Raw genomic sequence first — 72,089 nt, 5'->3', positions numbered from 1 at the left:
AAGCATGGTAAATCAATGAAATCAATGCCAATGAAAGTACAAGTCACAATGTCATAAGCCATATCAAGAATTAGATAAATCAGCTCAACCATTGAATGAATCACACAAGCCATCTCAATCAACATAAAGAGTCTATATCAACCCTTTCCTTCCAAAACACAACAATTACACCTCATGGTTCAATACATAAAGTAACGGCGACAAGCCCACATAATCAGAAGTCATACGAACCTAAGTAATGTCCAACACAACATCGTGTTCGAAGACCTGAACATGCTTTCTCCCATCAACTCTACGCATATATACGTTTCGCTAATTAAAGTCAAACTAAGGTAAGCCGTAACCTATCTTGATGTCGAACAGATGCCACGAACTAATACACTTGAGCCTTGACTTTCCTCCTCGAAGAGCCATAGAACGATTAACGTCTATTAAGTATGAATTCTACGTTAGAATACGATTCTAAAGATACCCATAATGCCATAATTTTACCCAAAGTCCAAAAATGGACCCAAAATAGCCAAATTCGAGCCACAAGAGCAAAACTGTAATTTGATCAAAAGATCGGGTTCAATATAATCAAAATGGTACTCTACTAGTCTAGACGAGTCCAATGATACACATATTGCTATACTTTAATTCAAAATCTAAAACGAACCCAAAAAGGTAACCCCGACCCCGTAAGGGCAAAACTGAAATTTTATTTCAAAAATAGTTTGCCCACAGCTTAATTAGTCTAGATCCATAAAACCCACTAAAAAAATCCATCATCTTGAACTTCAAAATCATGATTTACCATTTTTTAACTTTTGGTTTCAAAACCCCAATTTTCCCCTGTCACGACCTAAATTAGCTGAGTCGTGTGGACACTTACCTTTTCCACCTCGATAAGCGAACCCTCAACCCAACGATAGTAAAAATGTAAATAAATAATTAAATAAACAAAAGAGAATAAATCACGTAAGTCTGACGATAATAATATAGAAAAAGTGCGAAAATAGTGAAATACACCCCAGAGTCTGGTCTAATCCATACAAGAGCATCTAGCTAGAAATATACAAGTCTGGAATATAATAATACATCAAGTCTGAATATGTCTCAGAGTGGAAAGTAAGACATAAATAAGAAGAGTCTTCAAGGCAGCGGATGCCTCGTGATCACCCTGTAGACTCTAAGCAATCCTGGTAGCGACTATCAGCCACGAGAGACGGAAGTAGATCCAACCTGGAATTTTGCATTCATAAAAGAATCGGCAAGTGCGAGTCGAGACAAAACCACAGATCTTGGTAGGTATCATAGCCGACTAAGTATAGCTAACATAATCCAGACAATAAGCAAGATAAGTACATAAATCAACAAGTATAAGTCAAGCACAAATCAGAACCAAATACACATCATCACCTAGATGGTAGCATCGAAACCCAAGTGCGCCAAGTCTCAATATACCCAATCCGAATCCAAATGACACAGTAAATCACCAAATCATCACAATATGAGCCATAATGTAATGCAATGCAATAATGTATGAATGCAAATGCAAATGCAATGTTATGTACACATGTACTCCGGACGGAAGTATCGACGTCTCGGTAGTACAACCTATGAAGACTCGCGAAGTCCAATGTACCACTTGTCCCGGACCTTTGCCTAAAAGACGAATGAGACTCCGAATCTTTACCCACGGAGGATTTTTATCAGCACATCCCATAGGGGACCCGCGGAGTCCATGTACCTCACGGCTCCGGCACAAACCTCGGCAACCGCTATAGCTCAACCACAATTGACAACCATCGGTTATCGAACCTCACGTCACTCTCATCCAACTGAGCTCAGCTTATCACAGTGTTTCCTCAAGTATCATCAATGTATCAACAATGTATCATGAAGAATGAGAATGCGTGCAATATATGAGTCAACATCAATAGCCTGATCAATATCACAAGTACCAAGTATGGTTATGCCAACAATAGCATGAAAGACTACACAGTCATATAGAATACTATCCTCGTATCAAACATCAACAAGTGAGGTACCACAATATCATGAACAAGATATATCAATAGTATCTAATATCTATTATAACCACGCGGCATCAAGCCAACAACAATAGAACAATCAAGTCACAACACAATGGGGTGGCTAGCCCCAATCACACAACAGGGCCCAACCTAACACAATATCCAATCCAACTTCATACCCTGAAGGTTTACATGCTTTCTCCAATAATATTATCTAAATATATGCTTCGCTAAATGAAGTCTTACCATAGGGTAAACCATAACCTACCTGGAAGGCCGAACAGCAATAACACCGACAATCACTCCTTAGCCTTCCTTTGCGCTGAGCCTCAATATCAAGAATGTCTAAGCATATTCGAATAATGGAATTAGAATCAAGAAGAACATCAAAACCAACCCTACTTCTATCAAGACCCAAACCCCCAACCTAATGGAACAGGGTTTATGAACTAGAAGGGTGAAATTAGGGATCTAAAGGTCCGAACATGAAACTAAACCTCTAGATGATCAATTCTCATCATTAGCAAGCTAAAATAATCAACAATTTACTCTAATTCGGATCCTAGGCAAAACCCCCAAATTTGGGTATAAACCCTAACTCCTAAATCCACAAATTAGCCTCTAATTAGGAAGAAGTTATGAAATAAGGGTTCTACTCATCAATTCAATGCTTAATGAAGTGAACCCAACCAACAAATCATCATTTAGAAGCCTAGATAGAATATTCATTAAACCCACTATAATCCTTCATTACTTAATGAATAAACAAGGGAAAAGGGATTCTAAGATAATTAGGAATAATGAAATAACGAGGAGATTAGAGGGACTTACCACCAAGAATCCTCTAGAATTGGTCCCAAGAGCTAAATTTTTGAAATAGTAATAAATGATAGACTAAGGGCTTTTAATACACACTTAATGAAAATAACAGGCCCGATACCGATACGACGGTGTCGGGACCGCTACTACGGTACCACCCCGACGTCCACTCAGACCGTCGAGATGGTCAAGCCACAAAAGAACTTGGCCGGCCCATCCCACCGCTATAGCGGTGCCGCTGGGATCGGTGCCGCCCGGACCGACACCTGCACTAGAATTCTCCAAAATACTCTCAATCTCGAACGAAAATCCTGACTAATACCCGAGGCCATCTGCTCATAAACCACATACACAGACACCCATAAAAACATGCTACAAACGCCCTCGTGGCCTCGAAATTCATAACGGAGGCCTAGTTGACCGAGTCAACCCCCAATACCTCAATTCCAACTTCCCAACCCAAGTGACGAAATGCATCCGAGTGCATTGGAAACGGAACCAGATATACACACAAGTTCTAAAAGACTATTCGGACCTCTCGGAATCGATCAAACAAGGTCCGTTTACCCAGAAGTCAACTTTGAGTCAACTCTTTTTAGCTTTAAGTCTAAATTTCACAAAAAGACACCCGAATCAAATCTAAACACCTCAAAAAGCGTGTCAATGGTCCTCTCGAGTCAAAAGTGAGCTAACCAAGCTCCAACAAAAGTGCCTGAAAGACTATAACGACCAAGCGAGTCGTTACATCCCCAATCAAACTCAGAAAAAATCGATAAACAATGACAATAAACTTGAGGAAACATGAAAATAAAGGTTAGATACATACCCCCTCATTCAGAAGAGAACAATGCCGCGAAGATCACCTCAAATAGAGCTCTAGAACTCAATTTATGCTCAAAAACGAAATGAATGCAGTCTGATTTTTAATACACAGATATTTTTTCCATGGCGGGCCCACCACGGCAACCCACCAGGTACAGCAATAGCTATCCGCACTAAAATGACCATAACTCTCTCATACGAAGGCGAAATACGACGATTCTTTTTGCTATGGCTTCGTAATTACGATACGGATTAATTGGTTCAATCAAAAAACAAAACAATGGTCATTTGATCAATATGGTACCCTTTATGGCCAAAGAAGATATAGCAAAACTTCGAATACGAGCGCAACACAACCCAAATCCATCCGAAACTCTTTGAAATCTCACCAAAACTTGGGGACCAGTCCAATATCATCAAACGAACTTGTTGGAACATTCAAAACATCAGCACAGGGTCATCTTGACCCAACGTTGATCGTGGTCAACTATAAATCTTTAACTTAACTAGTTTCTCCACCAAAGACTCAAATCACACCCAAATCCCGAGAACCAAATCGATGACTTCACTAAGTCATAAATCACATTCTAGACCTAGTGGAACTATCAAAATTTCATTGCGGGGACGTTTACCCAAAAGTCAACTATTAGTCAAAGGTATTTCACTTAAGACTCTAGATTTCACAAATGCTACTAGAACTCATCTGATGATCTCGAAAATAGTGTCGCCCATCCCACGGGTCAAAATAATACTAACGGGACTCAGGGAAGGGTCAACGAGGATAAATGGGTCAAAAGTGCAATAACGACCAAAACGGGTCATTACATTGAAAGAACATATTTCCCACATGAACGATCGCATAAGAATCATATGTATGTTTCTCAAGTTAACGAAGAAAATCTTGAGTGTGTATTTGTATGTGTATTTGTATGATTTACAGTTGAGGGCTCGGGTGACATCACTCTGGCAGTTATAGACTCACAAGTCTGGCAGGTGCAGGCTTATTAGTCTGGTAGTTACAAGCTCATATCAGATGTATACGAGGCCAATGTGTGGCTCGGCAGTTATCATCGATGAACGAGAGCCTGGTGGCTCGGTAAATTATTTGTTGTGTGTTCATTTGATTTATGTGTTCATTGTACTTGTATGTTATAAAGGAAGGTAAAGATTGATCTAATGTACCATGATCCCAAGTACTTCTGTGAACGATCCCAGAACTTCGCTCTACATGGCGACTCAAAGATATCATCAGAAAAACTTAGAAGAATGTTCAGAACGATCTCAGTATAGTAAGATGTATCATGTGACTTTATAGAGTATTCTTTGGCCTACTGATGTATACATTTCAATTGTGTTCCGTATGTATCTGCTTCAGTTTTAGGATTTGTATATGCTTTTCTATCTGCCTTGCATACTCGATACAATTTTTCTGTATTGACTTTCCTTATGTCGGGGACGCTGCATTTGTTATATTTCACACTGTAGGTTCAAATATATAGGTTGGCAGGCATTCTTACTAGGTAACATTCAGCGAATGTGTTGTAAGCTTCATCTCTATCTGGAGCCGAGTAAGGTCTAGTACCCTTATGTACAGAGATTACGGGTAGGTTGGGGCCTTGTCCCCATGCTTGTATCAGTTGTTCAGTCATAGATATTCATAGAGGCTTCATAGACAGAATGCGCGGGTCTACTTGTATTCAGTGGTACAACAATTGCATACCATAGGCCAGTGGCCACAGTTATGTACAGAAGCCATTTACAATTCTCATTTGTCCCACAAGTTATGTCATACACTTTGTTACAAGTTTATAGTAGTTGCATATAGAGCATGGTCCGTCCTAGCAGGGTTTTGGGGCGTGACAAAAAGTTTGAAATTTTTATTCATATATGTATAATTATAAACATAATTATCATTATTAAGGAGGTTCCCATTTAATTATCTTGACATAACTACTAATTGTTTACAAAGAGTAGCCTCCAATCTTCTTCATTTTAGGCTCCAATAACTTGACCTCTAAAGTATTGATTTCAATCCCAAAGACTCAATAGCCAGGTCTCGAACAAATTCAAGCTCAAAGCAAGTCAAATGAATTGAAATAAGAAAGTCAAACTCAAACTCAAAATAATGGAGCTAGTGTTTTATTTTCTCAATTTCTGAATTTTAAATTTATTAAAAAACTAACCATTGATTGAATTTGAAGTGGCTTTTTGAGAAATTGGTGTTTGTTGCTGCAAACGATTAGGAATATTCTTTTAAATTTATATCTCAATTCTGAGAGAGTTCGATGAAGACTAGAATTGATTTTGGTTGTAATTTCATAGTGAAGCTCGAAAAGGAAGACGTAAATAAGTTATATATAGTGGCATACACACGACTTATAAAATACATCTAACAACATAATTGTATGCAAGTTGTATGTTTTGATCGAAGTTATAAACAACAAAAAATTTGTGTGCAAGTTGACCAGGTTCTATACAACAAGTTATATGTAAGTTGTATGTATTGACCGTATTTGTATATATTTTGTAAAAAAAGCTCTTGCTACTTTTGAAACCCCAATATCTCACTAAACCGGGTAAGTATTTTCCAAATTTTAAACCGATAAGAAAAAATTCTAAGAATTGTATAGGTCACCCTACTTGATCACCCCCATTTCACCTGTATCCATTTTCTTTTCTTTTCTTTTTTTTTTTTTGAAAAAAAAAAGTTTAATTTGTTGTCTAGTATTAGATAACTTAAAAAAAAATGGACAATGGCATTTTTCGAATTTATAGCAATTGAAGTATAATGCTTTGAAGAAATGAGTCTTGAATTTCAAATATGAAAAGTTAGTTTAAATCAAATGAAGAGCTTGGCTGAGCGGCTTCGCATATTACCCCACTACATAAGCCATTGACAGAGAAAGCTCTGTTGGAAAAGCTTGAAAACATTGCAAAATCAACATTATTGCAAAATGATCTTGTTAGGTTTATTGTTGTTTTGACAAATTGATGTTTGGAGTTTGTTTTTATGATATTTGAAATTTATTTTTCAAAATTTGAGCTCGTGTGGAGTAGATTTGAGTATTGCATCGTGTGCTATATTGGTGAAATTTGAAGAATAAATTTATATTTCTTGATTTAAAAAAACTCCAGCTGCACATCAGACATCAAATGCCAAAACTTCAGCCACAAATGACTGAAGTGCATACAAAAATAGGTGCACTTTAGTCATATATGACTTAGTGCACTTCAGTCATATGTGATTTAGGCAAAAAGTATTAAACTTCAGTCATATGTAGCTGAAGTGGATGCGAAAATATAGGAACTTCAGTTATAAGTGTCTGAAATTCGTTCATGTATGTGGCTTCCCAACTTCAGACAATATTTATAACTTCATATGCGAATTTTTCTAGTTTAAGCCAGCATGTTTGAAGTTATCTTTATAGTGGAAAAATTTACAATTTGTTTTGCATTGCGGCTATGACATTAATGATGACCTCAAATCGGATATATGTACGCTTCCCCTCCGGGAGATGATGCTAGGTCTATAATAAAATGGGCCAATACCAGATAACAATGATGGGCCCATAAATATGAGGTCCATACCCTATTCACCAAAGAAGAACCTAATTCATGAAGTTCCACGCGATCGAATAGGTAGGCCCATTGAATACTTTGCTTAGTCTTTTACCTTCGTTATGTTATTTTAATCTTTTTCAGTTTGAACCACAGCATTCTGGAAACAGAAAAGGGCCAAATATACTCCTATATTATTGGAAAAGGGCCAAGTATCCTTCGTTATCTTTTGGTCTAAATACACACCTTAGTTATATTGTTGGGCTATTGATCAAATATCTTCTTCCTCCGTTAAAGTTATCCACTCGACATCTATCCAGGTGGCAAGATATCACGTTTAGACATCCTATCCTACTTGACAATGAAATTTGATGGGTGAATGCCACGTGGCATTGCCACCTCATCAATTCTAACCCAGTTTACTACTCCTCTCTTTCACCACTTAAAATTTTCACCTCCTCCATCGCCATTGCCATCATTATTTGTCATTTTAGAAGTACATTTTTGTTCCAGCCATGAGGAGCTGGAAGTTCAATGGACACAAATTCATTTTTCTCAACTGAATTCGCCATTTTCCACCTAACCAAAATTCCCAAAAAAAAAAACGAGCAAACCAACTCTAAAATGGGTACACAATAACTCCTACTATAAAATTGGAACTAAAAGTTCTTTAAATATTATTTTTTTAGTCTTTTATTTTTCTAGGTACATCTGGTTTTTTTTTTTTTTTGTTTACTCCAACCTTTTTCTTGGAGCTTTGGGTATGCAAAATCTAGTCTGAAAGTACAACGAATTTAGTGCAAATATGACAAAAACCCGCAAACATTGTTGAGATTGTTTAATGCTTACTGTTGTTGTTTCTTTTTTATGGCGGTAATGGTGGCAACGGTGATGGAAGGGGTGAAATTTTTTAGTGGTGGAAGAGGGGAGGAGTAAAATGGGTTAGGGGTGATGAGGTGGCAATGTCACGTGGCATCCACCTCATCAAATGTCACTGTCACGTAGGATAGGATGTTCAAGATGAACAACTTTAACAGAAGAAGGGCATATTCGAGTCAATAGTATAAAGGCAGGGGTATATTTAAACCCAAAGTATAACGAGAGGTATATTTGGCCCTTTTTCCAATAGTACAGGGGTATATTTGGCCCTTTTCCGTTTTGGAAATGATCTCGGTAGTCAGAATTCTTAAAAATGTAAAGACTGTATTACATAATTAAGACATAAACACATCTAATTTCAAAACATTTTTTCGTACGGATTGCCCTTCAAAAGCGTTGGTCTTTAATTTTTGCCGCTCAAATTGCTAGTCTTTAATTTTTGTCCTTTGCCTAACAAAAGTGGCCGAAAATATCCTGAGGTTCTAAGTTCGAAACCTGGCTCAGTAAAAAAAAAAAAATCGCAAGGCTAGTTTCGCGAAACTTAGGCCTTGTAATTGGGTTATGTTGTAGTTCCAAGTTAGGACTTATAAGGCTTAACTTCTGTAGTTCTAAGTTATATCTAAGGCCTTATAAGGCCTGACTTAATTATGTTGTAGTTCCAAGTTATGCCTTGTAAGGCATAACTTCTGTAGTTCTGAGCTATGCCTAAGGCAAAAGTTATGTCGGACAAGGGGCAAAGTTATGCCTTAACTTCTATATAGAAAGTATGCCTTAAGGCATAACTTGCCTTACGATTTATTTTTTACTCTGCTTGAATTCTACAAAAGTTAGGTCTTAAGACATAACTTTTGCCCGAATAGGTGTAATTTTGCTACGAAATTCTGCCTCGCGAACTTATTTCTTTTTTACTGAGCCGGTGCTCGAACCCCAAAACCTCGGACCATTTTAGGCGAAGGGCAAAAGTTAAAGACCAGCTATTTGAGAGGCAAAAATTAAAGACCGCCCCTGAATAAGGCCAATCGTGCAAATTGCCCATCTGAAAATCAGTTTTGGACTGTAAGTGTTTTTCTTAATCTGAGAAGGTGTAAAGCTTAATACATGCTAAAATCAACCAAATTAATGAAATTAATTTTTTTGTAAAACAATCAACCTATTCCATTTTTTATGAAACCACTATAATTTAGAGAATAAAAACTTTTTCCTGTAAGTATAATTTTACACATTTTAAAATACTTTTAACAACAAAAGTATAGCTTATAGTGCTTTTCATTTAGTTTCTAAATATGTATATTCTGAAGGGAAAAAATATTGTACTGAATTTGAGACCAACAATTGGATTGCTCATTCACTCTCATTATTGTTAATCATGTTGTCGTTGTTTAAAAGGGATGGACTACAACAATTACTAAAACCTATATAGACGTAAAAAGGAGATAGTGCACGTCAATAAGAGCTAATTTTATGAATGATGAAAAGAACTCATAATTACCAGAAGGGGAAAACGAAGAACACCTACTTAGCTAATTTTCTTTCTCAACTGATGTAGTTTGGTTTTGTCAGATCCACCATGCTAATCATAGGACCACCATATATGATGAAAGGGTGTTTGCGCCTTTCATATTTGATGGAGGTAAAAGTCTTTGCGGATACTTTAACGGGTCATTTGGTGCACGGTATGAGATGGGATATCCCATCACTAATTTTGAGATTAATTTTATACCATGTTTGGTAGAAGGTATAAATTTACCTTAATAAATTTATACTTTCTACCAAACAGAGTATAAAATGAAGTCCAAACTTAATGGTGGGATATCCCGCCTTTTCCCATTAACCTTGGAATTATTTTATCCCATCTCTCAAATGTGATAAATTAGTCTCAAAATTATAATCCTGAGATTATAATTCCGGGAAAATTCAGTCCGCATAGCAAACGACCCCTAAGGATTAATTAATTTCACATATGGTAACTCAATTTTATTTTATTATATCGAAATTCCATGATTATTTTTATAATAAAAAAATGCTCAATTCTTTCTTAGTATTATAAAGAGTCGCTAAATAATTTTTATAATATCTTTTCAATTTTATCTAAATGTCGTGGCGATAATATTATTTCTATTGTCACCATTTCTCCTTTATTTCTTGCAAGTGATTTTACAAACAAAAACATCAAAAACCCAGTGTAATCCCATAAGGTGGAGTTTGGGAAGGGTAGAGTGTACGCCGACCTTAATCCTACCTTGAGAAGGTAGATAAGTTGTTTCTGATATACCCCTGGCTCAAAGAACGATGAAAAGTAACAGTAACAACAAGCAGAAACAACAACAAGATAATAAGATAATCGAGACTAAAGAAATGACAGGTAGTAATAGAAATCCAATAATAAGGAAAATAAGAACAATACTAATACTCTGAGAAAGAAAAGAAATACACGCAACTACCTACTAATTCACCCTATATCCTAATTCTCGACCTCCACACCCTCCTATCAAGGGTCATGTCCTCAGTGAGCTAAAGTTGCGTCATATCCTGCCTAATCATCTAATTACCCCAATATTTCTTTGGCAAACCTCTACCCCTCCTCAGTCCCACTTCCCGCATCTTGTCCTCCATATGGCCACCTCCACCTTGTCTTGAATATCTTCATTCCTAATTTTATCTCTCATGGTATGCCCACACATCCATCTCAACATTCTCGTCGCTCTCATATTCTGGACATGAGAGTTTTTGGCTGACCGACACTCCACCCCAAATAACATAATCGGTCTAACCACCATTCTGTAGAACTTACCTTTAAGTCTTGGTAAGCACATTCTTATCACACAGAATATCAAATGAGAGCCCCCATTTCATTCACCCCGACCCAATACGATGTGTAACATCCTCGTCAATCTCCCCATTACCTTGGTTTACTGGCCCCAGATACTTGAAACTTCCTCTCTTCGGGGGACCTCTGTGTCAAGCCTCACGTTCACGTCCCCTTCGTGATTTATGTCACTAAACCTGCACTCCAAGTGTTTAGTTTTGGACCTGCTCAACTTGAAACCTTTGGACTCTAGGATCTGCTTCCAAACCTCCAACCTCGAGTTAACTCTGTCTTGCATCTCGTAAATCAGTACAATGTCCTCTGCAAATAACATGCACCATGGCACATTGCTAGTTATTTTAAAATGCCTCTAGTTACCTGTAACTTTGAGGTTATTTTAACCTAAATTTTAGGGAAAATACATAAATACCCCCCCCCCCCCCAAACGTATATTCGGATTAATTATGACGCACCCAACCTTTGCGTGCAACCTATTACCCCCCGACCTTATTTTTTCGTATTTTTGTACCTTTTTTGGCCGACGTGGCACAATCAAAATTTGATGCCGCTTGCGCGGTGGAGAGTGTTGCACACTCTCCGCCACATTGGCGCCACGTCACTGCCACGTCGTCGTCGTCTTCTTCTTCTTCTTAAGAAATCAATCAACCCATTTTCCTCCATTAACACACACACATTCAATTTCATCATCAATCATAAGAAGCTTATTTTCAAGAAATCAACCAACCCATATTCTTCCTCCATTAACACACACACTCAACTCATTTTCTTCCTCCATTAACACACCACATTCAAGAAAATTGATAAATGGACGCCTAGTTGGATGGTCTGAATTAAGAGAGATTTGATAAATGGACGCCTATGTTACAGTCCCATAACTTTCTGAGAAGCAAGGCTAGATTACCCAACCCAATTGAACCGGACTATTACCATACTCCATATGTATTCAAACTTAAACAATACAACTAATTTTATTTTATTTTTGTAATTTGATTTGGCAAATATATCTTGAATTAGGATTTACCCAAATACTGTATGGACATGATCAATTAATTTTTCTTTCCCCAATTACAAGCATACGGACTTAACTTTACAAGATTGGCACGTTTGCTCTAGTTGAACAAATTCCATTTGCAAATTTCTTCTTTATTTCCATCCCCACAAGCTGCGTTAAAAGGAAAGGGAAAATGAAGAATGAGAATTTTAATTAAGAAAAATGACAAACTAAAACTGATTGGCAGCTACATCACATCAATGCAAGTTCACTGGCCTGCGAATTAACTCTAGCTAAAGTAGAATAGGATTTTCTTACCGGGGATGGAGGGAGGAATAATTTATATGGGTTGGTTGATTTTTTGAAAAGATATTTATGATTGATGATGAAATTGAATGTGGATGTCTTAATGGAGGAAGAAAATGGGTTGAATGTGTGTGTGTTAATAGAGGAAGAATATGGGTTGGTTGATTTCTTGAAAATAAGCTTTTTATGATTGATGATAAAATTGAATGTGTGTGTGTTAATGGAGGAAAATGGGTTGATTGATTTCTTAAGAATAAGAAGAAGAAGAAGACATGGCAGTGACATGGCACTGATGTGGCGCCAATGTGGCGGAGAGCGTGCAACACTCTCCACTATGCAACTGGGCGTCAAATTTTGATTGTGCCACGTCAGCCAAAAAGGGGTACAAAAATATAGAAAAAATAAGGCCAGGGGGGTAATAGATAGCCCGTAAAGGTTGAGTGCGTCATAATTAATCCGAGTATACGTTGGGGGTATTTATGTATTTTCCTTAAATTTTACAATGCCTTTTATAAGGAAAAAGACAAATAAAATAACAAAAATTAGTTGGCGTAGCTGTAGGCTACTTTTTTTGCTTCAAAAACAAACGAATCATTAGCTATCTATTTAGTGCTCTGTTCCTGCATGATAGTAGTATATATATTAGGCGAGGACTTTTGCTATGCAGCTGCCTTGCAACAACGCCACAACTTTTTGTCACTTCTTTAAGATATGCACCCGAAGCATTGGGATGATCAAAGACAACAAGACTTATTTTAAAATCAAGAAATCCCACAAGTCAACTTTACATTTTGCTTTTGTACTCCTTTAGTTTTAAAATAGAAATGAGGGTTTCTACACTTTTCGTTTCTCTGTATGAGTTTTTGGAGCCATACCATAGGAAAGTTTACTTTGTCTCGAGTAAATGTGGTGCTTGTCCTTTCTCCTTTTGAGTCCCCACCTAAATACTACTATGATTCAAATTAATTTATTTATGTCAATATGGGACATGGTAACTTTTTCCTGAAAGCTCTTAACCTTTTTATCATATCTAAGAATCTAACTTTATTGGTGTTGCGAAATGAGATCAGAATTGTGTCTTGAGTATCGATCATTTGATCCAATGATAAGATTTAGTTCCAGAAATAATTAGCATAAAATTTGTTTCTTATTTCTAATTAGTTAGGAACCTTGGTGTAGTATAACACCTTTTTTTTTTTCTTTTTTTTACCTATACGTGCAGTTGCGTTAAGTTCCATGAAGTGACTTTTTTCCTACTTGATTAGGAAGTTAACTGTTTAAATCACTGCAATGCATACAATAATATATATACTATATCTAAATATCTTAAAATAAAAATGTTACACCATCTGGAGGCTTATTAAGTAGTGATGCCAAATGTGTCTTATCAAATAGTATCGAGTTGATGAAAGTGCTTTCATTACTTCCTTCCCCTTGATCTCTACCCTACCCACACAGTAAAAATAAGTTTACAAATACAAGACGGGTTAAAGGAGCCTTCTTTTACTTGAAAGATTTACTTAATTGTCATGTAGTTCAATTGTAATCTGTAGAGTTAATCGAGCTCAGACTTCTTATCTACATTGTTATTCTCTACATTGTTATTCTCTTTTTCTTTAAAAAAAAAAAAATGGAAGAAAAAAAGAGAGAGAGAGAGAGTGAAGAAGAGAAAGCTTTCATCAAACCTTTGTTATTGGACCAATTTCTTACTTTATTAGCGTTATCGGCTTCACTTCTTGTATGGGAAACTGCAACATGAAGCTCATAACATGCTTTTGCACTATGTGTTATATTATATGGGTGGATCTTGCAATGATGATATTTATTACAGCTTTTAGCCTCCGTTATAATTTGAGAATGAACCCCATAACTCTTGTTATTATTACTTGTGGCACTTAAACCTAATTCAAAAGGCTTTTTCTATGATGATCCAAGTCTAGATTTGGTGGATGAAAATGACTTACTACAGTTATTAAAAAAAAAAAAAACTTAAAGCGTACCAACTTGTATTTGATTGATGCATTTGAGATCGTTAAACTTATTTCAGCCTCTTTTATTTCTCACAATTGTTAAAGTCCGATGGCGAGAAATCAAAATCTGTTGTCATGAGTCAGGATGATAATGAGGATAGTAGTATTCTACCTCAATTATTTTTTAAAAACAAATCGAATCCACCTCTAATTAAGTAGATAACTAGCACTCCTCGACCAATTTAAACACACTATTAATTTGTCAATGATTTGTGGATAACATGATCTTGAGATTTCTGCCCTTTCTAAGGATATTTCAGAAATTTGATACGTACTTACAGAGGACAATACGTTTATGAGCGTAATTATTTTTTCCTGTCATTAAGCACCCCGAACAACCAATATTTTGTAAAGCTTAGCCCTCCCAACTCCAACTAATTTTAGGCGAAGGCTATTCAATATTTAAATTTGATGCGTAAACCTTTAAAATTTTCAGTATTGAACTCATTATATTTTTAAAATTACAAATTCAAAATTTAATAGCTCTTAAAATTTTGGCAATTTTTCATATATATATAACCTGCAACACAAAGGCCTGCATCCACCCTGTTTTTAGGTACTAATTAAGAACCCATATGGGGATAACATGAAAATATCAGATATTCGTTACAACTGCAATGGAATGATTTCCAATATCTCCAAAATGTAGAGACCAAGGACATACTAATAAATTAAATTTTCGTTAAAATGTTGAAATTGATGTTCACTTATTGTAAAAAATATTTGAAAGAATAAAACAATTGAAATAGACTTAACGGTAGCTAATCAACAACTGGTGGGACCTATAAAAGTTTAGGCTATTTTAGGTGGACACACATGTTGCATTTGTACCTTTCCCTCTCGTTCTGATTTTTTCCTTCAGGAAAAAAGCAATAAAATCTATTCATATCACAATTCAGTCACAAAGACGCCAAATTACTTAGGTAGGAAAAGAAACCGCAACAGTGCTAAAAGTTCCTAAGCAGTAACTTCCCATGATAAGGTTCCATCAAATAAAGTAATGTTCACTTAATATCATGCACTTTTTAAAAATCAGAATGATATACTCTCTACGGTCTCAATTTATGTGGTATCATTTGATTCTGCATAAAATTTAAGAAAGAAAGAAAGACTTTTAAAATTTATTGTCTAAAATAAATCTTAGATATTTTTATGACTATAAATTAATTTATTAAAGATAAAAGAGAAATTTTAAAGTTAATTGTTTCTAATTATAAAAGATGACATTCTTTTTTGAGATAAACTAAATGTGTCGCATAGATTGAGACGGAGAGAGTATACGTTTTTGTGTTTTGCATGACTCTAGCAATGACACACAAAGATCAATGAATCACAATAGATAATTCTAGATATTCGGTTCTAGTAATTTTCCTTATTTCCTTGCATAAATTTGCAGGACAATGGCCACTTTCAGATGCCCCAACTTGTGCACAAAAGGTCCTTTTCTCCAAATAATCCAGGTACAAACTAGTCCCCCACACCTATAAAGCAATATAGCGGGTGCTTTTGGTAAGGAGTTTCTTATTTTTCCATATTTATCTGGTCAAAATATATTTTGTAGGAAAATAAGTTTCTTAAAACTCAAAAATAGATTTTTTTTTTTTTTTTTTTTTAAGTGCATGTCGCTAGAAAACACAAGTTTATAATTGACGTTCCCTTTTAAAGCTTTACTATTATCTCACAAAACGAAGCCAGTCATACACCCATATAAATCAAGTATTTATGTCATCAAACCACTAGTTTCTTTTTGTGAGATATTAGTAAATGTATTTATAAGTCGACAATAAATAAATAAATAAAGATAGTAAGTCGGGACTCACACCAACACTCCGTCTTCTTCATACTAATCTCGTCCAATCTGTCACACTTCAAAATGAGATGAGATGTGGCACGATACACGATACCTATCAACTTGCACCCAGTAAACAGATTTTAGTATAGTAGTCATCCACTTGGTAGCCATGTATCACGATTCATTAAATTAACAACAATATTAGGTGATTAAAGTAAGGTAGAATATCAAATCAATATGCTCATTAATTAAAGAAGTTATCCATAAGGCCATACGAGTATCCATAACCCAAAATAATACTTGTTCGTCTATGGAGTCTCTATGGCACTATGAATGAAGAAAAGAAATTTACGGGGTTAACCCGCCATAAACAAAAAAAAATGACACATGACTCACCAAAATAGAGAAGATGCAAGATGCTAATTCGAAGGTGGATCATCATGCTCATGACCAGCTTTTAGACCTGACATTATGGAAATGATGCCTGAGTATTGAAAGACTCTGTATACATCATAGCCAAATCATCCCCACAATGTTGCAAGAGCTATACATATAAGATATATTAGTACATTCGAGGATTCAAGTTCAAATGATAACAATTAATTCAAGTAAGCATCAAATTGATCATAGCTCTTAATGTAAGCACAAGATCTATCAATAGTATAGTTATATCCTTTAAATTGTGATGAGCATCACTTAATTTGAAATCTCAAATCTCATTATTCGTATATCAAGAGTTTTACAACGATAGATGATATAATGCATCAGGAAGTTAGTACTCGCATCAACTAATTAGTAGTTATGACCACCAATGGCCACTAGCTTCTTTTTGTGTATGTAATAAATTGGTCTGTTGATGGGCAAAGATGTAAGGCGAGCCGCACGCCATCACTTCACAATCTCCATACTTGTCTCGCCGAACCGTTGACTCTCATGCTAGTTGGTTGGTTAAAACAGCATAAAAATACCTGAGATTAACGTGAACCCTTTTTAAAATTTTATATAACCAAAATACCCCGACTATAAAAATATTACATCTAATATCCTATTCATTACTTCAGATACTTTATTTTAGAAGTTATGTTACATTTAATCAATCATGATTTTTTCATCCTAAGATTTTGAAAAACACTTCTTTCTCGTTTTCCTCCGTCCCTCGGCCAGTACCCTTACCCCCGTTGTTAATATTTTGCTCCACATGAGAATTTATGTAAAAGACTCAAAATATTTATGTAAAAGAGTCAAAATACCATGGATATGGTGTGATGTTATCTTCTTTGGATCAAGTTTGCACAATTTTTCCAAAAAAATCTTACACCTTTAAAAGTATCCCTACAATTTATACATAGCTTCTTTTTCTTTATAGCTACTAATTAATATGAGATTTTATTTGCACACCAACAATTTCTTCAAATTAAGTTTCACATGACCATCACCTTAAAAATTCATGGGCTAACTTGAGATTAATCGCGTGCACCCACATATCAACTACATATTTATAACCACGAAAGTCCACTGACATTTTTTTAGGGCTAATTAAGAAAGTTATAAACTAGCTCGTTGATGGGCAAAGATAGTAAGTCAGGCTGCACGCGATCGCTTCGCCATCTTTATACTCGTCTTATCGATCCATTGGCTCTAATATCAATTGTCAGACTAAAACAATCCCAAAGATAGTCAGAAAATTAACGTTGGGAACCCCTTTTAGGGGTCGATTGGTAGGAGGTATTAGAAAAAATAATGCATGCATTAACTTTGTGTATTATGAATACCTTGTTTGGTACACTTTTTGAACCTATGCATAACTAATACAAGTATTAGTTATAAAACTATTTGGTATTTTTCTATGTATAACTAATACATAGGAAATCATTGTATTAGCAATACAAGGGCATAAACATGGCTAAAGAAACAATTGCCCCCAAAATTTCAAAACCTTTTCCAATTATTAAGTTGGAGGGTATTTTTGTAAACAATCAATTTTGTAAAAGATTATGCAATGCAAGTTATTTTAATACACCAAACCAAACAGTGTATAAGAAATAATCTCTGCACGATCAATTTTGTAAAAGATTATGCAATGCAAGTTATTTTAATACACCAAACCAAACAGTGTATAAAAAATAATCTCAGCATACCTAAAGCCACCATTACTAATACACCCTATTCAGCATTATTCTTATACCTAAAATCCCCCAAACTTTAAAATATTACATCTACTGCCCGACTCATTACTCCAGATACTTTATTTTAGATAGAAAAAAATTACAAAAATTACCTTTACCCAAACATGATTTTCTCATCCCAATGCTTTTAAAAGTCAAATAAATTTCTCTTTCTCCTCCCTCCTCCATGCCAACGCCCTACCTCGCTGTTAATTTTTTGCTATGCATGAGCATTTAAGATCCAAGATACTCTATCGGGTAAATTGTCTTTTTTGGGTTAAGCCCCCATGATTTATTACAACCCTCGTACCATTAAAAGTATTTGTATGTCATATATATAATTTTTTTTTCATCTATTAATGTGAAACTTTATTTCGCATACTCAACGTAATTTTATAACGATAAATGGACTAACTTCACAATTCCATCATTTCGTACGAGTAAATTTCTTATATTGAAGATTGAAGAAGTTATATGAGAAGTCAAGCTTATTTTACCTCTGAGAAAGAAAAAAAATGTACTACTTATATATTGTAATTGGAACTTGGAGAAGCCAAGTGAAAAAAGCAAATCTCCCAATACTGTCGAAATCCGGGGGTTATCATAACTTCTCATGATACAAATGATTCAAAAATATTTCAAAAATAAAGGCATTTGTCTTTTGTTCTCTCACTAGCTAATCATTTTGAATTTTAAAACAAAGGGAATGGCGGTGGAGGAACTATCATTTGAAATCAAAAAAGTGTCTATGTGATCTATCAATCAATGATATGAAAAAGATAATTACCTTTAAGTTAAAATTTGATACTGATAGAATAATAGAGATTACTTCTTTATTCATCTACTCATCTTTTATTGCCTTTCCATTTACCTTTTCCCAGTCTATTCGAATTTTTACTTTTCACTTTTCCCTCTCTTTTGAGATTTGATAATAGCATTGGCTCTGCCATCTAAATGAAGATTCACGAGGGGTGCCCCCATAAACTCTTTTGTCACTTCGAATCATCAATAATAATATTTACCATAAAAAGAATTCAATAATAGTCCAAGAAAACAGGTTTTTTTTTTTTTTTTCAAACAACATATATGCATAAGTCTAGGCTTTATAATATAGATATAGTTAGTTCAAATGTTGCGGAGAGGAAAGGTTACGAGTGAAGAAAGTTTTACTGACTTTTCGTATTAATGCGGGTACCTATAACCTGTCCATACGGTAAGGTATGAGAGCTGTCCTTAGAAGGTCACTAGATTGGTAGATAATTGTGTCATGAACTGTGTGGCTCCTTTTGAATAAAGCATCCGCTATTTGGTTCGCTTCTGGCTAACAGTGTTGGAAAATGCATTGTTGTAGATGACTCAAATAATAGTAGTCCAAGATAATAGTAGAGATTTTTTGAGGACACATATATTATGGAGAATAGAACCTTCCTAGCTCTATCATAATATGTAATCTCTTCGTTCTACTTTATTTGGTACTAGTTAATAGACTGGCAAGAGAATAATATATTTTAAATAAAAAAGTTTATAATTATATAAATATTATGACATATTTAAAATTACAATATCAAACTACTTTTTATAAGAGCTTGAAAATATTACTAGCTCACAGAAATAAGCTAACATTAGGGAGTGTATACGTGTTTAGATATATAATATTGGCTACGCGTATTTTACAAGTTCTTGAGACCATGGAATCCTTAAACCCACTCTTGTACAAACGTGAAATTGTTCAACCAATCAATTATATCAAGTCGAAGAACAGTGTGACGCCTTTAACGGAGAGCGGGCTAATGACGACGGGTCAAGCAGGACAAGTAGGTTTCTAGGTTGGAAAATTTCTAAAAATGAGGTACACATGACACTTTAGGAGTATCTCACATCAGAATGAAAAAAAAAAAGTGAAAAACTTTATAAGGCATAACTCAAATCACACGATACGCGCACTTTTGGATCTTGATGTGACATAACCTCAAAGATTAATTGATGCGAATCTAGACCGAGCGGACAATACGTGTCACGAACTTGAGTCGTGACAAACAATCCCTGCCCCTCGTGCAAAAAGTGCAAAATAAACGGTCCCTGCCCTCTTGCAGAAAGTGCAAACCAAGCTTGTGTACATAATAACTAATGTGATTTGATCCTTCTTCATAGCAATAGTTTTAGTATCGAACAAGACTTTTTTGATCCAATTGCTAGGTGGAAGAATATTCTCATTATATTTTATTCTAAAAGAAATTAATTCTCAATTAATTTCCGAACTTGTTAGTACAAATTAGTGCACAACATATATAGTACCAAATGCTGATGAACAGTTGTGGGCATGGATTTATGAGTAGCATAGGATCCAAAGTGAATTATTAATAAGTACAGAACAAGAGAGCATAATTTGGACAGAGAGTTCAGGCTTCTAAGTAGATATTGTTGCAGATCTACAAGGACTATTATACAGCACTATTCTCTGAAAGTCTACATACACATCACTCCAAACACAATCTTAAAAACACGTAATTTTGCGCCAACTCAACGCAACCTTAATTTATTGTCGGGAAATACTAACCAAAGACTTTAATGCAGAGAAAACAAAAAAGGATAATTTTATTTTTTCTAAAAAGGCCCTATAGATTTTCTCTATTTGCCATCAAATATGTGAGTAAATTATGTCGGCATCCATTTATTGAACTCCAACTTCAAACTTCAAAAAAAGATTTCTCAGCAAATTTTGGGCCTTCATTTATGAACCAGAAGTTTGTGACATCTTCTTTTTTTCTTGTTTAAGCAAAACGTTTAATACTTGAAAAAGGTATGTGAACCGCAACCCCTCCTCCACTTTTTTGTTATTGTTAAATAGGCATTAATTTCGTAAGAAGGCAAGAAAGCTGCATAAGGAATTTAATGATATTTTCCTTGTAATTAATATAAGTGGTGTGTTTAAGTCTAATCGACATGTTACAGTCGAAACCTTGTTGATTAACAGTTCTTAAGCCCCACAAAAGTAGTTAAGCTGATCCTTTCATCAACCTTAATAATGCTCCTAATCTATCAACCCCACCCCGTTCCCCTCTTCTCAAAAGTATACCCTGTTCCTGTTGGACCTAGTGTGATTTGGCTGTGGTGGGGTGGGCGTTTGGAGTTTTCATCCTCTCTTCTTGGTACTAACAGGATATCTAACATTTAAGGCTGGAACTCTCAAGTATATCTTGAAAATAAATGCTCTTCAAACCATACTGTCATTCTATATTTCTCTTCGTTCTTTTTCAAAAAGATAGACTAGGTCCTAGCACTAACTACGAAATCATTTCCCGATTCTAATAAAATGGAGATGCAAAAATTGACTAGTTTCTCTTCCCCCTCGCCTCCGAGTTCACTCACGGCATAGTGCCAAGTCAAAGCAAGATGAAAAATATCAATTTATTAACGCCGCGGTTAATGACCGTACAATAGTTAACGACACCGTAGGGAAGCTTGGTAACAAAGTCGAACGGAAAATAAAAATAATTGATTCAACTGAATCTAGTACTTTTGATACAAAGCGTAAAAAATATATGTAAAAATTATGAAATTCTTTTCAAATATTAAATTATGAACCCGGTGTGTTGATTAGTTTAGTGATGCAAATCTAAATAATGAACCTATTTAATGTAAAATACTGAATTTGCCTCTGAGATTGCATGGTATCGAAACCTTAAAACAATTCGAGAACCAGAAACAAGACTTCATGAACTACCCATAGAAGATCATGCTTTGTCTAGTATTATCATAATTAGACAAAATAAAGTCCTCCATCTTGCTATCTTTCCTATAGCCGGGGGCAGGGAGACGCAAAAAACATTTAAAAAAGAAGAACAATGAATGCATGCTATAACTTGTGTGTAGGGTTGGCTCAACCTTTTCTTTTGTTATTTTTTTGGTGGAAGGAGGGGTTTGGTACTAAAACTTAAAAGAAAATATCCAAAATAATAAAGAAAAAGAAAAAGGACTAATTGACCAAGAGATAATACCCTGAGTCCGTGCTTCATGACTGGCGTGCTGTACCCCAAGAGGAGACGTACATATATATTTAAATTTTTGTAAAACTAAGGGGAAAAAAAAAGTCTACATGCTAATTCATCATATATTTAATTTCAAACTCCAAAAGAGTCCACTGAATTTCACAAATAAAATTAAATAGCAAAATGCGGCGCCTAACGATCCCCAAAATCTCGCCGTCAATCGCTCCTTTTAATATATATTAGTGTCTTACGTTAACTTAAACAATACTACAACTCAAAAGTATTTTTATTAGAAGGTAAAAAGATGAAGTTACAATTAGATAAAGCCTTAGATAAAAGAGAACTGTAATTAATAAAAACAGGTGACACCAAGGATATCTATGATTATTATATTCAACAAATTATAGTCTTTCAAATATTTGTTGTCACTAATAAAGAAAAAAGTCTTGGCATGTTTAATAAAAATTCGCTTAATTAAAGAGGAATAGTGTGAAGCGGATTCGACAATAAACTAAACAGTTGTGAAACTGTAGAATAGTTTACGGGAACATTTGAAGCTAGGAAAAATGTGTTTCTGACAGTTCAACAACATTAATCTTTAAAAATCCCTGAGAAATTGATCAATTTGTGATGAACATTATCTCCCATTTTAGAAAAGAAATTAAAATTTCTGTAAGTTAAGTTAGATTAATTTTTGTACGTATTGCAGCAAAGTGATGAATTTTAATCAGTAATACATACAGTATTATCTTTTCACAGGATGGAGGATATCATGAACTACTATTAAAGAAAGAAGTAAAAAAAAAAACATTTTTTGGACTGGAACTGAGCAGAAGAAATTAGAGAAAATCCCAAAAAGCTAGGCACTTGTTTTTTTTTTTTCCATAGCTAAAAATAGTGAATTCTTTATTTTTTGGGCCTAAATAATGCATGTAACACCAAACAGAGTTCAGAGAATAGAAGGTACGAGGAACATCAAAAGAGTGCTAGAGTTTGATATGCTTTTGATTTTTCTCTGTTGATGCACCACAATGTAAAACAAGCTATCGATTAAAAAGGAATGAAACCACAGTAATCAAAGAAACTTAGAAAATGCAAAGTAACAACATTTCACTATTCCAAGAAACCAATAATATTGACAAGAAAACAAGGAAAATAAACCAAGAAATCCGCCATCATTCTAATCATCATATCTGTATTCCATCTCCCTTTTCTACCTAATCTAAATCTAATCTATAAGTATATGATTAGCCATATAATCGACTACTTCAACAAACAATCCCAACACCATCATATATCTACACAGTTCATGAAATTAAACTAAAGTTCACCTTTTTTTAAAAAAAAAAAAAAAAATCATGATTAAGAAAACATGATGGTAAGTAAACACTACTAAATGTCTCATTTTTTCCTTTTCATTGTTGCTATGATCACATAATCATCATCATCACGACTTCAATAATCTTTCTATTGAGTAATAATTTATTAAACCTTATTTCCCCCTTTTTTTTTTCCTAGTCTGAAGAACAAATCCATGATTCCATCATACCTTCACCACCTCTGCTTGCAACTGTTTCCTGCACCTTATTATCGCCATGAAAATTTGTTGAAGCTGCAATATTCTCATTCCTCGATGACGTTGCTTGTTCTGGAGATATCAAATTAGGAAGCCCACTTAAAAGATGTCCATGTTGAGCACTATTCATACTATACTCTTCAAGAACACTTCCAATCTTTATCTGTGATGAGTTGTTTGATGGCATTTGGAATTGTTCTTGATCTTTGGACACACCAAGTGGATACTTTTGAGAAGATTGAAGAAGTGATGCGAGGATTGAGTTCTGTTGAATTGTACTAAAAAGATTAGAACTTTGTGTAACAGAACTAGCGACTCCACTAGGAAGTTGTGGCTGGTAGTTAATGTTTGAATTAGAAGCACTAGTAGTGCTTGAAGCACCAGAAGCAATATTGTTAGCTAAACAACTCAACATTAACGACGAAGACGACGACGACGAAGAAGAAGTTGAAGAATTAGGAGAAAGAAAGGGTGGTGGTACTTGAATTTTCTGAGGGAAAGGTCTTCTTAGATAATTAGGTGGTTGTGAAATATTAAGAGGATTATTATTACTAGAAGCACCAGCAAATAAATCAAATCTGCTTGTTCTAGGTGCAAAATAAGAAGATGTAAAAGGTGGTGCAGGTATCCCAGTAAATTCTTGAACCATAGCTCTGAAATTAGTTGTATCAGTTGTCAACACAGTTGTTGGTGCTCTTCTTGAAGCTCTTGATCTTTTCTTCGGATTACGTGGCGCTTGCGTAACCGGTTGATCTGATGATGGCGCAACTGTTCCAGTAGTAGTAGTAGTAGTAACACTCACGTTAGCGACGCCACAGTGTGGTGATGGTACTGAAGGGAAAGAAACATCACCAAATGATAATGATTTAGGAGTATTAGATGATGGTAACAACATCATGGGGCTGTTGTTTTGCTCAGATCTTAGGGTTTTGGACCAATCAGTATTGAAAAGTGAATTAGTTGTTGTGTAGTTGTGTGGTGGTTGTGGTCGAGATATGGGGTTGAAATAGTTGGCAAAAGGGTCAAAAATGGAGGAATTTTGTGCGTGGAAAGTTGAAGAATTAAAAGAATCAGAAGCAAGTGAATTGTACTCTTCATCACCACCAGCACCACCACCACTTGATGACTGTAGACTTGCACTGTTGTTTCCAGAATCCATTATTTTGCTTTTAACAGAGAAGAAGAACAAAAGGAATAAAGGAAAGAAGAAGAACAAAGAACAAAAGGACAGAGATATGGAGAGAGAGAGAGAGAGATCTATTTTGTTGGTTTTAGTGCACAAAAGATTTTGTATTACTTACTGGAAAACCCCCATTAAAGAAGAAGACAATCAGAAAGTACCCTCCAATATGTTTCAAACCTGTGATGATCTGCACAAAAGAATGATGATAGTGGTAGTACTACTACTCCTTTTTCCCATGCTTCTTTTCTCAATTTGTCTCTGAGCCACAAACAAGTAAAAAAGGTTGAGAAGTGATGAGATTGAGATATCTTTGTGGTTTTATTGCCCTTGTATTAGGTACTAGGGTTTTCAGAAAAGAGAAAAAAGGAAATGAGAGGAAGAAAAAGAAAGAGAGAAATGAAGAAGAAAGAAGGGATTTATTTATCTCTATGTAAGAAATTAAAGAGGAGAAGAAAGAAGGGGAAAAAAAGAGAGGCGGCTTTAGAGTAGATATCTCAAAATTTTCCACTCAAAGGATCAGAGTGGGGTATATTGAAAGTGACTGATCTGTTTGCTGTGTGATTTTCTATGGTTTTAGATTTACGGTGTGAAAGAGCTCTATATTGCTGTAAAAGAAATTAAATCTGCCACAAAAAAAGAAGAAGCTATTGAGGGTGTTTGGATGAGCTTATTTCTATAAGCTGTTTGCAGCTTATAAGCTGAAAAAAATAAGTTGGGGTAGTCCAACTTATTTTTTTTCGCTTATAGCCTATTTTAGAATTTTTATATGCTTTTCTTTAGATAAGTTAAGTCAAATAAGGTAATTATTTTTTTAGAACTTATTTTAAGACAAAATGACTTTAAATCGGCCACCAAACACTCAAAAGTTTTAAAAACGCTCTTATAAAAAAACTTATGCCCAACTTATAAGCCAATCCAAACGGGCTCATTATCATTGCTTATAAAAGAAAAGTCTAACTGGAGTAAATGGATTAGTTAATAGATTTTACTACTTTTTATTGGGTCATGTCATTTTTTTTACATGAAATAATGAGGTAAGCATGAAGCCAAATATTAGAGAAGATGATGGTTGGTGAAAGAAAGGCCATGAAGGAAACAGAGAGCCACTAATTAAGTACATTTCATATCACCTTTCAATATACAAGCTTACAAAATGTATATATCCACACCAAATATATTATTTATCATGAAATTAACATGTCAAAATACTCCCACTTCAATGCCATATTACTTTATTCTTATATATTCATTTAATTGAAATTTACTATATAAAAAAAACCAAATAAGTAGTTCTTATTTTCTAAGGGGGAAACGAATATTACTCCCTCAATTCAAAATGGTTTATATTTGAGTGTTAGTTTACATAATGCTGTAAAGAGATTCATTTGAGAATAAGCCCAAGGATATAAACTGGTGCTTTAATTAGAAGTTCTTTTTGTTGTCTTAAAATAACAAAATCTTATTCCAGCAATCTTGAATTTAAATATTTTTGAAAGATAAAAGATAAGAGTTCATTTCGAACTTAATGAAAAATATTGCATGTTTGACTAAGTGGGAAAATTCAGAGAGAGTTTCAGAAAAAGGAAAAGTAGGGATATTATCATGAACCTACAGAGAATCTCTCATGCATGTCCTCTTTCCACTGAATTGTAGGTAAAATCATCATTTTTTCTTTACTTATGTGCTTTTACATCGTTAAATTCACCTCTTCATTACTTTTTTCTTCATACTACAAAGAGTAAAAAGTTTAGATATAACCAAAGTTTTAATCTTTTTTAATAAAAAAGTTAATTTTTGTTTGATGGATGGATAGATCAGTTCAACAACACTTCAAGTTCGCTGCAACAATCCAAAATTTTGCTGTCATTATATATTCTAGTTTTTAATCTAATATTTTATATGTGCAATCATATTAGATGATATTTTTATATCCAACTTGCTTGCGGAAAAGACTTGTCTTGGTCATTCTACGTAAGGTTGTACATCTTTTAACCAATTATTATTTGTTTTTTTTTTAGAAATAATTAATTGGCATAATTACTTCTAAGAGAAAATTATTGATAATAACTATCTTTTAATTTATTTATATTTAATAGCTATAATGATTTTGTTAATTACCATTCGTAATTATATCAAAACACATCAAGCTTCTGTGACTGAAGTGGTTATTAGGTGTGACTTTGCCCCAGCCAACCACATTACTTTTCTTACTGACTCATATTGTATGTAACATGAAGGGACAATAAGGTATTATGTAAGTTTACCTTTTTTTTAATCCATTAATTTATACACAAAATATTTATTATGTATTTATGTCAATGTTTTCTTTTAACACCTAACTACGAACAAAAACCCTAATCCTAAGGCTAAATCCCTCACGTATGGTGAGTCTTACACGTAATATCATAAAAGCAGGTGGCAAGTGGCTTAACACTCATCTCTACTGTTTCTTAAAACCTAAACACTTCACTAAATTTTAACAGTTTTTTTTTTTTCTTTTCTTTTTGGCCCTTTGGTGGGTGGTATTATTAATTAATTGATAGAATAATATATACTGATGTACATATCATATGGAAAGCGAATACTTTAAGAAATATAGGACTACATAGATACACGTGGCATTAAATGCTGGAGGAATAGATTACCTAAACCTAGCTTAACATATGTTGTTGCTTGCTCCACTTAAACTACTCCAATGGTGCAACTCTATGTAGGCACTAGTTTCTTTCAATCAAAATCATACAATATTTGATCTACTTACTATAAAGAGTCAATAAATACTTTCGCTACCACAAGTTTATACAAACATAAATTTATGTTAATTATAGCATGATTTTTTGAATGGATAATTAAAATAAGAGTATGTTCTTGACACTTAGGGCGTGTTTGGTTTGGAAAAAAACACTTTTTCAGAAAATATTTTCTAATTTTTTTCATATTGGGTGGTCAAATATTTTGTCCAGCATCAGGAACAGCCTTTGTGGCAAAAAATATTTTTCTCTAAAAAAGCAAGTTTCTTAAAAGTAGACAAAATGACTTTCCTGGTAGAATGGCATTACACATTAAGGGCTCGTTTGGTTCAAAGACAAGTTATACATAGATTAATAACGTGGGGACTTTTAGTAATGTAAGAATTAGTAATACATGGATTAGTAATATATGAATTATTTTTGTTAGGTGTTTGGTTCATTGCACTAAAATTGGACACAAAAGATACCATTTGAATATTTATTTATTTTTAAAACTTAAAAATAATTTGTTACAATTATACCTTTAGATGTTTGCCCTTTATAAGTTTTTTGGAACAAAACAAGGCCAATTTTGTCATTTTAGTTTTTTATCCATGGATAAGTTATCCCTTGGTGGTGGTGGGATAAGATAATACAACCTTTGGGGGTCGTTTGGTAGAAGGTATAAGCTGGGATATCCCAGCACTAATTTTTATACCATGTTTGGTAGAAGGTATAAATTTATCTTGGGATAAATTTATACCTTATACCAAACATAGTATAAAATTAGCGCCGGGATATCCTGCCTTATACTTTCTTATCCCATTTATCTTTGGGATTATTTTATACCATCTTTGACATGGTATAAAATAATCCCAATAGATGGGATAAATTAGTCCCGGGATTATAATCCCGGGATAATTTCGACTATCTACCAAACGACTACTTGGTGTATTAACTAATCCATATATTAGTTATGCACGCCCCAAAATGTCAACCAAGCATGGTATAAAATAATACCACATCTAATACCATGACTATTTTAGCTAAGACCTCCTACCAAACGAGCTCTAATTGTCTCATTTGCATGCTCCACCTACCCCACCTTTACCCCACCTGCCATAGCCACCCTGCCACCATCCTCATACTCTTATGTATTTGTCTAGTTGATATATAAATGCTTGAGACTTTAACCGTTTATATACTTGGCCTAAACTAATAATGCAAAAAAGCCCATAATTTTAAATCTTATCCTATTTAGCTAATTTTGTAGATAATTTGAAATACTTAGAAAAAAGACAAAAATTCCTTAATTTATGATTATGATTTTCATTTTTGAAATTGATTAAGCGTGATAGTCATATTTACATCACATATTTAATAATTGTTGGGTGAATTACAAGTGAAAAATATAAAACCTCATTGAATGATATTCATATTTATCATCACAAATTTGATCATTGTTGGGTGAACACTACTAAAAAATCTCTATTTTCCGACTGAAAAATGTTCAGTGGCTATTTCCCACTGAATGTCGGTGGGAAAACCTAAATAGTAGTGTTTTCAAAAGGAAAAAGTAAGAAGTTTCCGTTGTTTCAATGGGAATTTATTTCCTACCATGCGTTTTTCCCAGCGAGCTTGTTCAGTGGGAATGAAGTGGGAAAATCATGTTTTATAGAACAAATTTCCCACTGAAAGTTGGTGGAAAAATTCTCTATTTCTAGTAGTGGAATTACAAGTGAAAAATTTAAAACTCCAATTTTGGGGTTTCTAAAAGCTTGAAAACTCACGAACGGGTTTTCTGGCTTGTATTTTTTTTTTTTTTTTGACAAATTGATGATTTAGGTTCGTTGAGAAGTCATTTTGAAGTTGTGATTAAATTTACAGCTATTCGATGAAGATTTGATCTATTTGGTATTGTTTGATACATTTCGGATATAGTATCATGTGTTGAAGTTTGCAGGCGAGGAAACCTTTTTTTTTCCGTATAATTTTATATAATTTTGTGTAATAGTGTCAAAGTGCGTATAAGCTCCTCTTATATATTATTATACACTTTTATATAAGGTTGATATATTGTTTACAGTAAGTGCGTATTGTATACCGCAAATGCATAAACATTGTTGCAAAAAAAAAGTTGGCTATCAAATTGTAAACTGAAAATATGGCCACCTAGGTACAATGTCTTGTGTTAGGCTGTATTTTTTTTTTTTAAAATTCCTGTAATGCTTTTTACTATAGGCTGTAATTTTTTTTTTAAAATTCCTTAAATGCTTTTTTAGTATAATATCTTTTGCTTATTTACTGCACAAAAAAAAAAGCATTTATTTAACAAAAGAAATTGTGAAAAACATTTTCCTTCGTACCCAGCACGCCCTTTGATGGCAGATTCGGAGAGGAGGGGGTGTGGGAGTTTATATATGTAGATAAGTAGGGATAAGGCATTAGTACCCTCTTGAACTATATATATATCTGAAGTTCCAGGGACACACCTTTTCTTTACGGGGTGCTATTACCCTCCCGAACTATTTTAAAGTGTAGTAAACGCAACCCCAAGTGCTGACGTGGCATAGAGAACTAAACTCCTAGTGGGCAGTGAAATACACGCACTGCCATGTGTATTTTCGCAATTTTTTTTAAGAAAAAAATCTTTTTATTTTTTCAAAATTTTTAATTCCAAAATATTATGGAAATATCACTTTATATTTAGAAAAATGAAAGGACAGTTGTTATTGTTATTATTCTTGTATGAACTTAAAAAAGAATTGGAGGTGTTGAACATATTCGAAGGTTGTTGAAGTTTTAAAGTTGAGATTCAAGTACTAAACTCATTCTAGATCCTTAGTTGTTGTTGATATTCGAAAATGGAGAAAGAATTTCGAATACACCATTGTTGAACCTTGAAAAACTTGAAGAACAAAAAATGGGTTTGCCAAAATTCTTGATTGTTGGCCAAATTGATTGCTGGAGTTTGGTGATGATGTTCGTGAAGTTGTAGTTGAAATTTAAGCTTGATTTGTGCGGATTTGATTGAGTTTTTGTTGAATTTTGAGACCCAAAAATGAAGAAGATGAAGAACATCGCCTTGTTTTTTTAAAGTTCTTGAAAATCTGTCTTTTTGTAATGTTAATTAGCTATGTATACTCATTAATTGTAAACCTGTCTAATTAAAAAATGACAAGTGTCCATATTATTGAGAAATTTAGTTCATTTTTCGTCTTTCACATGCCCCTAAGAGAGTGAGCACACTCTCTATTCCACCTCAACATTAAAGGGTGTATTTATTACACTTTATAATAGTTCTGCAGGGTAATAAGACCCTTGTAAAGATAAAGTATGTCCTTGAAACTTTGAGTAAAGTTCGGGATTATTGATGTCTTATCCCTAGATAAGTATATAACATAATGGAAGTTGATTTTGACCCTCCATCTTTTTCATAATATTGCTTGTGTACCTTACACAAAAGGAGTGCTGATACATATATACATTTTTATCCTAGCCACTGGATTCATATTGAAACCCCATCATGTGTGATTAATATTCTGTCTCTTATTATGGTTCGTTTGTAGTACCACACATACTATACCAAAAAGAACAATACAGCATGGTTAGCTAGCTACCAAAAATTTATATTCCAAAATTATCCTACCTTTGAGGATCTTAGATTTTTTATCTTTTTCTTTTTCTCTTACGGGTTTGATGTGGTGAAGGTGTCTTTTCAATCTTTGCTTTTTTTTTTTTTTTTTTTTTTTTTTTTTTTACATGATTCACACATTAATCAGTATTTAGAGATAAAGTTGTCTTTTTCTCGCTGTAACCCTACTTTTCTAAATATTCGATGAATAATTGAAGAGGCATGAAACACGATCTCTCTAATTTACATTATTTTAGCGAAATTTAGATTCATAATGTATGAGATTCACACTTACAATTTTAGCAAGGGATACATTATTAATAGAATGTCTCATGTCGTATAAGATGGAGGCTTCTTAATCTTTTTTTCCTTTTTCTATTGTCCCAAACTTTGCAGTAACAGTTTTTCTAAATTTAATATTTAAGTTTTTGCAACTAGTAATACACTAATACTTGCTTGACGATTTTCTGAGTTTTTACTTGACCTCAAAAACTAAGAGCTTCTCTTTTTTTTTTTTTTTTTTTTAATATATATATATATATATATATATATATATATATTTTAGGCCAAACATTATCAAACAAAAACTTTTTACATGAATTTGAAACTTAGTTTGTGGCAAATGCGTAGGAGAAGTGTTTCACTAGAAAGTACAATACCTAGGAGTAGTAATTTGCTTGGGGCAGAGACAGAATCATTAATTCGTTGAAAATAGGCAGACAACCTTTAAGAAATGGATAAAAACACACCGACCGACCAAGAGCTACAGGTTATATCTCACATCGTGGGCCTTTATTAGTTACAATCTTATAATAAAAAAAAGTTGAATTTTACTTGGAACCATTTTTACTATGTCAAGTTAGATGTAAATCACTTAGAAAGCCAAATCATGTAATTGATGGGTTTAAAGTGTCATAGAAGAAGGAAAGAGGTATCTACGGAAATATATAGCCAAAAATAAACACTTCTTACCAACATTAGCCATTAAGTCAAAAAAAAAAAAAACCAATGATATACAATATTCAAAAAAAATCTAGGTAAAAGGAACTGTTCTCATGGTTGGAATTCGATGAAAACACATAAATGAGGCAATACACAAAAATTAAGGAAGATTGGAGGTGATTGATGTCTGGTTTGGAGTTAAAATTCGTACTTGAAATCGAGTTTAAAAATTTCTCAGCGACATATATCTAACATGTATCTTGCACATAGGTATACATGATTTTTTTTTTTTTTAAAACATCGAAACTGTCCATATTTCATTGCTATTGGAAGAGAATTACATATGAAGAAGGAGGATTAGGCTTGCCTTCTTGGACACTTGTACAATTTGGGAAAAAATATGCACGTCAGTGCCATCCTAAGACAAGTTAAGGAGAGTCAAAATAAATCATGCTCAGTTTCTTCTTTTTTACTCTAAAAACAGGAAATTGCCATCTATCCATGTTTAGCAGACCCTTGATTTGTCCTGGCAAAGAGTTTGAACGAGTAAAAACTCTTGTTACGGTAAGCACCCTTCACCTTCGACCCGAAGTTTGTGGGTTCGAGTCATCAAAAGAGCAAAAAGAGAGAGCTCTTGGGGGAGGGGTTAAAAAAAAAGGTACAATAGTCAATTTGATTCGCTCGGTCAAGTTAAGGCATTGGGTGCCCTTTATGATTCGATCAAAAATTGAATCGTGACAAAATTTAGAAAGTTTTTAAGATTAGTAATGACCTAATTACTCTTTCTTGCTCAGAATGAAGCCTAAATCAACTATTATGCGAACGTTTTTTTTTTTGAGAAAAAGAAGTTCATATTCACAAACTTTCTTTTGAATATTATTTAAAATGTAATATTATCAATGTGTGTGTATATATTACTATATGTAATAAGAGGGAACCAAGAAAATTTGTCGTCCTCACATTCAAGGTGATCCTATCAGGCTAATCCACATGGCTTTGTTTTTCTTTTTCCTTATTCATTTTGCCCTCATTCATTTTTTAAGATCATTCACTGGGCCTTTTTTCCTTATTATTTTTGCCATCATTCTTCAACTTGGGCCTTGATATAATTGGTCCATATTATAATAACATTTTATTAATTTCTTCCTTTATCTTAAAATATTTATCATGCTTCACTTTTCGTGTGTCAAATTATATAAACTTTAACAACTATTTTTAGAATCCTTACATTATATTGGTAGGAAAATTGCAATTTATAGTAATTTCTGTATATTTTTTGAATATCTAAATTTTAATTTCAAAATATTGAATTAATCTAACCCAATTTAGCTTCGAAATTAATTAAATTGCCTTTATATTTTGGGATGGAGAGAATATATTGTTTGTTCTTATACATTCTGGTAAATTTTGGCAATTTTGGAGCCAAATTTTCTTTTGCAACTGAAACATTATTAGGTATTACAATATCTTTTATTCTTAAACTTCTAATATCTTGCTTCTTTTTAGTGAGCTCATATGTGCTTATAAAGATTTGTTCTAAAATTATATACAAATATAGTTTTAAAATCTTTTACTTTATTAATGTACTTTAATTATTATTTACTAATTGTAGGATCATTAGGTTAACTTGTGTAAATTTTTTAAACTAAGGTTATAATATTGTAGTATAAAGTTGAAGTTATTAGAATTTTCTTTGTTGTGTTAGATGATTCTAGAAGATGAAAACATGAGTTTTGTTAATACAGATAAAATAAAATACTTTATTAAAATCTTAAATGAGTTCACGATAAGCGCAAAATGAATTTGAAGCAGGGCGGAGCTAGAGAGTCAACGATGATTTCAATCAAATCTGGTAGCTTTCGTCACAAACTTTGTATTTGTCTATAAATTATTAATTTAGTACCGAATAATTTACAAAATTAAATTCAGAACTCATAAACTTCAAATCATGACTCTACATCTGTATTGAAGTATATAATTTCATTAACAATTAACAATGAAAGTTAAAAAAACATAAGAAAGTTAAAATGTTAAGAGTTTGGGCCTGGACTTAGCACGGGCCTCATAAAACTAGTATATATATATAGACAAAGAGAGAGAGAGAGAGAGAGAGAGAGAGAGGCGTACACATGATTTTTCATAAGCAGTGTCACGTTCGGGTATAAAAACAACTGAATAAAACACTGTAATATCATATTTAAAACGAACACAATATAAACCAAACACAACTCTCGTCTATTGCAACAATTATTTTAATTTCCATGAGTTTTCATTTTGTAAAATGTATTCAAAATAACCTCATTAGAAATAATAGTAAACACTTTTTTTATGCAAGGCACCAAACAATCACTAAAAATCGGACCTGGCACTTTTGTAACCCAAAAAAAAAAAAAATTTGGAACCAAACTAACCCATTAAATAAAAAAGAACCAAAGTAAGCTTCACGCACATAATCTGTGCGTGAAAGGCACAAAGTGTACATTTACACTTTTGTCCTTTCACGCACGGATTCCCCCGTGCGTGAAACCCCCCCCCCCCCCCCCCCCCAAAAAAAAAAAAACCCCCAACCTTTATTCTTTGGAAATCAAACTCAAAATTAAGGTTTTTTTCGTACTTTGACCGAAGATTAGTCACGTTTCAAAACACCGGAATATAAATATTTTATATAGAACTTAATATTTTTTTTAGTGTACAATAATATTGGCTAATTACATCAAGTATATATATACATTTGGATCGTCGTTTTAGGGGTTATAAAGTGCTCCGAAGTACGTTTGAAAACTTGTTATATTTAGGTTTAAGTGTCATATTTTATAGGGTTTTGATTAATCTCTTTTGTTTTACTCCCAAAGCTATGAAAGTACTTTTTTGGTTCAAGAAAGATAGAAAGAGAAAATTTCTCTGCTTTGTATTAGGTTTTTTCTTTTTTTTTTTCTTTTTATGTCTTTTTTATTTTGTTATTGTATTGTGTAATCCGCACCTTTTGAATGTGCAAAAATAAATATAATATTTAAAAATAATTCATCCAATACGAGAGGTTCATAATAATTGAAAAATATTTCATTCCATTAGCAACGAAATACATCATTAAATGATAATAGACTTTAAAAAAAAAAATCAAGTTCTAGACACTCTTCTACTTTCAGATGTGCTGCCACCATGGGAGTTTTGCCCACATGAACGCTTATCATGCCCAAATTGCTTACATGTCGAGCACTTGTGAGAGTAAGTCTTTTCGCTAATATCCATTTGATTGTGATAACGGGTTAGCTTATTTTTTCTTAATTTACGGATATGCTTCTTGTTCACAAACACAGAAAACGGCGCGGCTGGCCAATAAGCTTGATCACTAAGGGGATGGAAGTGGCCGGAATATGCTTTAAGGTATTTTACGACTTTATATTCCTCCGCCACATAATCAGTTACATTTCTGGCCATTCTTTCAAAGCACTTGACTGCATGAGAACATGGCATGTGGTACGTTTGCCACTTACCACAAGTGCATGATTTTGTACGCTCAGTAACGATATGTTTGTTTCCTCCTTTGCCGTCGCAATAACCCGTTCTAACTTCATACACTCGTTGAGCGACGTCATACTCGGTCATTTGGTGACCCTCTGCCTTTCTTCTATGGTGCTCCATCTTTTTGTAGGGCTTTGGCATCCATGTTCCGTCCTCAGCTAATATGGCTCTGGCCTGCCTTGTCCTATCCGCAAATCGCTCCACGACCTGCCTGAAAGTTAGTCTTACCATTACGGTGACAGGTAGTCCTCGAGTAGATTTGAGGAGTCCATTGAAAGACTCCGACCTGTTCGTTGTGAGCATGCCCTATCTCCTTCCTCCATTAGCGTAAAGCGTCCATTTTTCAACTTCTAATTTCATCAACCAAACATATGCCTCTTCACTCACTTCCCTTAGCAACTCCATCTTTGTAGCCCATTTTCTTTGTTGATGCTGCATCGCAACCCCCCACATCAATTTGTTTACAGTGCCATTTCCAAACTTTGTTTGAAAATTAGCCTTTAAGTGCTTTAAACTATATCGATGGTAAGCATGTGGAGGCTGCCACCCTTCCAGAGTACACATATTGTGCAATATGCCTTTATGACGATCTGATAGGACACATATGCCCTGACGACCCTTAATAACATGAGTTTTTAGATGAGTCAAGAACATCCCCCATGTCTCGTTGGCGGCAATTGCAAAAGCAAGAGGGAATATTGACCCATTGGCATCCATACCTACTGCAATTAGGAGCTTAATGTCATATCGGTCATATACATGCGTCCCATCTATCGATATCACATTCCGGCAGTGAGCAAAACCATCAATACTTGGTTTGAATGCCCAAAAGACGAAGTCGAAAATTCTGCCCTCTAAAAGCCGCCACTGTACAACAGTGCCAGGATTAGCATGTTTTAGAGCCGCTATATACCCCGGCAACGCCCGAAAAGAGGATTCCCAAGTTCCAAAGATCATCTCAAAAGCACGTCTACGCCCGAGAAATCCCTTTCTCTTGCTTATGATTTTACCATATTTGGAGTGGACCATGCTAATACAAGTTTTGATGGGCATCCTGCATAAGTTTAAACAAACAACATTTAGCAATGATATTTTAATTGCTATAAGATATATAATGTAAACGGTCAGATAAGTTACCTTGGAGTTTCCTCAATGTGTTTAAGTAACACATGAGCAATCATGTTTATATCTAAATTAAAATGATCTGCTCGACTTTGTCCCATATCACAAGTGTGCTTTGGGTGGAATTTTGTGATTTTCCACAGACCATCAAGCTTAGCAATTTCCGAAGCAACCACCGACAGCCTTGAGTATGTCACTTACAAATCAGCCTCCATATCGATTTGTTTGAGTCATCAACCTTAAACTCCCTCATATCCTTTATACAATAAATTCGATGTACCCGTTGCAACATCTTTTTTTATGTGAACTGCATTCCCTTTGCAAGGACGCATTCATCAGTCATGGGATTTTTTGGTTCAATCCACGTTTTTTGGCGACTTTGATCATCATCTCTTGTGAAGACAAATGCATCCTCACGACCTTGTAGACTGTCAAGATATGGAATATAGTCAGAATGCCACTGCATTGGGCTGTCAGGAATTGGGTTTTCCGCTATCGGAGGTGATACGTGGTGGTGAGTTGGTTCTGCGGACTAAAATGCGTATCTTCTTCATCCCCTTCACTATCTTCATTATCGGTTACCTCTGCATTATTAGCTGGTTCATCGCCATCACTCTCTGATGTATCCACATAACTTGGACAATCAGCCATCTAAGAAAGGCCTCCTCCTACACGATAAAAAGCATATGTTAAATTCCAAATTCAATATATATATATATATATATATATCAAGGTGATGAACCTACACATATTGAGAATGAGCATGGTGTGGAGAATGATCAACTCCACCAAACTGAAAGGACTGCCTTTCATCCACAGTTGGTACCACTGACGAGTTTTGATAATAATCAGTTGCACCGAACTGAGAATTATTATAATAATCAACTCCACTGAACTGAGAATTATTATAATAATCAGCTCCACTGAACTGAGAGTTTTGATAATAATGAGCTGCTCCACTAAATTGAGATGATGCCCAATATTACTCGTATCAGGTCTATAATCCCTACAAATATTTAAAAATGGTTATTTACCAATACATACAATAAACACGTGCTACTGCACAAAATAATAATATAAGAATGCATATTTACCAAGTTTGATTTAATTGTTGGGTAAGATTTTTTCACGGCACGGCCACTCAAAATGCCCCCGTAAGAACTAAAATCTCCATACGTGTTAGCTTGATCGGGCTGTTCTTGCGGGACCTCTCGGGTATCTTTTCAACATACATCTCAAGAACATTAAGGGCGACTAAATGTTTTAATTCTTCGGCGCATTCAAATAATCCTCAAAGAATCATCATCGTTGATATAATGCCTACCATAAAGCACTATAACATGGGAAACTGATTGTGGATATCTGCCTGTTATAGATATTTCATGCTCATTTGGACTAACCTTCATTTTTTCATATATGTAAGTGACTAGTGATTCATAAGACATTTCAAGTGGACATTTAACATGAACGTTTGGTCTTTTATTGTAACGAACTGTACTATTGTCATCAAGGATAATACCATCCCAATGTAATGAAACCTTAACTGGTGGAATATCTTGAGACATTTTTTGTAGGAAGTTTGATTTTTTTTTTTTTTTTTTTTTTTGAATGACTTAAGAGAGGTTTTTTTTGAATGACTTAAGAGACTTAAACTTATTAAATGGATGAGTTTTTACCTTGTCTAACATTCTTCTTAAATAGATTCATATTGACCCCTATTGCGCATTGAAACATTGCATAATATGAATTAAATTCAAATAAACGGTCAAAAAATGCAGCATTGTATTGTCAAATCGGTCCTTTACGTGTCATCGTCGAAATTGGCATGCATGATTAGTTGTCATATCATGTTCTATTGCGCATTGAAACGTTGCATAATATGAATTAAATTCAAATAAACGGTCAAAAAATACAGCATTGTATTGTCAAATCGGTCCTTTATGTGTCATAAAAAAGCTGAAATTGGCATCCATGATGTGTTGTCAAATCATGTTCTATTGCGCATTGAAACGTTGCGTAATATGAATTAAATTCAAATAAACGGTCAAAAAATGCAGCATTGTATTGTCAAATCGGTCCTTTATGTGTCATAAAAAAGCTGAAATTGGCATGCATGATGTGTTGTCAAATCATGTTCTATTGCGCATTGAAACGTTGCGTAATATGAATTAAATTCAAATAAACGGTCAAAAAATGCAGCATTGTATTGTCAAATCGGTCCTTTACGTGTCATAAAAAAACTGAAATTGGCATGCATGATGTGTTGTCAAATCATGTTCTATTGCGCATTGAAACGTTGCGTAATATGAATTAAATTCAAATAAACGGTCAAAAATTGTAGCATTGTATTGTCAAATCGGTCCTTTACGTGTCATAAAAAAGCTGAAATTGGCATGCATGATGTTTTGTCATATCATGTTCTATTGCGCATTGAAACGTTGCGTAATATGAATTAAATTCAAATAAACGATCAAAAATGCAAAGATTGTATTGTCAAATGGCCAACACGTGTTATAAAAAAGCGAAATTGGCATGCATGATGTGTTGTCAAATCATGTTCTATTGCGCATTGAAACATTGCGTAATATAATAAACGGTCAAAAAATGTAGCATTGTATTGTCAAATCGATCCTTTACGTGTCATAAAAAAGCTGAAATTGGCATCCATGATGTGTTGTCAAATCATGTTCTATTGCGCATTGAAACGTTGCGTAATATGAATTAAATTCAAATAATTCAAAAAATGCAAGATTGTATTGTCAAATCGGTCCTTTATGTCATAAAAAGGAAATTGGCATCCATGATGTGTTGTCAAATCATGTTCTATTGCGCATTAAAACGTTGCGTAATATGAATTAAATTCAAATAAACGATCAAAAAATGCAGTATTGTATTATCAAATCAATCCTTTACATGTCATAAAAAAGCTGAAATTGGCATGCATGATGTGTTGTCAAATCATGTTCTATTGAGCATTGAAATGTTGCGTAATATGAATTAAATTCAAATAAACGGTAAAAAAATACAGCATTGTATTGTCAAATCGGTCCTTTATGTGTCATAAAAAAGCTGAAATTGGCATCCATGATGTGTTGTCAAATCATGTTCTAACAAACGTTGCGTAATATGAATTAAATTCAAATAAACGGTCAAAAAAATGAAAAGATTGTATTGTCAAACCTGGTCCTTTACGTGTCATAAAAAAGCTGAAATTGGCATCCATGATGTGTTGTCAAATCATGTTCTATTGCGCATTAAAACGTTGCGTAATATGAATTAAATTCAAATAAATGGTCAAAAATGCAGTACTATATATAACATGATTGACAAATAACTAGTATTCACTTTACAACGAGTTATCATGACATTCTACACCCAATTTGGTAATCTTGATTCTATTACATGTTTTACCCCAGTAAATATATTTGAAGTAATGGGTAGGACATGCAAACTAGATGATGATGATTTTCATTACTCAAATAACCCTAACAAAAGATTCAGTCGAGAATACAATAAAACAATGAGAGAGGAGTGGAATTGGCGTGTTAAGGAGGCTGAAGCACTGGAGCAAAATTTAGCTTTAGTAGGGCTTAAACGCCCAAAAAAGTGCTATGTCAATCCCTCGTGGAACTCCACAAGAGTTTAATTTTGCTCTTAATCGTTTTTGCGAAGAGAACAATCAGATGCAAATACGTTACCATAGGATAGAATATGGTATACATGGTAGCACAAGATTTAGATCCAAGTGGGATTCGGACTGTGAAATATCCGATGAGGATTAATATTTTTCTTATAATAAGGTAAGTAGGTAGGCTACGTAGCCTTTTTTTTTGTTATTAGACTACAACGTATTCAATGTCGAGTAGTAGAAACTCAGCTTGGTCTTTACTCTTTCCAAAAGAACTAAATAGCAGTGATGATGAGAGTTCAAATCATAGCAGTTTTTCGAGTGATACCAGTGATTTCAAACTAGACGAGCTAAATCCCCACCTTCTTATAGAGCGTAATGATGATTTCTGCAGTGTGAAATATTCAGATCCGCGAGAATATTATTGTGGTTTACGCCGAGAATGGTCACATCGGATTGCCGAATCAGAACGTCTTGTTCGTGACTTGGAAAATCTCAACGCTCCAATCCCAACAAGGTACTCAATAATCATGCCTCGAGTAGGTCCAGCAACTTGCGAGCTTGCCGTATAAAGGATTAGAAAAGAAAACAACAGAATCTTTGGAAAGACGTTGTAGATTTTACATGCTAAAGTTGGCCGAAGAACAAACATCATCAACCGGTAGAGAACCAACATCTCCTGAAAAAGATGTGTGTTAAGAGACCGCCAATATCGTTCTAAGGACGATATTGAGGACTTCTATTCTGATGACCATTAGGGTCTATTTAGGCTCACTGTCTTAGATTATGGGTCATTTAAGTTTCGGATTCAGGCTATTAATTTGTATTTTTAATTTATGATGAAGTCATATATTTGAATTAGTTTGGCATGTTTTTAATTCTTCAAAGTTTATTATTAAAGTCTATTATTAATTGACAATTTAACAAAGAAACACAAATAAATTAGTACATAAAGGATGCGGATTACATTATAGGGGAAAAGGTACAACTAGTAAAAAACATAATTCATAGAAATATTAAACTTAATAAACAAAATACATATAAATAATGAACAACAACAAGATAGCACAAATAATCTTCCACAATTTAAGTTTTTCTTTCAAAGCTATTTTCTCGTGTTGAGCGTCTCTAAGTTTAGCCTTCAACAAAATTCGTTTTTTCCGGAACCAGTGAGCAAGACCTCCAAAAGTTCAATTTTTTCTTCAGCTTCCACAAGCTTAAATTGCGAGTCCAATTTAGCGGTATCTCTAGAGATACGTGAAGTCGCGGTATCTCTATCAAAAAGTGAATTTTTAAACTTCACCGCCACCGTTTTATCCACGTGAATGCTATCTTCCCATCCAAAGTGTTTGCAACCGCCCATATCCTATAAACGTTACATGAAAATCAGCTTTTTAAAGTAAAATATATGGATAACGTGAAAAAAAAAACACTAAAAAATGTAAAAACACTTACTTCGGGCACTTTACTACGCCAAAAACGGCGACCCAGATTATCTTGGGTCTTTGATGTTTTTAGTTTACAGTAATAACTGCATTCACAAATATCGGGTTGTATAACAAACTTTGAAGTTTCAAAACTTTGAGACATGTTTTTGGGAGTGCAAAAGTGTGTTGAAAGGATGAAAATGGAGGAAATGAAAGAGAAGAGTATGCTGGAAATGGGATGGTTTTTGTTAGGGGTTTCACGCACAGAATCTGTGCGTGAAGCCTACTTTGGTTCTTTTTTTTTTTTTAATGGGTTAGTTTGGTTCCATTTTTTTTTTTTTGGGTTACAATAGTGCCGGGCTCTTAAAAATCTCATCATTCATTTGATTTTACAAATCGCTTTTAATCAATTTCATTGGCGAGGAAGAAGGTAAAAGGAAAGAAAAAAGAAAATAGCACAACAACTAAAAATGAGAAGCACCTAACTTCACGGAGGTTAAGGGTTCGAACCTGGAGAGATATCCTTCACTAGATGAGGAGCAAAAACATCATAACACCAATTGAAGCTGTGGAGTATCGAAATAGGGACATCTAATAGAAAAAGGAAGCGCCAAAACCACATGAGCTCCACAGCTCTTCACGTTGAGCGGTGTCACGTTATTTACTTTACAATTTATTTTTGTTTTTGTCTTTTAATTATATGTGCATTTTTAATAATTTTTTCCAATAAAGCAGTGTCACGTGAATTTCTTTGGGCTAAGGCAAATCCGACCTTAATTAAACAACTCTTGTCTACTGCAACAATTAGTTTAATTGTGCCCGGGACGTTTTGCCAGTGTCCCGCCTCGAGACGCCCGTCTTTTAAAATACGGAAAAGAAATTTCGAACTTTGAAAAATAGTTCATCTCGTTATCTTTTTAAACTATTGCGTGGCGTAAATTTTAAAATATTAATTTTTTCACATGTTCACAAGAAAACTCTTAAATGCATATGCGAATCAAAATAAATGGGAAAGTTGAAGGAGAAATCCTCGTAAACAGTTATACGAGAAAAAAATCGCACCAAAATAATGGCAAAGATTTCTATTGAAGTGAAAAATTCACCTAACATGCTTGTAATTTTTTATTTTTTTTTACCTTCTTTGATTGCTATCATTGTTGTTTTCTTAATTTTATGAAGGATGGATGATGTTACTGTGTTTCGATATAAAAGTATGCGAAATAAGCATGATTTTTTTTTTTTTGATGTACTTAAGTACATAATTAACCATAGGTTAGCTATTAAAGGTTAACTACAAAGTGATAAGTCATATATCGAATGTTTGCATGCACAATATTTTTTTTGTTTCACCAAGATTTAAGCTATTTTAATGTCAAGATTGGTGGACATAGTTTGGGCCAACCGGAAATCCAAATCGAAATCCGAACTTTTTGAATTTTTGGTTCGGATTTTTGGATTATGAATTGGATTGCAGATTTTAATTTTAAAATTCATGAATTTCGGATTGGATATTGGATTTAGTACTATGGATATTTGGATATCCGAAAATCCAAAATTTTTATACCTTATTTCAACCCTACCCATATCATATGTGTCTAATAGGCCAATTATATATACTAATAAATCCAATTTCGAAAGGTCTAATAGATTATTACCCTATGGGCTATGACCCTACCCATTATAGTAATAAGTCCAAATACAAAATTTTCTACTAAATCAAATATAATATAGGTTTTTTCTTACATTTGGCTACAATCTTATAATTGTTTTATCTTGCATTGCCCCGAATACTTTTTGCAACAAGTGCTACTGTGCCAGGTGATCGAACTAGCTCCAAGTTATCAAAGAAATTCTTTTCTTTCCATTTTTCTTACTATTACAGAGTAATCAAGATCTAGATTTTCCTCTGTGGAACACAAACCTGAAAAATATTCTTGTGTTGAAGTAGAGAAAGAAGCACTTTTGAATTTATGCGGAAAGTATATTAATTGCTTTGGTTTCGAGTTCTAATTTGATTTCACATTATGCTAAGATGTGCAACTTAGTAATTGGGACCCATGAATTTAGTTACAAATAAGCCTGTCTTAAAGACTCAAAAGTTAAATTCAAAAATCTGAAATATCCAAATCGATTAATCTAAAACCGAACTTAAAAAAATTCAATCCAATCCGAGCTTAATTATTTGGATTAGATTTTGGATTGTAATTTCTTCAATCCGAAGATCGAAAATTCAAACTAAAATTTTCATATCTAATTTGACGGCCCGAATGCCCGCCCTCAAGATAAGACTTTCGGTATCAAAATACATTACATCAACCAAAACTTTACTGCTTCATCTTTCTTTTCAATAAATTAGCAAAACTAGCTACTCTCGCACAACTTCTTAGGAATCCCAATTTCATTCTTATAATTGTCATTAGAAATATTAGTTTTTCCTCTATGATTAAAAAGAAAGATTGTTCATTGTGTACATATATACGTGCCTACTCCCTACTGTGGAGCAAATAAGCAGCCTTTATTCCTGTAATAAATATATATATATATATTCTCCATATCAGAATTTCTCTGAAAACAGCTCATAAGAATATTTATACTTCCACCTTTTTCTTTTTTCTCCTTTTCATGGTGGTTTCTTGATTGGTTTTATTCTATGCCAGCCAATACTGAAGAAAAAACGGACGGATATGTGTGGGAGATGTACATATAGTCGCTATAACTAGGCATAGATTCAAAATTTGAAGTTTATATGTTTCTACATTCATCTCAAATTAATACTACAATACTAACTGGATTTATAGCCAATATTTATAGATATTTAGTAAATTTCTCAAAATATATAGAGGATAACAAAAATTACTGAATTTCTATGAACCCGTCTACGGACTCTAGTTCCGCCTAACCCAGTTTCTAGAAGGACCATGGAGAAAAAAGGAAAAGGAACAAAACTTGGGACGAAATCTAAACAGTGAATCTTCAATTGCAATTTGCAAATTTGAATCTTACAAGAGTATTATTTCTTCCTAAGAAAAGCTTCAAAATTGTAGCACCTATATTTTCTTTGTTTACAGTTTACTTTCAACAAAGCGACGTATTCACTATAGTTCATAATTTTTGTTTGTTTGTTTGTACAATTAGAGTTCACGTTATGTGTTTTCTTTTCCCGTCAAATGTTCATGTTATGTGTTTGATATTTAAATGGTTTGCTTAAACCAAATTATTCTTCTATTTACATTCAACAAACAAACTTGACGTTTAGAGAATAGCTTTTATGTGACTATCAAAGATTGTGGTGCGGTGGTATGAACTTCTCAATCCTTAGCTAGAAATTTCAGGTTTAAACAATCAAATTGGAATTACATTTGGTAGGGAGCACTATACCTCCCAAAGTGAGACTTCATGTCGCGAATTTAAATTAATCGCATCCTGAAACGAATATCAAATATCGTGAAACTAAAAGGAAAAGAATATATGGCTTGTCATATGCGCCAAAGACTCCACATGTTTTTGCCATGAAAACAATTAATCTAATTATCAAGAGGTTAGAAAATATATGACTACTTTGAATCAATAAGATCCTTGTCACCTAATTGGTATTTCCCTATGCACTATAATTATGTGAAAAGAACAGTTCAATGTCCTAAACATGTAGGGATCTAGTAGCTCAGTTGGTTGGCCACCTGAACTTTCACCTTCTTGATGAGGATTTGAATCCCCACGTTGTAATCCCCTCTCCCATTTTCCCTTCTCCTACCCCCTATGTAATAAAACAATTTTTAAAAAAAAGTCCAAAACATGTGAATCTTGTAACGCTTAAAACCCAATGACTTGTCTAAATCACTCGTTTTGTTTTACCTTTATAAGTTAAATAATTTGGCTAAATAATTGAAATAATACGAGACTAGAGTATATACATACGCATTTAAACATCTATATTTCAAATTAATTGAAAAACTGTTGTGTATGGTTGAGATGTATATGTTCATATTAACACCAGACGTATTAGAATTTCCAGAACAATGTCGTCAAAAGTTTGTTTTGATAGTATGTTTTATGAATTCGAGTTTGAATCCTTTTTTGTTTGGGAGTAACAATTAGTAATTCATTTATTTGTATTCTTTCCCTCCTAATTGACAGATGCAAAAACACGCAACAATTATTAGCTCCAACATAATCAATAATTAATTTCCTTTCTTGTGTAATTTCTTTATTAAAATATATCTTTCAAGATTTGATTGGCCATAAGCATTTTCCTAGATGACTCTGCTCTGGTCTAATTAATCTAGAATACGTCAAATAGGAATTTTCATTATCAAGCTTTACCTAACACCAATAAGCAAATTTGAGTTTAACATCTATTACTTAACTGATTAGACACCACTTAAAGCCTTTTCTCTATCTCTCTCTCTCTCTTTTAAACATTAATTTAGCTACTAGTTTTGTCATATTTTTATAACCTGTAACGGGTTATTTTAGGAAATTAAAGTTCGTAATTAGTCAACAGTTATCACATAATTGACAGTATTCCTCGTTATCTTTTTTTTTTTCGTCGTATTCCTCTTTATCTTTCACTATCCTCTAATGTGTCACATCCGTAATTGCCAAGCCGATCGAATCTCTTTATAAAAAAAATTAAACTATCTATAATGTCATTTTCACACTGTCCAAAAAAATTACCAATACATCAGTCCTTTAGTGAACGCTTTCTATATTAATTATATGATCGTTAATATATTAATTTTAATTTTTTTTTTAATCATACTCTCTTTTTTATACCCCAAAAACAGCTGGATTGTGAAAACCTTTCACCTCTAGTAGTTGCAAGTTGCAACTTTCAAGAAAATGAAATTTAATAAGAGATCATGAGTTAAATGAGATTGTTATTGAAGTTCTTTTTTGGTTGTACTGTTAATTTTATTCAAACCACTGCTTGCCGTGGAAAGCAGGAACTTCTGTTAATTATTTTATAACCTTGAGAAAGAATCAATGACTGAGACATATAGACAGATACGTTATAGGCTGGAAACCATAACGAAAAAAATGTACTTAAATGCATACTGATATCCTAGCAATTTTTTCACTAGGTGTGAATTTATGAAATTGTACTCGATATGGAGTACATCACACGCACACAAACATTAGCGTTAGCTGTATCTAATATATTCCAAATTTTGTGTAATACTTTACAAGATTGGTTGTTACTATGGTTACATCTATCTTTCTATAACGGCGACGTTTGTCCGAATATTTATTTTTAATACTATAATGAAGTGTTCTTATAGAGAACGTATAATGAAACACAATAAGAAAACCCGATTCTAAAAATACTTGACTTTTATAGTAAAATGTTATTATTAAGAGTGAAGCCTAACTTACCCCCTTAACATATTGAGTTTGGGAAACAATACCCCATTCACATCTTGAATGGCACAATACACCCTAGATCTTAAATCAATGGCTAGAAATGATTTGAATTATTTCATATATTTTTTAAATGTCAAAAACGACCTTCAATTAATATGAACTATAACATGTACTCTTTTAAATTGACTAAAGAACTGAAGCAATAGCATTGTATAAAAATTAAATTTCATACCTCTTTTTTTTTTTTTAAAAAAAAATCTTTTCTTTTGATATTTAAGTCTCATTTTGTTGCATGCCTTTTTTTTTTTTTTTTTAAGAGCTCCAAATTATATTGACCATTTTATTTAATATTACTAGTATTGAAAACTTTATTTCACCGGATCAAAAATAAAGGAAACTTTATTTCAACTATTCAATTTGTAAAAATAGTTATTCTATTTCCATATCACTCTTTCATATCATAAGCTTAATAGACTTTTATACATTTTTCAAATCAAGAATGAAGTATTACCAAAACAATATTCATTAAAGTTGTATTAAGTGTGCAAATTTTAGTTAACGACCCTAAAAATTTGAGATTAGAAAATAATACCTCGTTCATCTCTTGTATATGAAATAAAAACCTTATTTGAGTTAAAATTTTCAAGTAATTGCAAAAAATATTAAATATCATATCAGTTATTAACTATATTATATTAGAGATTATTATATTTTATTCAAGGTATTACGAATAAAATAGTTTACAAAATAGTTAGATGCTTTACAAAAATTTAGTTGTTGTAGTAAAATTTAAATATTGATAATAATATAAATGGCGATATATATCAAGACATTTTTAAAATTTGAGCTCTAAAATAAAATAAATATACGATGAAACCTAATGGCTGGGTTTTAAAAACCAAAAGAAAAGATAGATGTATAAATTTAGTTATAAAATACCATTACTTAAATATTTTCGTTACTGAAATAATATATCACAATTTATACTGATGAGGGTCGTTATTATCATTTAAAAAATATATGAAATAATTCAACTCCTTTCTAGCCATTGATTTAAAATCAGAGAAATTTATTGTCCCATTCAAGATGTGAAGGGAGTATTATTTCCCAAACCCAATATGTTAAGAGGATAAAGCGAACTACAGTACTCTATTATAAAGGATAATTATTATAGCGAGATCTCACTATATTCGCCTTGGACTAAATTTTCTTGAAATGGCTACATGAAGCGCTTGAACTTATGATTCTGTATCAGCTCATATTAGAAAGAAATTCCTTTCTTTAATACCTGTTGTCAAGTAAAACAATATAAAGGGGAAATGAAGGAGAGTTCATGGTCATGGATTTGAGATCAGGATTTTACTGCTTCCGACGTATTAAAATAATATGGTCCTATCACAGTAGTAACCAAATTGATAACTTTGTGTAAAATTTAAATATATTTTCATGTGATCAATCTAGAAGCATAATAATATATGAAAAGAAAATTCTTTAATATTCATGATTTTTATATTCATAGAAGAAGATTGAGTAGTAGGTTAGGTGTATATCTTAATCCGCCACATAAGGGTCAACCATCAATGCTCATTAGATCCTTCCTTCTACTTGGCGAGTGAAGGGCTGATTTCTCATTATAGTTATAGCACGGACTAAAATTATATATAATATTAATTAAACTATGAAAGCATGAATAAGTGTAACATAACTAGCAACAAGAAAATTCTTTGTACAATTTATAAATAGTTATTGTAATACTCCCTCTAGTTTCAATTTATTTATCCTTTTTTGACAACTTTTTAATTTCAATTTTTCACATGATCTATTTAAGTCAACAAGATTAAATGACATTTTGTTACATTTTACATATTTTTAATTTAAGACCACAAAATTTTTTACTTTCTTAAATTTTGTGTCAAGTCAAAGTCGGTCAAACAGATTAAAAATGAGGGAGTAGATTTTACGCATAAAAATTCTTTATATCATCAATGTCTATAACATTTGGTCTTAGCAATATTTCCCCTTCTGACTGCGATTGTTGTTGAAAGTGCATCACAATCAATTTGATCATTGAGAACTGAAGTAAACAGCAGCATGATTTTCTACTAAGACAAGAAGAAAATAAAAATGACTCGGAAAAGTAAATGAGAATAAACTACTCCCTCAATTTCAATTAATGTGACATCTTTTTCTTTTAATCTGTCTCAAAAAAATGACATACTCCTTCTTTATAAATAATTAACTTTAAATTTTACCCTACCTTTAATGAGGATGACTTATAATCATATAACTATCTAGGACTTATTTTAAATTACCAATTTGAGAGATCTTTATTAAGCAAATTTTGTCTTCAATCAAACACTCCAACATAAACTAAAATGGAAGGAGCAATCAGGCCTTTGAGGTAAGGGAATGGACCCTTAAAAGGAGGCATTTTCCCCAACTCAATAGCATTGAAAGGTCAAAGAATTGGTGTGACGAATTGTACGTTATGGTTTCTTTTCATTTGTAGTTTTGTGCAATTAATTTCTTTTCTTTTTGTGATTTGTTTTCCGGGTCAAAGTAATTGAATTGTCACAGGGTTTGACTAGTCTTGATTAATTATCAGCATCGGATCCCACAGTCTCTGACTCCTCCCTTCTTTAATTCTCACACTTCTGCCATTTGTAACTTGCTTGACTTTCTGTTTGTTAGACTATTCACATTCGAGAGTATTCTTGTCCTCATATTCTCCTGACAACTCTGGCTTTGATGTTGGAGTGTTGAATGCATTTGTTTTTGGAAATACACTTTGATTGTTTTTTTTCTTTTTCTTTTTCTTTTGGTCACTTAAGAAAGGACAGGAGAAAGATCAACTAAACACTGTCCTCACCAATAAAACAAATAATCTAATCACTAGTAGCTAAGAGATCACTATGAGTTGGATGGTACATTTTAGTCACTGAATTCCAAGGTAAAGAGAGAAAAAACGTGGCGTATTTACGTTCGAAATGTTGTCCATCAGAGAATGGACTTCGCATAATAAGAGTAGGGTCATTTTTCAAGTTGGGCTACCAGGTAGAGGATGATATATACACTTTGTTAAGTATGTGTTTGCAACAAATTTTAGCGATATGAAAAATAACTACAATGGCAAAATAAATATGAAGAAACAGAATTTTATTGATAAACAATATGGGTATAATTCTGTTTGTTCCCTTAATTCTTCTCTCCTGAATTTTTTTCGTGATTCGATGACTATTAGTGGCGTATTTCTCAAGTGTAGGATGATTTGGATCTCCTAGAGATGTATTTCATCTCCAAGAACATCAGGGGAGCATTTCGAGTTGATCTTGAGGAAGAACGTCCCTTGATCACTTCGGCTTTGAGAAAGAAAATATTTGATACCTTGATCTTAAGAAAATATTTGATACCTTGATCTTTTTGTGAATATTCCAGGAGTTTATGGGATATTTGAGATGTTTTTTCAAGAGAATATATGTACCTTTATATAGGTAAGAACTAAATTTAGGGTAGAGGAACCTTCAAGAAACCCTAATGGACCTTAAAGTTTGAAGATGGATTGGATTAGTCTTGTAAATACCTATTTTAATTCGGTAAAATTTCAATGTCTACAGGATGATTCTCCTTCTATTTTCTATGATTTTTTCCATTGACTTAAAGTAAAATTTCCAGGAATACCTTATTTGAATACCACATTTTTAACACGTACCTGTCTTTATAATAAGTTTTTTTTGCATGTCTATCAGTTCGAAACAATTTCATATATGCAGCGTCTGAAGTTTGGTTTGACAAGACCTTTTCTATTTGAAATTCAGGCATAAACGGTTGAAATTCAACCATATATGGATGAAAATTTGGTAAAATGCCCAAACTTCAAATAATTATGGCTGAAGTTTACAAAAAAATGTCTGAATTCAGTCACATGTGATTGATGTTCAAGTAAAAATGACTGAACTTTAGCCATTTAAAATTTCGGACACTGAATATCTAAAGTTAGTTCAAAGTGAGTAGACTTGAAATTTTCTACGTGCTCGAAATGACCTAAATGATGGTCTAAGATTAGGTATTTGTGCAATTTGACTGATATTAAAGGCTCCGTTGGGGGGAAGTAATTGGGTTGTTTGCACTTACTTCCCCATTTTGTGTTGATCTTTAATTTTTGGCGGATTCAAGATTTTCACTGAGGGGTTTGAAAAATAAAAATGTAGTGCTTGGGATTTGAACTTGAAACCTCAAAGTAAATTTTGAACCCCCTAAACCACTAAACCAACATCTTCTCTTGTGTTCAAGGCATTCAACATCTATATATGTACATAAAAATTTAAAAAAATACCTTATATATACAATGTAATTTTTTGGCCAGGGTGTTCAGGTGTACACTCTCGGCTAGCCCTAGATCCACCCCTGCCTACTAGCCATACGTTCAATTTTGAAGGCCAAAAAATAATGAACAGCCCATTAACATGGGAATGCAATTCGGGCAAACTATTAGCACAAAATAGCCCAACAATGTATATCACATGTTGTATATCACACAATGTATACAAATATCTGTTCACATTATATGTATATCAAGTATTGTGTCTCACACAATGTATACAAATAGTTATGTATAACATAAAATCTATATCTAATACTTCTCAATGTATCACACTTCTCAGTGTATCACATTATGTATATACAGTTTGATATACATATGATGACAATTCGTCACCGTAGAACAAGGTAATGTGGAGTTGTCAATGTCCAGAATTGCTTTATTGATGAAAAAAGTAATTGCCGCCAATCTAATTCTGCACCCCCCCCCCCCCAAAAAAAAACCCCCCCAAACTAAATTTCTTTTCTAATCTTATTTCTTTTCCACTTCTATTAACATGTGCTTCCTAAAATTAAAAAAAAAAAAGAAAAAAAGTACATATAATGTGAAACGTGTTGTAGTTATATTAGGTGTGTTCTGAATGGATACCATATTATCAAGCATGAAATAAGGATGAGAATGTTTGCCTTCCTATTAAAATACGCGGTAACATATATATTTTGCTATAGAATGCAAATCTTTATAGGCTTCTATTTGTTGAACTTAAATATGGCTATAAATATGTCAATAGTTACTGAGGAAAGCGTCAATAGGCCTTTCATAATCCAATGGCTAACCCAATCAAAGTGGGCTTAAGGTGTCCAGGACTAAGCCAGCCTTGCCGTAGGCCGACACTTTTATAAACCTTAAACGTCCCATTTCTAGGCGTTGCCTAATCTTTTCCACGGATTGTCCTTCAAACTCATATATGTGGTTTTTAATTTTTGGCCCTGCTCATTTAATGAAAATATCCACATCTACTGTGCTCGACATAAGTTCTGTAACATTTTTATCTTCGAAAACTGAACTTTTGCCTCACTCGGCATAAATTCTGTAGTATTTTCAGATTATGTAATTGAGTGTTGAAGGTTTTGTCGTTTCCGGCATAACTTGTGGGATGTTATGACTTATGATACATGATATGACGAGTGAAATGTAAACTTTCGGAGTAAAATCTAAACTTATGCCTTTTTTCAGATTATGTTGAGGGTTGAAAGTTTTGCTGTATCCTGTATAACTTGTATGATGTCATGATACATATGTCGAGATAAATGTAAAATTTGCCAAAGGAAATCTAAACTTATGCCGTGTCAAAAGAACTGAAAGGCAAAAATTAAAGACTACAAATTCGAGGGGCAAAAATTAAAGAACACCCTGAAATAGGGGCGTTTGTGCGAATGACCTTCATGTTTGGGTTGTGGTTACCTATGGTTTCGTAATGTACAATATGGTATTGTATAGTATGGTATTGTATTGTATTGTATTGTACTGTATTAATGAATACAATGTTTGGACGGACAGTATCGTTTGTTATGGGTTAATAACATTTTTATTGTTTAGTTTGACAGTAGGCCAAAGTCATAGATAGACCCCCAAACTTGTCCATGTTTTCCACTTGGACCCCTCAAGTGAGCGGCGTACCATATGAACCCTTCAAGACAACCTTTATTGTGCCACTTGGACATGGCGGGCCAGCTTGTCACAACGCGTGCACTAGACGAATTTTGGACGCGTGAGCCTCTTAAACACGCTGAGGTGGACTAAAAATAACGGCCAAATGGACCCTTCAACGGTAATATTTGTCCCACCCACTTTTAAATATATCTTCTTCTTCCCCATTTCATTATTTTGAACCCTAAATACTCCAAAACCATTATTGCTCAAAATTATTAATTTTCAGTCAAAATAATTGTTGTGTCACTATTTTTTTCTACTATATCTCTCTTGTTTGCTTTTAATCTTGCTTCAACAATGGCTAACACTTCAAGAATTTAGTTTTGCCGATGTGGGCGTATTTGCGAATTAAAAATTTCATGGAGTCCAAATAATCCCGGAAGGAGATTTTTTTCGTGCCCAATTGATGAGGTAAGTGTATACTATTTATGGGTTATTTCATTACTTAATTCTTCCTCGTAATTGATTCAAAAAGCTTCTTCTTTTTATTCTTTGAAGGCTAGAGGTGGATGTAATTACTTTAATTGGTACGAACCAAGGCATCCCGAGCAAGCAAATAAAGTCATTTATGGGTTGTTGAAGAGGGTTAAAGCTTTTGAGGAAGAAAAGGCTCATGCAAGACGAAATAGGAAGAAGTTGGTGTGTGGTGTAGTGTTGTTGTTTGCAATTTGGTTCCAATTTTGGAATTTTACTCGTTGATGTTTAGTTTTAGTAATTATAGTAGGTTAAATTGCACTGCATTTTGACTGTTTTAGGTAGTATATTTGACTGTTTTAGGGAGTATATTATGGTATAGGTTAATCTCACAAAGTTGGCCAAATTTTGTGATTTTGTGTAATTGTATATGGCCACATTTTTTTGAATCTTATGAATATATATTGGTTAAAATGCACTGCATATTGTGTGTATTTTTTTGGTTCAATATTGTAGGCAAAGTATAAAGTACTAAAATTTGCATACTAACATAAATCAAAACCATACTTCATTAAGTAAATGAAAACAAAACAAACCAAACCAAACATCATTTTTCATAAATAGAAAGAGACAACCTAATCAATATCAATGATCTCTGTCTTCTCACTTTAGTAACAATGAAGTGGAGGCGATCCTCTAGATCATAAACTTGAAAACGCAACTCATCCTCTTCCTTTAGGCCTTTTGCATCAACAAACTCTTTCCATCTGTTGTTAAGGCGCGCCTTTCGACCGACCTTGTATTTCATGAAGAAAGCGCCTTTCTCGTATAAGACAACGACTTCTTTGTCAACTTGTGGAAAACATCCATAGTTGGAAGAATCTGTACAAACAAGTAGTATTAGAAGCAATAACAAAACAATGATAAACAAAAACTAAGAAATAAAGACTTACGAAATCATCGTTTTGTATATAGGATTTGGTCAATGTTTTCTCAAAACAAGCAATAGTGTAATGTTGGACAGGTGGCATTTTGTTTGAGAGACTATTGAGTGAAGTCATTTGTGAGCATATGATGGAATAAAATGGAAGACTATGGGGATTTATATAGGTGATGCACACAACCATCCAACCACTTTTATTTAATTCATTCAACTCATCTCTTTAATTCATTCAACTCACCTCTTTAATTCATTCAACCATTCAATTACTCTTCATTCAACCATTCAACTCATCCATTTAATTCACACAACCATTCAACCACTCTAATTAATAACAGTTACATTCAATAGAAGTACTTGGTTACAACTGCCAAATTGTTACTAATCAAAATCGACTAGCTATCAAAATAACAGTTACATGCAAAATAACAGTTTCATGCAAAGGACATAAAACACATAAAAGTAATTGGCTACAACTGCCAAATAGTTTCACAATACATTCAGAACTAAATTGTTTGAACAGACGTTCATAACTGCCAAATTGGCTTCTTCCTTGCTTCTGGTTTCTTGCTAAAGGATGCATGGACTGGACCTGTAGTGGAACTGCTGCCTGCTGCTGATGGAGTTGGTTGGGTAGAAGGCTTGTTGGTGATTATATTTCTCCTGTTTCTAGACTGCTGTTGTAGCTGTGTAGTTGTGACAACACTTTTACCTTTGAACTTCAGACCAGGAGGTTTAAATCCAAGATCAATGTTGACTGCACTGGTGTCCCTCATAGTCCCATGCCTCACAACTCTCTCACTTGAACTACCAGGCTGCAATTGACATAAAAATAAATTAGATTAACTTAACAAAGTGATAAATGCTAGATTGTAAACCTTGAATCCTTACATTAATGACAGTTCTTCCAGTTGTTGGGTTTATGTAGCATCCAAGGCCTGAAATTTTACGCCTTTTCTGTGCAGAACTTGATTGACCACTTCCTCTACTCCTTTTCAACCCAACTGATTCACCACTTCCTCTAGGCCTTTTCTGTGCAGAGGTTGATTCACCACTTCCTCTACCACTTCCACCCTAGAAGTAAAATCAAATGTTAGGAGCAGTCCTCAATAACAATGTATTAAAACTGAAATAAATCAACAAAAGCATACCCTTGTTACTGGACAAGACTTTTTGTTATGTCCTAATTGATAACATGTTGAACATGTCATCTGCACACCTTTCTTGGACAGCTTGCCATACTTCTTTCTTGGTTCATCTTTATCCTTTCTTCTTTTTTTCTTTGGTCTGCTAGGCATTACTTTTGCTGCTGGAGGTTCAATCTTCATGTTATTAGTCTTAGGCCACATCTTCATGTCGGGCAGTGGGTCAAGAAAGTATGAATATGCCTTCACAAATGTCTCCTTTCTATACCAATGTTCCACATGATTATATGATTCATCCCCTAGATGGTAGAATGCACATATTGCATGTTGGCAGGGGATTCCTCTTAATCAAGCCACAGCCTACAAGTGCATATTTTGTTCCATAAGTGTACCATGAACCTATATTCATATTCCTTAATCTCAAACCCTTCTAGCCCATTCCACAACACTTCACATTTGTTAGACAGCTTCTTGTTTTCTTCCAACATCACCATTGCCATAGGTGAAATATTAGTAATCCATGTCTCAGCAAATCTTCTCATTTCAACATGCCTAGTCATTACTCTATGCCTAATCTCTTCTAGCATGGTAATGATAGATTTATGCCTAGCTGCTAATATCCAGGAATTAAAGGTCTCACACATATTGTTTTCAACTATATCACACTTAGAGTGTTCCCTAAAATAGGCTCTACACCAGCGCTCTTTGTTAAATTGCAATAAATCTTCACAAATGTCTCTTCCAAGTTTATCTAAATTTGTAAGTTCTTCTCTCAACTTTACCTCATGATGCTTTAGAGACCCTCCAGAAGCTTTTCTTCTTTCTTCACCTCTCCAATCTTTCTGCCAATTAGCCCATATGTGTCTAGCACACTTCCTATGCTCAGTATTTGGTAAAAGATTTCGAAGGGTGCTCAACAATCCCTACAATACAACACAACATGTACCGTTAGTATAGTTAGTATATATGCAAAAACACAAGGTAAACAATGCAAAAACAGTTAGTAAAATTACCTTTTGCATGTTTGACATTATTGTAATTCCATCTCCAATTCCCAGCCCCAAATCATTGATTAAGTTCTGAATAAGCCATGTCCATGACTCTTTTGACTCATTGTCAATGACAGCCCAAGCAATGGGAAATATCTCGTCGATTCCCATTTTTTCCAACAACCACTAAGTTCACCCTTTACGCACCTTTTAGGAAGCAACCATCAAACCTAATAATTTTCCTGCATCCCTCCAACCAGCCCCTTTTCATTGCATCAAAACAAACATAAAAATACTTAAATAAATTCACTCCAGGCTGACTTTCTCTGTTTGTTTTCACTATGCAAGTGTTGCCAGGATTACTCAAAATGATTTGTTCTGCATAATCACAAAATCTTGCGAACTCCTCCCCCCAATCCCTCATAAACTTATTAAGCAATATTTGTTTTGACCTATAACATATAGTTCTACCAACATACAACCCTAACTGATCTCTAACCAAGTCCTGAATTTCCCAAATTCTAATATTAAGTTGAGAAGTGATCCTATCCTTAAATCTGTTGGATATGAACTTAGCATTGCACATCTTATTCTTGTTAAATGGAGTGTACTTGTGAATTGGATGGAAGTTTTCACCATAAAATCCCCTGATTTATTACAACACTAGCATACAACCTCCAATTACAAATCTTAGACTTACACCTATACCTCACCTTCTTCTGCTCATTTGGTTTAAGTTTCAACTGAACATGGTATTCAACAGCATAATTAGCTACTGCCTTTCTAAATAGTTCAACATTCTCAAATACCATGCCTAGCTAAAAAAATACTAACCACACAATCTGGATCATACCTTAATTTGTTGCTCTTCCTTCTACTTGGCAAGTCAACACTAGGTTCAGCATCCACATCAAACTCATCATCTGAATCTTCACTATACTCTTCAGCAGAACTATCAATATACTGCTTATCCCCTGCTAAGAATCCATTGTATTTGGAGGCCTTGTTCTTTCCAATATCTTCAAAACCCCTATCTATTTTTCCGTCACCTAGGGGTACCTCAGCTGTGACAGTAGGTTCCTTTCTCCTTGGTATTTGCTTCTTCAATTTACTTCTCCTTTTATTCCTCAAATAAATTAACTCTTCATCAGCTTCACTATCATCTTCATCTGGTATTTATCCAGATCTGACTCACTACTAGCCAAAAATGAGTCTCCATCATCAGTTTGTTCATCATTCACTTCTTCTTCCACTTCAACAACCGCTGACCCCTCTCTTCAACATTAGGAACATTTACAGACCCTCTCTCTTTAACCTCTTCAACACTAGGAGCGTTTACAGTAGCTTCTTCTCTTTCTTTAGGGTTTTTTTATATTTTCTCCAACCCCAGTATTTATATCAGTGTCAAAAGCCACATATGTTGCCCTAGATGCATCATTTACCTCTAACCTACAAATAAGACCAGTAGGGCCCACTTCTTCCACCACCTCAGGGTTTTCACACACATGTGAAATATAAAAATGTAACACATCACCAACTTTCAAACCACACACAACATTTAACAATTCTCTATCAGTCATCACTTGGACGAAAGTTTTACTTATCAAGTCAAAGTAAAAGAAACCACCCACTAAATTATATCTAATTTTTTTTGTATAAAACAGTAGCTCGAATAAAGAGAAATGGTCTTTATCAATATCAGCAATTGCAACATCCTTCTCATCTACATATTTGGGGTTAGGGCCTATTGTAAAGTTACTACCATGGTGAAAATGGAACTCAATAATATCTGACATATCTACTATTTAATATTGCCAATCGTTTAACAAAATCCTAATTTTGCACGGAATAACAACAATACCATCCACTAAATATTTCGACAATAATAAAAGGCTAAAGCAAAAGTTACCTTCTTAAAGAAATGGAATGAACAGAATACATAGAGTAACCTTCAAAACCCACAGAAAAACTACGACTCCAACACACAAACTCAACCAGCTGAAAAAAACGAACTTAGGGTTTATTTTGGGGGTAACTAACAACATATGCGTTAGAAATTGGTGAAAGTTTAAACACTATGTCGAATTCTACAGTGGAAGTAGATGAATTTAGGGTGTGAAAATATTTGGAAGACAAACGAATTTTGACCGAGGGAAAATGATCGGGTATTGATATGTTTGGGTAAAAGATTAAACGGCTTCAATGGGTTTAAAACGGGTTGGCCTATGTGTATGTGGCGTATTAATTAACATGGCCAAATTTAATTGGGAGGCTTATACACGTAGGCGCGCGTGCCAACACGCATAATTCTTATTTTGAATAGTTGGCCCGCCGTGTCTAAGTGACACAATAAAGGTTGTCTTGAAGGGTTCATATGGTACGCCGCTCAGTTGAGGGGTCCAAGTGAAAAATATGGACAAGTTTGGGGTTCTGTCTATGACTTTGGCCTTGACAATATGGTTCTATATACTAACACATAAGTTTACTAAAATACCCTTCACCCTTTATATATATATATATATATAAACTAAGGTAAAGAATAATATAGGCACTTTAAAAAACCAAGTAGGTGGTGGGTGGGGTTGGTCATTGTGTGGGTGATGGATGGGGGTGGTGGAGGGATGGGTGGTGGTGAGGGTAGTGGGTGGAAAGGGTGGGGGTTGGTGGAGCGGGGTGGGGGTTGAGTGGAGATGCGGTGGGTTTGGGTGTGATGGAGGAGGGTGGATGGGGTGGGGGTATAATGGGGAAGTGAAATACGTAACCACGCAAAAATCACCAAATTCGTGATTATAAAAATTGTGTTTTTCATGGTTATATAACCATGGAATTACAACGGGTCTACAACAACATACGACATAATTTAAAAAACAATAAAAACAAGAGATAAGGGTAAAAAACACATCCCAACTATCACTTTTTTTTTAGTTTCATATCTAAACCATCAGAAGGTTGAGAAAACTACCTAAACTATCACTATCTAGTTTGCAAAACACACCTGAACTAAATGTGCAAACTCACTCTCCAAAAGGCAAGTGAAGCTGAGATTTTCGCAAAAAAATTGTCCACATGGCTTAAGTAATGCTATGGTGGTATCTACATGGAAATCAAAAATAATTTTTTTTCTAAAAAAAACTGCATTATTTAAAAAAAAAAATCAGCATTTTTGTTAAAAAATAAAATCTGGATTTTAAAAAAATATATGAAAAAAAAATTGTAAAAAAATATCAAAAAATTTAGAAAATCAGAAAAAAAAAAAGATTTAAAAAATGGAAAAGTTGATTTAAAAAAAAAAGTGAAAACTAAATAATCGATTTTTTTTAATAACTTTTCCATTTTTTAAGCTATTTTTTTAATTCTATAATTTTTTTTTTTACAAAAATTATTATTTTTCAGTTTGTTTTTTAAAACAAATAGTTTTTTTTTTTTTAATTTTCATGTAGGTGCCATTATGAAATTATTTATCCACGTGGACAACACTTGGCAACATTTTTATATAAAATGGAGAGTATAGATCACATGTCATTCAAGAATAATTTGAGGTGTATTTTGCAAACTAGATAGTGATAGTTTAGGTAGTTTTCTCAACCTTTTGATAGTTTAGGTATGAAACTCAAAAAAAAAAAAAAAGTGATAGTTGGGGTGTAGTTTTGACCCTTATCTCTAAAAACAAACATGGTTTCTTAAAAAACAACACAATAATAGACCATGGGAAACAACCACATATTTATTGACTTTCGAAACTATACTATTATTAGACGGACAATTCGATAGTTAAACTGTACCATCACAAGTTAAAATTTAGTATTATATTGTGTCTGTTTCGAGTCCGGAACCAAAATGACCCAATAAAAAAAGACTTGAACCAAAATATCCCAAAAAAAAAAGTGATACAAAAGTACCTTTAACGCAGTAAAATACTGCGTTAAAGGACTTAACCGTGATCCATTCTCTCCTTTAGAGCAGTAAAATACTAAACTATAGGACCCCGATATAAAACCATCGGGTTCCACCACTGGTCCCTTTTACGATTTACTTTCACGCGGGCGTACAAAAGTTACTAAGAGGTTGTTGGTGCTCTAATTGGATTTTAGTAATTTTAGAGTCGCCCCTAATTAATTAGGGGAAACTAGGAAAATTGGATTTAAAAGGGTTTATCAAACAAGAGAAAAATTCTTTTTGGGCTAGAGTTTTGAGGTAAGGGTTCTGATGATCCTCTAGGGAAGGCTTTAAACACCGTAGTATTAAGGATCCATAGAATATGGTTGACCTATGAGCTTCAATGTGTGATTAATGTATTTATTTGCTAAAATGTTTAATTTCTGCAAAAAGTTATCATTCATTTATCATGAAAACTCAAAATTTTGACAAAATATCCCCCTTAGAATAAGAGGGTTTTGGTTTCAAAATCTGTATAAGTGTTCAACTCACTTCATTTTCGGACCAAGACACACTCGGGACTTTTCCCAAGTAGAGTCACTACTATTTCGATCCTAATGGTATGAGTTTATTTCTTATAGGTTTTGATTATGCATATATAATAAAGTATGGAGTATATCTCCTATTTTTATAATATAAATATATAATAGAACATGGAAAGTTTTCATTAAGTCCGATTCAATCCCATTGAAGCTCAAATGTCAAACCTAGTCCACACCAAAGCCATCTTATTCTCAATTTTGGTCCAAGTATAATTCTCTCTGATTTTGTCCCTTTAGGTTGGACTTTTGGCCCACAAATGTTTCTCTTTTCTGAAAATTTATCCAAGTTTACACATAAAAGTCCATTTCTAATTCTGAAAACTGGATTCTTCACTTATTATTCTTTGTCCAAAAAAAAAAAAAGTCGGTCTAAGTTATAAACCTAAATAGGACTTAAGCTCATATTTCTGATTCAATCTAGATTATACCGAGGTCTGAAAGAAGTAGTTACAACGTATTGCAACAAGCTTAAGGCCCAAAACTCATCCTTTTATTTCGAGATTTTTACAAGGGTAGAAGGCCCAAAAATACCATTTAGTTCTAATTTTTAGAAGTTATTTAGACTAAACCGTATTTAAACTAGTTTCAAACTTAAAGAAAACTAATCAACACCAATTTCATGCAAGTGTTAGATGAGGTGAGTTTGAAAAGTATTTTTGAGCGGCTTCCTTAAAATACTAAGCGTTTTCCTAAGTTCTAACATCCATAGGGTTTCAATATGTTTTTCAAGTGTTTACACATACATACATGCACAAAAAATGAATATAAGGAGAAAAGTTAGGCTGGTGGACCTACATAAGTCTAACAATTATTATTTTTACTCATAGTTGAGCCTTCACCATTTTCTCCCATAGAACATAGAGGGGATAAGAATTGGTAAATGTCTAAGTATTTAAAACTAAGGCATAAGTAGTTCATGCTTAATTAAATTAAGGGCACATACCAAGCAGATATATACAACAAAAGAAAGTAGAGACACCTTGAGAAAAATCTTAGGCCCAAATCAAATAACAACAAGGAAAGTTCAAGTCCCAAATATTTTAAAAAAAAAAAAAACAGAATCAAACAGATTGGGCCAAGTACAAATTACACTTAGCACATAGGAGGAGGCCTAACAACTAGGTGAAAGAAACATGCCCAAAAACCAAACCGACTCAACAACAGTTAACACTAACAGTTTTGTATGAGTGATATACCCCATATATACTAAATATACCAACTTCTATACACTTGTGAGCATACGGAATTGGATATACCTTGTATATTTGGGTATATCCCCTTTGCATATCATGAAGAAAACCAATCAATTAAAGAGAAAACCAGCAAAGAAGTCATACCAAGGCATTTAAACACTTGAGATTTCATTTAGGCAGAAACAAACAGAATCAAAGCAAGGGCAAGTAATATACGAGGGAACTAATCAATATACATTGTGTGCACAAGTTCAAAATCAACAGAAACTGGAGCATTTTTTGGGAGAACACATGTTTACTTATCTGAGCCTAAGAAATAGGAATTCTTGATATAAATACACATAAATTTCACTTGTTCTTAACATTAGAGGGTCCCACAGGATGTGGACTCTTATGAGGGAACCCCAACAACCTAGAATAAGGGAATTAAACTGAGTTAGCCAGAAACTCAAAATTATATTCCCTTCTCCTTTAGTCCTAGGTAAGTCACACTTATAATCATCCATATACTAAGTGCCAACCTCTTTTTAATTTAAACATTCAATGCTTAGGCTTCATAGACTGAATTTCAGACCATATATGTGACTCAATATTTATCTCAGTCTCAACTTAACAGACACGTAGAGAGGGCAGTAGCAGGTAGTGTTACAACTAATAGCCACAGCATCGCGAATATGAGGATAACAAGCAGACATCAGACATGGCATTTAATCAGGTGAACATGCATATTTGGCATTCCCATTCTAACATATTAACCAGATACAACAGCCCCACCATTCATACAGGTTCAAACAAATATTACATAGGGATATATACTCATATGATTCATACAGTGCTCTTAAGTAAGTTTAAACAGACTCAAACTTAGCAGGGAGTGATCATATAGCATACAGTTAGCATGTTTTATCAATAGGGAACCTCAAACATCCCTTCAGAATTCAGCAGAGCACTAACATATATTTAAAAGATACTGAAGCTGAATCTAAAATGTTGTTCAACCTTATTAAACATATTCTAAGATCTATAATACTAAAACTAACAGCAAGTTAATTGCACATGCTTCATAGTTTGAGCAGAGTCATTAGGTGAGCACCTGGAAATGGTCTTGTTCCCTTAATGAATCAGGTCAAATGTCATTCCCGTCTTAGTGAATGCAGTTTAAGCCTAGACAAACCCAAACAACCTTAATGCAAGTATAGACAAACCTAAACAACTTTAATGCAAGTAAACATCATGTTTGACAATGGGGACATATAGACAGCATTCAATCCATTTCAAGATGACATCATTTTTTATAGTTGAACCTATTAACATGAAATAAGTACCAACACACACTTAAACCTATCCATCAATCATTATCTGAGGGTTAAACATGCTAACAGATACCAACAGGGCTCTCACATCTCGCATAGACTAGTTAATCAACAATCAGACTATTTAAAGAAAGCATTTCAGTAATAAGTTGACTTAACTAGCATACCAAAGAAACTTAACTAGCATACCAAAGACTTTTATCCATCCTTGTAACCTTAATCACAGACCTTATTAGCATATTTTCAGTCCAACCATATCCACACCATCTCAAAATAAACCTAACATGCTAGATATCTATAGCTTAATCATGCTTACTACTATTAACAAGTAATCAACCTACAAGATCATTAAGCCATACTAAGCTCTATCAAAGAATAACCACAGTAAATGCCTGAAAGCATGCTAAACCATATTCAAACTAACTACTAACAGTAACCATATGCTAAACTAAACACAAATAAAGCAAAATAGCAACAAAGCAAACAAACAGAGATTAAATAGAACTAGACAGAAAAAAGGGGAGGGTGTTTACCTTTCTTTGGTGCAGCCTTAAATCGAGACTCGAACCTGGAGAACTCTTAATCTCCTTTCACCTCAACTCAGTCACAAAAACCACACAAGAACATAGAAAAATAATTTAAAATTTTAACTTAACTCAAACTATTAAAGTTTTTAAAGCAAAGTGCTAGAAACTTTGGTATTTTGAGTTTTTATAAATATATGGTCATATTCGATCTGTGTTGAATGTGGAGTGGGGGTTCTATTTATAGACCCCCAAATCTTTGAAACTCTAGACAAATTTTGATGTGGGACTCTTGCAATTATGAGAATTGCATCTCACAATAATGTAATCTACGGTCCACTATCAATGTAAATAAGCAAAGAAAGGTCGGATTTCAACCTCCTTGGGTTAATCTGCTTGGTTCTTCACGAACCAATCAAAACCCTCGATTTCAAACAAGTGCAAACAAAACCAATTAAAGCTTTACAGAGCTTTTGACCGTTAATTCGTAGAAAAGTAAGAAAAACGAAAGGTTAATACCTTGTTTGGGTTGAGTATCGGTGGAAATGGTTGAGAAATGACAGAGCATTTAATGCTCATGCCATTCTTGACCATACAACAACTAAAAAAATGACATGGGCCCATCTTTATGCCATTTCCAGCATTAATGACGTCAAAGAGAGGGAAGGAGAGCGCGACGCTTTTAGGGTTTTTGAGAGAGAGGAGAGAGACAGAAGAGGGGTCATTTGGTGTGAAAATGGGAAGAAGAGGGGTGTTACCCCCCTCTTTAATTGCTAAACTAAGCGGGTAGGGTCTGTAGCCTGTGTGGGCGGACCTTGGTGAAAAATTAAAAAAGAAAAGGAAGGGGTCTCTCATATATGTATATATACACGTGATATACATGTATACACATGTATATCCATGTATATATGTGTTTATAGACAGGGACTCGATAATTATTTTAACAAATGACCACAATTAAAAAAAGATTAATTAATTTAAACCTCAATTATGATCAACTTAAGACTAATCAACCAATTAAGCATTATGGTTAATTGAGCAGAGGGACTTAAATGGAGAATGTAGTCTTAATTGACTTTGACCTATGCAATAAGTTATTCAATTATGGCCACATTCGGCTCAATGAAACAGTTAAAGCTAATCATGCATTAATGACCTTAATTAAATTTCAACCATGAATTTGATTGTTTCAATTATGGCCAAAACTAAATTAATGAAACAATTAACACTACTAAAAAAGCACCTTTTAGCCACGGTTTCAAAAACAGCTAACCAAAAAATGATAAATTTTCTATGGTGTTAGAACCGACGGTAAAATTTCGTGGGCAAATTAGTAGTGCCTAAATTTCACTCCCACCCTTTATTTTCATTCCCCCCCCCCCCCCATTTATTTTTCTTTTGGCTTTTAGTTTTCTCTTTTCGACAAAAACACTTTCCACCAGAAGACCTTCACACAAATGCGCCTTTCCTTAAAAAATTCGTTCGATTGCTTCACCAAAAATTCAACTAATTCACCGTGCGTAGCTTGAATTGTAGCGGAAAATTGTAGAATCACTTCTTCCAATGTAACAAATCTCACGAAAGTGGTAAATTTTTTTGTTCAATCTTCAATGGGTTCCTTTTAGGGTCTCTTTTTCGCAAAAATCGAAAGTATTTAGGAAAGGAACAATTTTGGAAAGAAAATTCCCTATGCATGAAGAAATTTGGCTTTGGTCACTTGTGTTCGTGAGTTTTACTTTGAGGTACTTTTGTGTGTGGAATTGCTTTTGTGATTTTTGATTAATAAAACTACCCTTCTTGGGAAGCGAAGCATCTATATAACACCAACTATGGATTAAGTGTAACTTTACTGTTTTCATAACTCAATTTCAATGGATTTAAACTATAGGCAAGTGTAGCCTATGTTGAAACTGTTCAAGAAGTGAGTTGAGAAAGTGTGACTTTATTATGGTATTAGATAATTAGAAGAAGAAGCTATTCGACTATTCGATCACAGATTTATATTAGCTACTGAGTCTTTGCCGAACTTTGAGTAAGTGCTATGCGATGGTGACTCAATGGAACTAGTGATAGACCATAAAACTTAATTATGAACTTTATAAGGAGTTCAAATTGTCAAAATGGAATAAAAAATTGATTTTTTCTTATTTTCCTCACTTAGCAGTGTGTTTAGCATAAGAGATTTGCTTATTAAAAGTATCATGTTTTATATTTTCATACTAGTCATGAATGAAGAAATTTTGTGTTAAATGGGCTAACTTACAGTGGCGAGATAGCGTAAGCCATGGTTTAGGTGCCCTTTAGCCACGGTTTTTAGCGTGGCTAAATGCCGCATTTTTTTTAGTGTAAGGGCCAAGTTTGCAATAATGGCCTCAACTGACTTAAGCCATGAGAATTGGCTATTTCAATCAGAGTCAGAGTTAACCATCAATTGATCATTTCAATTATAGCCACTATTGATCACACATAATAAACAATTTTATGAAATTAAACACTCAATTAATTATGATAAATTCTAATAAATTGAACATGCAGAATTAAGAATTGAGGGATAAATGATTAATTCATTTAATTAATCAAATTGCTTGAATTAAACAGAGTAAAATACTTGCTGATTGATTTTTGATAATTTAAACAATTAAATAAATAATTATTTTTATTCCCCTGATTAAGTTTAGCAAATGTATCATAATTGTTGCAAAATATGTAAATTAATTTCCAAATGATTCATAGTATTATAGAAGGTATTTTGCCAAAAAATATGGCAAAATGTTACCTAGATAATTTTATAAAATCATTTCGACTTGCAGAAAAACACATATTTTACTCCGTTTGACATCCAAAGACTTTGGGTAATTTAAATAAATTACGGGAGGTCAAAAATTAGGTTTCAACAGTCCTCCCAACACTTAAAAAAAATTGAACGCCATTGAAGGAGAAAAAGGCGGGGCCCACTTCCAAAAAATGTCATTTTCTATTCAAATTTCGTTTGGAAAGTTTTGGATTCTCGGTATATTTAAGTCAAGGAGCAAGATTCCAAGGTCGAATTTTGGAAAAAAACAACGTGCAACTCGAATAAAACAACCCGACAACAAACTTCGATCAAGGTATTCTACTATGAACTTTTTAATTATTTTGTTAAATATATTATAATCCTAAGCATGTTTACATTTCATAGTCTCGAATTTTGAAAAATCATTATTTTTTTATTTTTTTTATTTTTTTGCATTTTTTCGCTGGTGTGGGCTACTGCCCATTCTGCCACTTTTTTTTTTTTTGTTGTTAATTTATTAGTTGTTAATTTTTAAATTGATTATGAATTGTTAATTTGTTAATTATTTATGAATTGTTAATTTGTTAATTGCTCATGACTTGTTTAATTAGAAAAAGTATAGTAATCTACTATTATTTGTTAATTATGTCATTGTTAATTTATTAGTTGTTAATTGTTGATTATGAATTTTTATTTTGTTAATTGTTTATGAATTATTAATCTTTTAATTCTTTATTAATAGTTTAATTAGAGAAAATATAATAATCTCCTATTATGTGTTAATTATGGCATTGTTAATTTATTTATTTGTGAAATTATTTATCCCATGTTAATTATTTTTTTATCCCATGTTAATCGTTAAATAAATTAGTTTGTTATTTCCTTAATTGTAGTTAGAAGAATAATTAATTAGATATAATTATTCACAAAATATAATATAATACAACATAACCATCTTAATTCAACATATTCCCTATAAATGATTAATTAGTTAATATAATTTCAGTTTAATTTCAAGAATAATGAATAATTTAGTTTCTATAGATACGACACTTTCATGGATCCGAATGTTCACCCGGGGCCCGCTGTTCACCTGGGGCCCGATGATGGATCAGTACTTTCTTTGCAAGACAATCATAGGTTCGAGTTATTATATCTTTGGGGTTATAGGAATAGGGACTAGGCTTCATCCCCATAAGCTGTAGCGAATGTGGACCCTTTTACGCGAGCGCCCCCCACACCCCCGCGTCTTAGGATATTGTTTCGAGGCAATACCTATCATTGCGTGTGCGTTGGTCGAATCTGCACAACATGATTGGGCGCTCATTACGGCCATGGTTGAGCGGTGAAATTTGGAGACACGTACACCTTCCATCTGCTGCAGGCGGTGAGGCTACGATTACACTTCAGGATATGGAGGTCTTGTTTGGATTGCGGGTAGATGGAGAGCTGTTATACAGTTGGTACGAGCCTCATCCTGGTAGGATATGGGTGTCGGAGTTGACTAGGCTCACCCACTTCGTGCCTGGTGTCGCGGCCCATATCTCGGGACAAAGTCAGGTGCAGATTAGTGCACTCTGCACTTATTTGCTCGCAGAGCCTCCTATTGACGACGTCACTCCTCGGCACGTTATTGATCGTCATGCCCGTTTGTATCTGCTTATTATATTTGAGGGCATCTTGTTCACGAACACATCGGGTGCCTATGTCAGCTTACGATATTTGATCTTTTTGGAGTATCTGGACCGCTTGGGAGACTACAGCTGGGGCTGTGTTGTTTTGGCATACCTCTACCGTTGCCTATGTCGAGCGTCTATTGGCCATATTAGCGATGTGTGTGGATTTTTTGCTCTTCTCCAGGTAATATTTTAAGTGTGTGTTCCTTAAATGTAAACAGACATCTTGAAACGACGACTAAAAAAATTGTATTTTCTTATATCGCTTTCAGTTATGGGCGTGGGAGAGGATGCTGTCTTTTTAGCCCGTATCTGGGCATCACCTCGGTAATGATATGCCCTACGCGAGGAGGTGGACAATAGGGTTTAATGGGGATATGGATATGCACCACAATGTTCTTACATTCCGGGACCAGCTTGATCAGATGACAGACGATGCGATAAAACTATTTAACTTTACACTATTAATTTAATTAAATGTCTTTTCTACTTGGTGATCACTAATTTTGTATCTATATTTTATGAAGCTATTTATATGGATGCCGTATGCTGCAATTTTTGATGGGTTACCGGCCTTTTGCAGGACTAGTCAGGCCGTGTGGAGGTCGCGGTGTCCATTGATACACCTAGACATCGTTGAGGACCACATGCTCAGGTGCGTCTTACAACAGTTTGCTAAAATTATCGCATTTGGATTTATTTAATTGTATTAATTATTACGTTTTAAAAATAACTAATTTTCTTGTTGAACACAAATGCAGCTGGTGACCGTGCAGCGAGTGGGCATATTGGGGTTAAAGCATATGTCTAACCCTGGGGTTGCGGGGCTTGCTGCGGAGATTGTACGGATATCCGAGGTCGGTATCTGACAGGCAGGAGAGATTAGGCGCATGGATGATCATGTTCCAGAGGGTGAGTATGAGACGGTGCGAAGACGAGGAGGACGTGGTGGTGGAAGACACCATTTGGTAAATGAGGCAGATGAAGTCACTCCCATTCCAGTCCATTCGCAGCCATTCCAGGCCACTGGCAGCTCAGCTGTACCGTCACCTATGTTTACGTCGGCGCGCCTACTTGCGGAGATACCTAGGTCTTCATCTCAGCCGAACCAGAATGCGTACATCGAGGAAAGTGATGACATCGATTGGGCGGCGTTTCGTGCATCATTAGATGATGAGTGGTCAGTGAGAAATTTAGACGGTCCCATGAGTCTTGACTTCGACGACTTTTTAATCCCAGTTAGTATATAAAATACTTATTTAACACATTAAAGTACTTATTTTAAATGTATATGTTACTTATTATTTCGTAATTTTTCATATTTTAGGATTCGGCGCCAGTGGGTCCACCAGAGCGACTCACTCAAGCGTTTTCTCATGAGCCTGTCGAGCCACAAGTGTCTTCTCATGAGGCTGACGAGCCACAAGTAAGATTTTTAGTAAACCTTAATTTTATTCAATATAAGGTGAATATTACTTTAATTTTTTTTTAACCTTTATTTGGACCTGGAACAGCACACCGCTCTAGCTTCAGCCTCTCAGCATCTCGTCCTTGAGACTACTTCATATTTTGCACCAGACCCATCTCAAGAGCACACTCACGAGCCTACTTAGGCACAAGTTTGATTATTTAACAAACATTAATGTATTCAATATAAATAAGAATTGGTACTATTTTTTTTAATATATTTTTTAGGTTCATCCTTCGGCGCCTGCGGTAGCATCTCCCAATGAGGGTGAGGTCTCATTTCCAAAACCAGATCAGCCTGAGATTCCGAGCGTACCAGCGGGACTAGATCTCAAGAAGAAGCACGTTATGCAGAAGGGCGCAAGGGCGGTGGATGATCATGGCTTAGAGCGCCCTCTTATTAGGAAGGAAAAGGGAGATAGAGATGAGGGCGAGGGCGGTGGGGATGGTATGAGCCTTAGGCCTAAGGATAGTCTCAGGCATACCACATGCGCGGCCCATCCACGATAGTATATATACAATTAAGTTGTACAGTTTAAGTAAATACTATATATTTTTTGCGTATCTATTTATATTTATAAATATTATCTTAGTCTTTATTATCATTTATAGTGTCACATACTAAATTGATAATTTAAAAAAATCGTGACATATTCGAAATAAAGTTACACATTAATTTAAAAATAACACGAAACCCTAAGACATAAATAACTTAAAGCTAATGACAACAAGTCTTCAAACAAAAATTTACTTCGAGCACTTTTCAACAACTAAAACGACAATCCGAAGTTTGCGTATTTTTGATGTATTGATCCTACCTTATTAATCGCACAAAAATAAGTAGGGTTCTATATAAAATATTGAAGTTCCGAAATCTCGAAGCATGATTAATCTATGGCTAAAGTCCGTAAAAGGTGTGAAAATGTAAAAGATAAGAGTGTTTAACCAAAACAAAAAGGTCCTATATCGCAGTATTTTACTGCGCTAAAGGAGAGAAGGGATATCCTTTAGCGCGATAAAAAATCTTTGCGTTAAAGGACTTAACCGCAGTTAGCGCTTAAGTCCTTTAACACAATATTTTACTGCGTTAAAGGTACTTTTGTACCACTTTTTTTTTTTCTGAGGTATTTTGGTTCAAGTCTTTTTTTATTGGATCAATTTGGTTCCGGACTCTCTATTTTCTCCGGTTAGATTCCCCTCTCTGTGTTGCTTTGGAAATAGAAACAATCTTTCCTAATTATATTCATTTCTTCAGTTTTAAGAAGATAGTTACACAATCAATGGCAGTATATAAGGAACGCATCAGAGGTATAAACTATAAGATTGGGAGTCATTTTACCTCAAAGTAATTTTCTCAGCCCAGCTTATAACAAATTATAAGCATCAAAGTAAATGGAATTTTAGTATCAGATTAGGCAATTTGAAGAACTGAAAGTAGTGATTGGAAAAAATTACAATCTTTGTAGTCAATCATAGCTCATCTTAGTAGAAATTGACCCGAAAAGCAATTGAAGAACTTGCATGCTTTGTGCTTCAAATGGACTAGTCTTTAAGTTTTGTCCTTCAAAATTGAACTTATGCCTAACAGGACATAAGTTCTTCGACGGCTTAGGCATAACTTATAAGACATTATGATATGATAATATAAATTTATGCTCCGCGAGAAAATTGTTTGCCATGAGGAACAAAAATTAAAGACCGGCACAAAAGACGGACAAAAGTGCAAATGACCCGAAGCGATTTGGTGGCAGATCACCAAGGTGGGGCCTTTTTGAAGATTGACTCAACGTAGTAAAACAGCCCAAAGCCCAGTTCTAATAGTAAAC

At 33.9% G+C, this 72,089-nt stretch overlaps 2 protein-coding genes across 2 annotated transcripts; both read right to left on the bottom strand.

The window, feature by feature from the left end:
* Positions 1 to 23,541: 23,541 nt before the first annotated feature.
* Positions 23,542 to 25,419, bottom strand: LOC132059482 (uncharacterized). The gene has a single exon (XM_059452103.1). The coding sequence runs from the start codon at positions 24,929 to 24,931 to the stop codon at positions 23,711 to 23,713; it is 1,221 nt and encodes a 406-aa protein (XP_059308086.1). The 5' UTR covers positions 24,932 to 25,419; the 3' UTR covers positions 23,542 to 23,710.
* Positions 25,420 to 36,088: 10,669 nt separating this feature from the next.
* LOC132061194 (uncharacterized) lies at positions 36,089 to 36,963 on the bottom strand. Its single transcript, XM_059454050.1, has 2 exons — positions 36,920 to 36,963; positions 36,089 to 36,836 (listed from the first exon to the last, which is right to left on the bottom strand). Exons 1-2 carry the CDS (start codon positions 36,961 to 36,963, stop codon positions 36,089 to 36,091), a joined length of 792 nt encoding a protein of 263 aa, XP_059310033.1.
* Positions 36,964 to 72,089: the final 35,126 nt, after the last annotated feature.

The sequence above is a fragment of the Lycium ferocissimum genome, chromosome 6 (assembly GCF_029784015.1).
Source record: "Lycium ferocissimum isolate CSIRO_LF1 chromosome 6, AGI_CSIRO_Lferr_CH_V1, whole genome shotgun sequence".
Lineage (NCBI taxonomy): Eukaryota > Viridiplantae > Streptophyta > Magnoliopsida > Solanales > Solanaceae > Lycium > Lycium ferocissimum.
Note: the sequence above shows the minus strand (reverse complement) of the source record. Positions and strands in the feature narration are given on the sequence as shown.

Excerpts from the sequence above, each read along its gene's own strand:
- LOC132059482 (XM_059452103.1), bottom strand. The coding sequence starts at position 24,931 with ATGGATTCTGGAAACAACAGTGCAAGTCTACAGTCATCAAGTGGTGGT.
- LOC132061194 (XM_059454050.1), bottom strand. The coding sequence starts at position 36,963 with ATGATTGCTCATGTGTTACTTAAACACATTGAGGAAACTCCAAG. Across the intron at positions 36,837-36,919 it reads CACATTGAGGAAACTCCAAG|GATGCCCATCAAAACTTGTA; the intron begins GTAACTTATCTG and ends AAACTTATGCAG.